The sequence below is a fragment of the Nicotiana sylvestris genome, chromosome 2, assembly GCF_000393655.2.
Source record: "Nicotiana sylvestris chromosome 2, ASM39365v2, whole genome shotgun sequence".
In the NCBI taxonomy this organism is placed as follows: Eukaryota; Viridiplantae; Streptophyta; class Magnoliopsida; order Solanales; family Solanaceae; genus Nicotiana; species Nicotiana sylvestris.
This window is the reverse complement of record NC_091058.1, coordinates 140191886-140263974: the sequence shown is the minus strand read 5'-3', so window position 1 is coordinate 140263974 and position 72089 is coordinate 140191886. Positions and strand designations below refer to the sequence as shown.

The following is a 72089-nucleotide window of genomic DNA, read 5'->3' as shown; positions in this document are numbered from 1 at the left end:
TAGGGCAGGAATAGCAACAGAGGGACTGAGTTTGCATCAGGCAATAACAAAGTGTTGGACAGCACCTGTACTGCCAAAAATTAAACCAATACTACAAGCCCTACCTTCGTGTATCTGTTGGGAATTATGGAAAAGGAGAAATAGCTTAAAAATGGTGAAGTTGTATCTGTTAGTCGGGTTATTTATCAGCTGTCCAACACATTACAATCACTGAGAAAACCAGGACTGTATGTTCCTCATAAATGGTAGGACATGTTATTGGTGCTTGAGAATTATACTCCTAAGCTGAAATTTGAGATAGTGCTTTGGGAGTTTCCATTGGAAGGTTGGATTAAAGCTAATGCTGATGGTGCATCTAGAGGCAATCCGGGAAGAAGTTCGATTGGAGTGTGCTTGAGATATGAATATGGTGATGTTCAGTATGCTGCAGGTAGGGAAATTAATGAGGGCTCAAACAATGAAGCTGAAGCTGAAGCAATGGTGGAGGCATTGAGAATATGCAGGTCATTGAATTACTCTAACATATGGCTACAAACGGACTCGTTGTTACTGAAAAATATAATAGATGGCATATGAAAACCTCCATGGAACATTGTGGAACAAGTGGAGGAAATAAGGAGATTGAAGGAGAGATGCAACCTAAGAATATCACATGTTTTCAGAGAAGGGAACAAGCTGGCAGATCACCTAGCAAACTATGCATTGGATTTTGGTCCTATTGAAGTGTATCATTTAAGATGAAAGAAGAAGAAAAAGAAGAACAAGGCGACGTCTTATATTGATAAGGGATGGATATGGAATGATTTGAAGTGGGGTGGAGTTAGGGAAGAAGTGGAATTTGGGGGTGTGAGAAAGGGATTATAGAGAAGTTAAGAGAAAAAAGAAGTGGGAGAAAAGGGGCAGGGGTAGGCAGAAGAAGGGGTAGGTCGCGTTCAGTAATTGTTTTTTCTATACAATTGGCCAACAAAATACACTATCGCGCCACTGGGTGCAGCCCCCACGTGCCGTGGTAGTGGGAAAGTTCAAAGAGATGAATTTTTGTTAGAGAATCCCATTTGGCCTAGAACGGCATAGGGCGTAGAGCCCCACACAGCGTGCTAGGCTAATTTTCTCAAAATTCTACTCTTTTTTCTATTTAGCCCACGGTTCACTCCCCAATTCCATTTTGTACTTACTGTATGTCTAGTTCATGCCAATCCCTATGCCTAGAAGTACCAAACTCCTACACACTTGTAGTCCTATTCTACAATCAACTAAATTACTCTACAAAAGTATAGAAAAGGGTTGAAAGTAGTTCTGAATTATAGTCATCAGCTTGACTCTATCAATTAGGCTTATTTGATCGCAATGCAAGAGGATTGCTTGTCAAATCCTCCAACAAAGGATTTCAACAAAGTGCCTATTCACATTGTTTCTTTTTGTCCTTTCTTCATCTTGAATTTTTATTGCACCATATGGCGAGATTGTTTCACAACATACAGACCCATTCATCTTGACTTGAATTATTCTTGAAACAACCAAAGTCTACTATTATATAGTAAGACTTTGTCCCCTTCATGAAACTCTTTTGGTTTAATCAGACGATCATGCCACCACTTTGTATTTTTCATAAGAATTCATGCATTTTCATATGCATCAAATCTAAATTCCTCCAAATCACTCATATGCGATAACATGTGTTCACTTGCAAGATTAAGATCAAGATTAAGCAACTTAATTATGCAATAAGCTTTATGCTTGATCTTATCAGGTAGGTGACACAATTTTTCATACACTAATTTGAAAGGTGAAGTCGTTATGGATGTTTTGAATGCAATTCTATACGCTCATTTGAGCAACCAAAGATTGGGTAAGGGCTTGAAATAGGCACCCCTCAGGATCCACTAGTGTAGTTCCCGACCAAACTATTGTTGTGACTTTAGTGCAAATAACACATAAGCAAATAAAGGCTTCAAATAAGAGGGGATTTTCATGTAATGGTTACAAATAAACAAAAGTAAGAAAAAGGAACTAAAAAGAGTTGATTTTCTTAAAAGAAATGGTTTAAAAAGATTTAAAAGAAACAAAGAAAACAAAGGGAAGGGGGGTCCTAAGTTTATTAATAATATGAATCACCCCACACAACATCCGGTAGTCACTCCTCAGTGAGGGGATACACGTGATGTTATCGTGTGGTCATCATATCCATATCTACCCTTTCCCACCCCGTTAAGGTATTAAAGCGCGGAATGGTCTCGTTTACTTATTGCATGTTATTACCCGCCCAAATCCTATCAGCCCCGGAGGCACATGGGACTACTAATCCTAAAGGGAGGAGGTATTGGGCTTATTTGTGGTTTCAAAAGGTAAAATACTAACGCGACAAACAAACACATATAGCAAGTTTGGGGAAGCATATAAACAAATAAAAGGGCTCAAACAGACCTCCTTTAAACCAAAGAAAGCACATGTACTGTTTAGGGTTTGATTAAAACTTAAAAGGTTGAGGCAGACTAATTTATTACACAGTTTAGATAAGAAGCCCGAATCAGGCCTGCCTGCTGGTTGTAGCATATGAAATCTGATTCAGTTTATAAACTTCCACCCTATGGCTTGCCTAAGTGTTAGACAAATACCCTATAGGCATGATATCTACTGATTCCAGAAACAATGAAGTAAACATGAATACATACTGATTTAACAAAAAATCATTTGTTATTAAAGACAGGCAAATTTTAGCAAAAGAGCATGTGTCACTATTACTGGTTTTAGACTTATAAGCGAGTGAAGTGGTTCAGATTCGATTAAAGCTCCTATAGGCATGCTTTCTATGTGTTGTCAATTTTGGACACTTTTATAAACATAATAAAAAATGCAAAAATCCTATAGGCATGGCATCTAGATGCTGACTTTCATTTAAAGCCTATGAACATGATATCTAATTGCAGTTGATTATTTAAGACCTATAAACATGTTTGCCTAATGAGGAATGCATTTGCAAGATTCAGAAAGAACCTATAGGCAGGATATCTATATGATACACAGAAATTTCAGAAATTCCTATAGGCAGGATATCTATATGATATGCAGAAATTCAGAAATAACCTATAGGCATGGTATCTATATGGGAATGCAAGATTCCTATAGACATGGTATCTATACATGAGAATGCAGAAATTCTTAGAGACATGATATCTATGTGAGAATGTAAGATTCCTATAGACATGGTGTTTATATGAGAATGCAGGAATTCATAAACTCATATAGGCAGGTTATCTACCCCTTTTTTGCATACATAGTTACCCCTCCATTTTTACTAGCCATCCCCGAGAGTCTTATTACAAAGTTATTACATCCCAGAAAGAGTAAAGTAAAGAAAAAATACAATCAGAAAAAGTACAACCAAGGAGAGCCTGATTCAGACTTCCTGTCTGAAGTATGAGGTAAACCAACTCCAATAGATCTTATTTCAAAGCCTTTCTCCAATTTGGATGTGTCAGAGTTCCCTAAGAGTTTCATAAGAACTCCGGGCAGTTCTTACACCCAAATGTATTACCAGATTAAGCCATAGTGTTGTGTGGAAGGGCCAGCCCTCAGGTGTCCAAGTTCAGAGGGAACTCAAGGTCCCAAGGCAAGGCTCACAAGAGGGGGGGCAAAACTTAGGAACTCAGAGGGAGTGTAAGTGCGAAAGTAGCATTGGGAAAGGGAAAGGGGGAACTTAAAATCAGTACACATAAGGGTGTAGGGGAATGGGGGAATTTGCAAGAGCAAAAGAAAAGCAGGCTGATGGGCATACCCAGCAATGGGAGATGTTGGCACACCCTCCAGCCTATTTTCTTAGAGGTTAAGACCCCATTGGTTCAAACTTAATTCATGGGCAACAACTCACATCGCCATGCCTTAAGTCACACCTCTCAAACACATAGGGATAATGGGGATAGGGAGCAAGGATTCACAGCAGAAACAGTAAAGTAGACATGGATATCAAAACTGTAAATGAACACATTGTGATGATGCTGAAGCTTAATTAGGACATACCAGTTTCAAAGAAACAAATAGAGAAAATGCAATAGTCTTGTAAAAGCCACAGTGCAGACAAGAAGAGAGAATACTATTATGTGTAAGTAAGAGTTCAGATGGATTGTGAAAGTGTCTTTGTTTGTGAAGAGGGTCGTGCCTTTTATAGTGTAAAATCAGGCAAAAATAAGCTAAGAAAATAGTTGAGGAACTGATTGTCAATCAATTACACAAGAATCCCTTTAATTAAGGGATTCAGATTCAAAACAGGTAAAAATCATTTAAGGAAAGAAATTGAATAAACACTTTGTGCAAAGCATGAATTAGGGGCAAGTACATAAAGGTTATTTAAGGATAAGATTTTGAAATACACGGTTTGTGCAAATAAGGTAAGAAAATCAATTAACAAGTAATAAATCAAAAGGGTCTGAGATTTTGCATGAATCAACCGAGTAAGAAAAGATGAAGAAGGGTTTTAACTTAGGCCGAGTCACAAAGAAAATCAGCAAACAATGGAAAGAAATCAATCAAGCCCTATTCAGAAGGAAGTTTGAACTAATTGCAAATTTGAAAACCATTTTAGAAGGAAATTCATCATATATAAGGAGCATACGAACATGTTAAGTATGAAAAAGACTGTGGTGTCATTGTAAAATCAGTAGAAGATCCAATGCAGAAAAGTTTAGCAAGAGCTGGAATAATATGAAGAACAAATGTTTTGAAACTCATTTCAGAGATTCAAAATAGGTTCAGAGGTCTAAGAAAGAACTGAAACCTCTACCATGTTCCTCTCAGCAACTGAAACTCGTGAGAAACATGATAGAAAAGTAACATGTAGAGCATAGCGGAAGAATTCAAAGAAAATAGAGTAGAAGAAGCTAACACGAAACGTAATGGAAAAAACTGATAAGATCAGTAGCAGAAACATGTTGAGAAGTTTTTAGAAGAAACTTAAACAAAACTTAGTAGAAGGAAAATAGTAAAACACTTAAAACACAGTAGAGAAATATAGTAGGAGAAACATATCATAACATGGTAGAAGAAAGTACCAGAACACAGCAGAAAAGCATATGAGAACATAGTATAGGAAAACACAGTATGAGATGCATACAAGAATAGAATATAGAAAACACAGTAGAAGAAGCATACAAGAACAGGATATAGAAACACAGTAGAAGAAGTATGCAAGAACGTGGTAGAAGAAAAAATATAAGAACATAGCAGGGTAGATGCACACAAAAGAAAAAAGAAAGAAAGTCAGAGAAACACTTAAACATTTTTCCTGAAAACCCTAGATCGGAAAAGAAATGGTTTCGAAAGTAATTTTGAAAGAAAAGCCAGAGAAATCGTTTGAAACTTAGGGAAAGCATAGATACACAACAGATCTAAAAGAATCGAAGAAAACCTTGAAGGGTTAGGGTTTTAGAGGAACCCCAGTAGTGAGAAAGGCTTTGAAGAGTCACCGATCTAAGTCAAAGAGGTCAAAATCAAGCTCGAACAACCATGGTACGCCGGAATAAGGTCGGAGATGGCCGTGGGACCTTGAGTCAACAGAGGTCTGGGTACAATCTTTCATGGTCAGGCCTTGAATCTTCAAAAATCAGGCACGTGGGAGTCATAGGAGGCCGGTGTATGACTCTCAAAGCCTTGGAAACCATAGATTCCAGTGGCTTTCAGGGCGGAGATGGTATGAGGCGGCTAGGGTTTGAGAAGGTTCGAGAGTGTTTGAGAGAGTGGAGGGTTCAAAGGCGGCTGGTAGGTGGAAATGATTAGGGTTGGGGGTGTTGGTGAATTAAAAAAGGTAAGGTTGAAATGTGGTCGTTGATCATTTCGATCAACGGCCTGGATTAAAAGAGGGTTGGGCGGGTCATTCAAACGGGCTGTGGGTCGGGTAATTTTAGGAATTAGGCTAGGGTTCAATTGGGTTTAATTGGGGTAGAATTTGGGCTACAATTGAAATAAAATCTGGCTAGATTTTAAATAGCCATTTTTCCCCATTTATATTATAAAAAATAGCAAATTAAATTCTTGAAATAAATTAAAAGTACTAAAATAATTTATAACATATAATTATCAATTAAAAATGCTGGACTTAATTTTTATAAATATAAATGCAATCAAATCATAAATGAGGCTAATATTACAATTACATGCAGTTGAGCATTAAAAATACTAAATAAATTTGTAAAAACATGTAAAATTATCTGAGTTGTAGTTTAGCATAAATATGAGAATTCAACAAGTGAATCACCAAAAATGATAATTTTGGACACTTATTGGATTTTTCTTGATAAAATAAGGCAATAAAATTGATTTTAAAAGACTTTAAAATTAAGGAAAAATAATAAAAATATTTGTAAATACTTATATATGCATATATATACTATTTTGAAAGTATTTTGCATATAAAAATATACAGGGAAAAACTGGGTATCAACATCAGCAGGTGAAATATGAGCGGAATTCGAAAGATTTTTGGGATCAGAGGCTTGAATTCGATGTGATTTTGGTGTTTTGATGTGGTTTTGAGCGTTCTGAAGGTTAGAACGAGTTTGAATAAGGTTACGGGATATGTTTGTGCTTTTAGTTGAGGTCTCGGGGGCCTCGGGGTGATATCGTATGGTTGACTGAGAGTTTGGGAGTTTGGTGAAGCAGCAAATTTTTCTGGTTCTGTTGTTTCCGCACCTGCGGACTGGGGACCGGAGGTGCAATGCCGTAGATGTGAAGAAAAGGGGCGCAGAAGCGGAAGAAGGCAAGGAGGGCAGGAACCGTAGAAGCAGTTAGGGAACCGCACCTGCGCGCAGGTGCGAGCAGCGCATCTCAGATGCAGATTACTGGCCACTTAAGTAATTGGCGCAGAAGCGCACCTGGGACCGCAGGTGCGGGTCCGCAGGTGCGAGTTTGGGACCGCAAAAGTGGTTTAGCTGGGGCAGAACATATAAATTATTTCCTTCGTGAATTTTGGGTTATTCCACCATTTCTAAGTCGGTTTTTGGAGCTTTTTGGGCGATTTGAACAAGGATTTCAAGGGGGGATTCACTAAAGTAAGGATTTTGGACCTAAAACTCTTTTTTATGGTATTATTTCACGGATTAATCTTGTAATTTATGGAAATTAAGGGTTAAAGTTGGGGAAACTAGGGCTTGATATTGGAGGCCTGGACTTCAGGATTTAAGGGGCCATTTATGGTCGAATTTTGGGACTTTTGATATGTATGAACTCGTGAGGAGATAAGGAATCTATTGATGTGAATTTTATTGAATTCCGAGACGTAGGCCGGGGGGTCAGGTTTTGGTAATTTTGGGATTTATGTTACAAATTGATTATTTTCTCATGGCTTCGTTCCCCTAGCATATTTTGACGTCGTGATTTTGATTTTGGATAAATTTGACGCGAGTTGAGGCCAATTCGAGGGGCAAAGGCATCGCGGGCTAGAGATTTGACCGGATTAAGGTGAGCAATGATTGTAAATGTTGTCTTGAGGGTATGGAACCCCGGATTGCACATCATTGTGCTATATTGAGGTGACGCACACGCTAGATGACGAGCGTGGGGTCGTGCACTGTTGGGGATTGTGACTTAGTCTATCCCAAATGATTGTTTTACCGCGTATTTGACTGAAAACTGTTTGCTATCATCATATTTTGGGCTGAATGCGATATTTGGGCCTCGTGCCAACTATTTGAACCTTTAGGGGATTTTTACTGATATTTCCTCACTATTTTGACTTTATACTTGAACTCGTTCATGCTATAATCAACTGTTTTCATAACTCAGCCATGTTTACTCTGCTTTAACACTTAAAATAATATTTTAAATGATATTTTGGGTTGAGCACCATATTTTACTATTGCCCGAGTGGCTTGTGAGATTCTGACTAAGTAAGGCCGAGGGCCTATGTTGTGAGGAAACACCTGATTATGATTATGAGACCGAGGGCCTGAGATTTGTACACCACGAGGCGGCTTTTGATATAAGGCCGAGAGCCTATGTGATTATGCCATGAGATGGCTTGATATTACGCTTGGGCTGTAAGGGGACCCTCCAGGAGTATGCACACCCCTAGTGAGCGCGGGTACCCATTATGGTGTGAGATATAGCCCGAGGAGCTGGTGTTTTTCTATGATATTGCTCGAGGGGTGGATTTTGTTGACATTGTGCCCGAGGGGCGATTCTTTATGTGTTTATCTTTCCTAGTTGCCTGTCACTTACTTGCTTAATTGTTAAAAAGGCATTTTTTAAGAAGTTTAAACTGAGCTAAAGTGACTTCACATATTTTTATTGCTTCATTGTTTTTACTGGCTTTTATTGTTTCTTTATAGCATGTTGTTGTGCCTTTACGTGGTTTCTTATTACTCAATCTTGCTTTATTATTTTTACTCACTGAGTTGGAGTACTCATTTTACTCCCTACACCCCGTGTGCAGATTCAGGCGCATCAGGTCCTGCTTGCGAGGGTTGAGAGCTTTCCTGCAGACTTCGGAGATTCACTAGGTAGTTGTCCGGCGTTCGCAGCCCAGTGCTTCTCCCTCTATCTTACTTTATTTTGTTTTAGTTATGTAATAGTTGATTAAACACTTTCAGACTTGTATTATTATTATAGATGCTCATGACTGGTAACACCCCGATGTCGGGCTATGTCTATTCCACAACTGTAGTATTCACCTTATTTTGGGATTTTATTATGTTAAAATCTTAATATTTATCATTATAATTGCTTAAAATGAATTGGAAGTATGTCGGCTGGCCTTGTCTTCACGAGAGGCGCAATCACGACCGGGTCTGAATTTAGGGTCGTGACACAGAATTTATAAAGTTATTCAGATTTAAGGATGTATTTCCTTATTCCATGTTTCATCTATGTCTTTTACGTACTAATTTTCATGCCTTACATACTTTGTACATTTTTCATATTGACGCCCTATTTCACGGGGCCTGCGTTTCATGCCCGCAAGTGCAGGTAGGCAAGCTGATGGTCCCCCTTCTTAGGATCCTTAATCAACAAGAGTTGGCGTGCTCCACTTGATCCGGAGTTGCTTTTGATTTTGGTATGATATGTTTGTGTGTGTATATATATATATATATATATATATATATATATATATATATATATATATATATATATATATATATATGTATGTATATGGGTATAATGTGGCTCAGTCCCGTCTTTGTACAGTTATGTTTCTATTAGAGGTCTGTAGACAGTATGTCTAGTTAGGTTGTATGTGGCCTTGTTGGCTTTCAGTTTTGGATGTATAGTTATCTGTAGCAGCCTTGCCGACTCGCCCACTATATCCTGAATGTATACGTACATATGCTTTGTTGGCAGGTTTCCTTCATATATGCTATTTTCTTAATTCAGCAGATGTTATTTAGATTCATATGTTAGACGCATGCTTATGGGTGGTTGACAGGTAGGACTCAAGCACCCGTCGCATCCCATCTGTTTGGGTCGTGACAGTGTGCTATGTTTTGAAGTCAAGCGAGTTGTGGAACAAAAGTTAGAAAAGGTCACCACAAGTTACATTCATAAATGTGTTGAAACTTAAGTCAAATGTAGCTGAGCTTTTCTCCCAATATACTTGGAATTAGGGGTTGATATACCTACCAAATTGAAGATCTACGAGTCTAGTTTCTAAATCATTAAACCGTACATAGATACAACATCAAAGTAAAGAGATATTTGTAGTTTTACAAGACTGCGCAGACTGCAAAGGTGACAAGAAGGTGTGTCACTAAAAGGATATAAGCGTCAGAAGAAGGGCCAATGCTAGGGTGCCAAACTAACACCTCTTTGACTTTTCAAAAGTTGATATATATATATATATATATATATATATAGGTTTTAAATCATCTTTCTCTTCATTTTTTTCATAGAAAACGGCCAGAGAACCCCCATAAACTTACCCTTAATCTCTCTACAAGGTTTTCCAAGAAGATTAACATCCTGGGTATAAAATCAAGAAGCAATAACATTAGGACGATCCTTATGACGTAAGTATGGCTATATCGCCTCTTTTTTCTTTGTAGTTTGAGTTTTGGAAGGTATTTCATAGTTAATAAAATGCCTACTTTTTGTATTTATGCTTTTAAATATCAAGGAAGTTTGATAAATTCATTTTCTAATAGTTAGAACTCACGGGATAGTGATCGGAAGCCATGAGTTCGATTTATTTTACTTTTAGTGGACTGCTTTATAGTCCACTCATGCTGGCCTCTTGTGCTGATGTTTTATGTAGTTTTGGAGGAGAAAACGACGATGACGTGTCGTCGAATTCCTCCACGCAATTTGAATTTTCTACCTCATCAATCTCCAGATTGCTCATAGATTGTTGTTTCTTTGAATGATGATCCATTTTAAATTTCAATTAATTAAGGTTAAATTTGTTCGAAAATCAGCTCCTAATCCAAAAAATTTGAAGGAGATTGAGAGAAATAACGGAATCCACACGTTGAACAACTGCCGTTTTTTTCTTGGAGTTTTTTTAGAATTCTAGGAGTGTTGCGGCTGACTAAGGGTGTAGGTATTTTTGTTTTACCTAGGTCTAGGTTGTGAAGAAGAAGGATCCTTTTAAAGTGTTAGGCTTTTATGGGTATTGGGCTTGGATCTATGGGCTAAGGGTAATTGGTTTTGGATTTAGGGAATTGGGTTAGACCATGTCTTCTGGGTTTGAATCTAGGGTAGGAACACCAAATAGTACAATGTATCTATAAAATATAAAAATCACTCTAAATTAAAATAAACTAATATAAAACTAAATACTAAAAGTGAAACTAATTTTTGTATTTTCAAATGTTATAATACTATAAATATAAATATACTAATTGGCTTTAACCTAAAGATGAAAAGATATGTTTTTTTTTGATAATTTTTATTTTTTGTGATAAAAATAAAGTAAAAGAGTCAAAACTATTTAGAATAGCGATACTAAACCTAAATTAAATATTTAGGCTAAAATGTGTAAAATCTTGGGGAGGGTCAAAAATTACATGTTTACAGTGGTTACTCAGGCCGTCAAGGTCAGTTTCAAGGTCAGCAGTCCCAACAGCTGAGGACTTGTTATACTTGTGGCGATCCGAGGCACATTACTAGATTTTTCCCTCGAGTATCGAGCAGTTCTCAGCATCAGGGTTCTCGTGCCATGGTTCAGGCACCGGGTATTCCACTGCCCCCTCGGCTAGCTAGAGGTAGGGGTCAAGCAACTAGAGGTGGAGGTCAAGGTGTTAGAGGTGGAGGTCAGGTCGCTAGAGGTGGAGGCCAACCAGCAGGAGGCCGTCACGGGGATGTAGTTTAGAGTGGTGGGGCCCAGCCCCGATGTTATGCCTTCCTATCCAGGCCTGAGGCCAAGGCATCTGATGTTGTTATTACAGGTACGCTTTCTATTTGCAGTAGAAGTGCTTCAGTTCTATTTGATCTAGGGTCTACATACTCCTATGTGTCATCTTATTTTGCTATGTATTTGGTTGTGCCTCGAGATTCTTTAGTGCTCATGTACATGCGTCCACACCGGTGGGTGATTCTATTATTGTAGACCGTGTCTATCGCTCGTGTATGGTTATTAGTGGGGGACTTGAGACCCGTGTAGATATCTTACTTCTAGATATGGTTGATTTTGATGTCATATAGGGGATGGATTGGCTATCACCTTATCATGCTATATTGGACTGTCACGCCAAGACCGTGACCTTAGCTTTGCCGGGGTTTCCTCAATTGGAGTGGAGAGGGACTCCCGGTTATTCTACCAGTAGGATCATTTCTTATATAAAGTCTCGGCATATTGTCGAGAAGTGGTGTTTGGCTTACTTGGCATATGTTCGTAATTCTAGTGCTGAGGTTCCTTCTATGGATTCCTTGCCAGTTGTTCGTGAGTTTCCAGAGGTATTTCCTGCAGACCTGTCAGGGATGCCACCCGATAGGGATATCGACTTTTGCATTGATTTGGCTTCGGGCACTCAGCCCATTTCCATTCTGCCATACCCCATGGCCCCGCCAGAGTTGAAAGAATTGAAAGAGCAGCTGCAAGATTTGCTTGATAAGGGCTTTATCAGACCTAGCATCTTGCCTTGGGGTGCACCAGTGTTGTTTGTTAAGAAGAAGGATGGATCGATGAGGATGTGTATTGATTATCGACAGTTGAACAAAGTCACTATCAAGAACAAGTATCCATTGCCAAGGATTGATGATTTGTTTGATCAGCTTTAGGGTGCCAAAGTGTTTTCGAAGATTGATTTGAGATCTGGCTACTATCTTAGTGATGTCATTTGGGTTGACAAATGCCCCCCACAACTTTTATGGATTTGATGAACCGGGTGTTCAAGCCTTATCTGGATTCCTTTGTGATTGTATTCATTAATGATATTTTGATCTACTCTCGTAGCTGAGAGGAGCATGAGCAGTATCTTCGAATCGTTCTTCAGACTTTGAGAGATAGTCAGTTGTATGCTATGTTTTCGAAGTGTGAGTTTTGGTTGAGTTCAGTTGCCTTCTTGGGTCATATTGTATCAACAGAGGGTATTCAGGTGGATCCTAAGAAGATTGAGCCAGTCAAGGACTAGCCTAGACCCACATCAGCTACAGAGATCCGGAGTTTCTTGGGTTTGGCGAGTTATTACCGTTGGTTTGTGGAGGGGTTTTCATCGATAGCAGCCCCAATGACCAGGTTGACCCAGAAGGGTGCCTAGTTCAGGTGGTCGGACGAGTGTGAGGCGAGCTTTCAGAAGCTCAAGACAGCTTTGAACACGGCGCTGGTATTGGTTTTGCCCACAGGTTCAGGGCCATATACAATATATTATAACGCATCTCGTATTGGACGTGGTATGGTGTTGATGCAGAATGGCAAAGTTATTGCATATGCTTCGCGGCAGTTGAAGATTCACGAGAAGAATTACCCAGTTCATGATTTGGAGCTAGCAACCATTGTTCACGCGCTAAGGATTGGAGGCATTATTTATATGGCGTGTCATGTGAGTTGTTCACGGATCATAAGAGTTTGCAGTATTTGTTCAAGCAAAAGGAGCTCAATTTAAGGCAGAGAAGGTGGTTGGAGCTATTGAAAGACTATGAAATCACCATCTTGTATCATCTGAGGAAGGCCAATGTAGTGGCCTATGCTTTGAGTAGGAAGTCAGCTAGTATGTGCAGCCTTGCAAATATTCCAGTCGGTAAGAGACCGCTTGCTTTGGATGTTCAGGCTTTAGCCAATCAGTTTGTGAGGTTGGATATTTCTGAGCCCAACCATGTTTTAGCTTGTACAGTCGCTCGCTCTTTATTATTTGAGCATATCATAGATTGGCAGTATGATGATCCTCACTTGCTAGTCCTTAGGGACACAGTGCAGCACGGTGGTCCCAAGCAAGTTACAGTTGAAGATAATGGAGTTTTGAGGATGTAGGGTCGTATTTGTGTGGCTAATGTGGATGGACTTCGTGAGTTGATTCTAGAGGAGGGCCATAGTTCCCGGTATTCTATTCATCCGGGAGACGCTAAGATGTATCAAAACTTGCGGCAGCATTATTGGTGCAGGAGGATAAAGAAGGATATTGTTGCCTATATAGCTCGGTGTTTGAATTAAGCATGTAAATACGAGCATCAGAAACCTGGTGGTTTGCTTTAGAAGATTGAGATTCCCGAGTGGAAGTGGGAGCGTATTACTATGGACTTCTTTGTTGAACTCCCACGGACTTAGAGGAAGTTCGATGCAGTATGGGTTATTGTTGATAGGCTGACCAAGTCAGCACATTTCATTCCTGTGGCAGTCTCTTATTCTTCGGAGAGGTTAGTTGGGATCTATATCAGGGAGATTATTCGTCTTCATGGTGTGCATGTGTCTATTATTTCAAACCGAGGTATGTAATTTACCTCGCATTTCTGGAGGGCGGTTCAGTGTGAGTTGGGTACACAGGTCGAGTTGAGCACAGCATTTCATCCTCAGACAGATGGACTGTCCGAGCGTACTATTCAGATTTTGGAGGATATGCTCCACACCTGTGTTATTGACTTTGGAGGTTCTTGGGATCAGTTCTTGCCATTAGTGGAGTTCGCCTACAACAACAGCTATCAGTTGAGCATCCAGATGGCTCTCTATGAGGCATTATATGGTAGATGGTGTCGATCGCCAGTTGGGTGGTTTGAGCCGGGGGAGGCTCAATTGTTGGGTACGGATTTGGTATAGGATGTCTTGGAAATGGTTAAGATCATTCAGGATAGGCTTCGTATAGCTCAGACCAAGCAAAAAAGTTAGGCCGACCGTAAGGTTCGTGATGTGGCATTCATGGTCAAAGAGCGAGTATTGCTTCGGGTGTCGCCCATGAAGGGCGTGATGAGATTTGGAAAGAAGGGCAAGCTAAGCCCTAGTTTCATCGGTCCTTTTGAGATTCTTGATCGAGTAGGAGAGGTGGCTAACAGACTTGCGCTGCTGCCAAATTTATCGGCTGTGCATCCAGTATTTCACATGTCCATGCTTCGAAAGTATCACGGCGATCCATCCCATGTGTTAGACTTCAGCACTGTCCAGTTGGACAAGGACTTGACCTACGAGGATGAGCCGGTAGCTATTCTAGACCGGCAGCTTTGTCAGTTGAGATCGAAGAATTTCCCTTCAGTTCATGTGCAGTGGAGAGGTCAGCCTATTGAGGCAGCAACCTGGGAGTCCGATTCCGATATGCAAAGCCGATATCCCCATCTTTTTATTGATTCAGGTACTTTTCTATGTCCGTTCGATGACGAACGGTTGTTTTAGAGGTGGAGAATGTGATAACCCAAAGGGTCATCTTGTATTTTAGAATCCGAATCCGGGTTCCGAGGCCTTGATAACCTCATTTCTTTCCTCTTCGATTTGTGTGCGCGGTCCGGATGCATTTCAGGAAAGCTTTTATGTGAAATTTAAGAAAAAAATATTAAATTTGGCCTTTAAAATTTATTAAAGTTGACTTTGGTCAATGTTTTTGGTAAACGGACCCGGACCGATGACTTGATGGTCCTGCAGGGTTGTAGTAAAATATGGGACTTGGGTGTATTCCTGGAATCAAATTTCGATATCCCTAGCCCGAGAAAAGAATTTTTTAAAGAAAATTATTTACTAGAAAAATATAAGGACTTTTGGAAATGAAATGATATGTGATCTTGATGGTATTTGGCCCGTATTTTGGTTCTGGAGCCCGATACAGGTTTAATATAATATTTAAGTCGTATCTGTGAAATTTGATACGAATCGGAGTTGATTTGACGTGATTCGGACGTCTAGTGGTGAAAATAGTAAATTTGAAGTGTTCTTGAGAAAAATCATGAGTTTGAGGTTAAATTCGTAGTTATTGATGTTATTTTGGTGATTTAATCGCACGAGCAAGTCTATATGATGTTTTTAGAATTGTATTCATGTTGGGTTTGGAGCCCCGAGGGCTCGGGTAAATTACGGATAGGCTTCGGGGTGTATAGACTTAGGAAAAAGACTTGTGCTGCATAATTCCAAAAAAAATTGTAGGTCTCTGAACCTGGGGTTTCGCGGTCCGTGGCAGAATTTCGTGGCCGCGCTGGGGATTTCACTGCCGCGGTGGGATTTCGCGGTCAGAGGTTGGCAAGGCCAAAGCTTCCGCGGTCGCGCTCGTTATTTCGCTGTCAGCGGTGAGTTTCGCGGCCGCAACCCTTTTTCCATGGTCAGTGTTTTGAGGATCTGTGAGGGCTATATAAACGGGACTTTTCATCCATTTTTATTTGTTTCAAAACCCTAAAGCATAACAGGTGATTTTTCAAATACTCTTTCTTCCCTAAATCATATGTAAGTGATTTTAAACTCATTTTTTTCACTCTTTAACTTCATTTTACAAGATTTCATCCTAGAATCTAGGGTTTTCATGGTAGAATTGGGAATTTTGAGTAGAACTTCGGAATATTGAAATTTGGGGATTTAGACCTCAAATTGAGGTCGGATTCCAAAACCAATTATATATCCAGGCTCGGGGGTGAATGGGTAATCGGGTTTTGGTCCGAATTTTAGGTTTGGACCAAGCGGGCCAAGTGTTGATTTTTGACTTTTCGGTAAAAACATTGGAAAAACTATATTCATGCATTATGATTGATTAAGCATTTATTGATGTTATTAATTAAATTATTACTAGATACAAGCGGATTGGAAGTGGAACCGAGAGGTAAAGCGGTAATTAAGGCTTGATTTTGTCCGTGGAATTGAGGTATGTGTTTGGTAACCTTAGCTTGAGGGAATAGGAGTTGTGGTCTTATTTGCTACGTGTTATTGTTGAGTACGACGTATAGGTGTGGTGACGAGTACCTATATGTTGGTGTCAAACATGCCCGTGAGTCTTATACCATGATTGTTGTGACTCTATTATGTACTGCCCCTGCTTAAATTGATGATTATCAATGTTGAATAGGACTTATGATAATTTCTTGGTAATTGACCATTGTTGAGTGTTGGCTCAAGTTGAGATTTATTTTGTAAAGTAACTGTTGAAACGATATTGGTTATAGTTGATTCCCTTGTCTGGATGTTATTGTTTCTATTGTTGATTTCCTTGTCGGGACGTATTGTTCTATTATTTGGGTGAGGAAGAGTGTAAAGCACGAAGGGTGATGTCGTGCATGATATTGTGAGTGAGTGATAATGCATGAAGGGTGATACCGAGTCGATATTGTGAGAGTTAATGCACGAAGGGTGATGTCGTGCCGATATTATGAGAGTTAACGCACGAAGGGTGATGTCGTGCCATGATTATGAGAGGTAATGTACGAAGGGTGATGCGGTGCATGTGTTACTGATTCATTATTCTTGTTGATACAAATATGGTGTTCATTATGCTTCTCTATTGAATTACTGTTAGAACTTGATATTCCCCGCAGCATGTTTTTCCCTCCCCATCTTTATCTATTATTTCCGGTTATTATTGTTCTATTCGTATATGACTTAACTGCACAGGTTTATATGGTTCTTGTGTCCTAGTCTCGTCACTACTTTACCGAGGTTAGACTCGACACTTATCAGTACATTGGGTCGGTTGTACTGATACTGCACTCTACACTTCCTATTCAAATTTCAGTGCTTGACCTCGTGAGTAGATCGTGGGTTGTTGCGTTCCATCCACAGGAGACCTGAGGTAGATCTGTCGACGTTGGCAGATTCCGGAGTCCACTTCCTTATATTATAGATATACTGTCTCTTTCATTTCGAGAACAATTGTATTTTTTTTAAACCAATGTTTGTAGAAATCGTTAGATGTTAGTGACATTGTGACACCAGATCGTTGGGTAGCCTTATTTTAGAACTTAAGTTGTTATGGAACTTCCGCATTTTATACCTGCTTAGCTTTATTTGATATCACTCTTTGGAGTTAATTAATCAATGTGTTAGAATGCATCGGTTGGCTTGCCTAGCTTTCACGAGTATGCGTCATCACGATCCCGACGGTGAGGAATCTGGGTTGTGACATTCTGCTTTTATACAACATTATTATTATTATCGTTGATTAATTTTCTATATTGCACTATCACTACATATTTTCTCAATGATTGCAGTCTTTCTACATAAATCAAGCTAGTGACAGAGATCACAAAGAAAGCAAAAGCTAGGCAGTGTCTGCATAAATAATAGTTTTTTGGTTTCCTGCCAAAACCATAATGAAAAGCTCAGTGTCTAGATGTACAAGATAGGATTGGGAGCCAAACTAACTACTAATAACATGAATCCCAATTGTAAAACCCTAATTGAGGGAAAAAATGGACCAAAAAGACACAAGTCGAAAGAAACCAAAAAAAACAAAACGATAATTATCCTAAAACCCAAATCCCTAAGCTATAAAACTAGTCAATAACTAAAGCCAAGTGAAGACACTTGCCTAGCTACAAGTTTCTTGTCAGATATTTTTATTATAGAAATCTACTGTAAAACTCAAAAGAAAGGAACGAAATTTGTTCTTAAGAAAAAAGTAATTAAATTTTAAATTTTAGAAAACATTCTTACAGTTCTTACTCTAAGATTCTAAAAAATTGGTTGTGCTTTGACTTTTTAAAAAGAAGTGATGAAGAATTGAATAAGAGTCTGAAGAGTGAAATACGGCTGGGAAAATTAGGAGAAAAAGAGAGAACGAAGCCTTAGACATATTTATATACTTAAGAGTAAAATTATAATTTTATTAAATTTTATTGGGTTATCGGTTAACCCGTTAAGAAAATTGAAAAAATCGAGGCCCGAACCGATAACCCAATAGTGAAAAATATTAAACTGTTACCGAACCGTTGATCCAATAATCCGATACCGATACTCCAATAAGCTTTTTTCGGTTCGAGCTATCGATTATACCCGATATATGCACAGCCCTACTCAAAACCATGAAGCTCTTGCATGGGTCACATACCATAAGTCCATAACCGACTCTTCGTTTTATAGCTCATGCGAGTCCATTACTTAAATTATCATTTCACTATTCCAATTTACCTAATAAAATTATATATTTTTTGTTTGTAATAAAAAAATTACTTAACATGCATATAGCACTCAAAAGGTTACTCAACCAGATTTCTCAAACTTCTAATAGCCAAATACCTAATTTATCGTCTAAATTATTAATCTTTATTTGTTTTTTTTTAATAATAAATAATTAAAAATATCCTCATATTTAAAAGGTAAAAAACAAAAAAAAGGTTGATAATTAAAAGGATCACATAAGTATTTGACCACCAAAAAGTAGGGGTGTACAAACCAAACTGAAAAACTACATCAAACAAAAAGTCAAACCAAACAGATTAAAAACCCCGATAAGGTTTGGTTTGGTATTGAGTAAAAAACTCTGAACCAAACCGACATATAAATATATAACTTTTATATATATTTTAAGACTTTATATAAAATTTTCTTTAAAAAATATCTAGAGATATTTGGGATTCTCTTATGAGATGTAATATTTAATAGAATATGAAGTGCTCTAATATCTTTTTCGAATTTGAAGTGATATTTTGATAATTGAAAGTTAAATAGAACATATCATTATCAATGTATCATATTGATTTTATGTTTAACTATTAAATTCGATTAACTTTGAAAGTGTACATCAACAAAATTTATTGTGAGACAACTAAAAAAATAACTATCATGTGTTACTAAGAAAATTCTCTCATAAGAATATTTTAATAGATCATATATTTGTCAACTTTTTTAATTGCTATTAAACATATATTTACTTATAAAAAATTTAACAAAGTAAGATTGGCATATCCAAAAAATCCGAAAAACCCGACAAAATCGAACTAATCCAAACTGATATATAGTTGGTTTGATCTGGTTTTAATAAAAATCGAATCAACCCGGTCCATGTATACCCCTACCAAAAAGTATGAGAAATATAGTTGAATGGCTTATAGGCATAGTTAAGTGACCTTTTTTGTTACAAACAAAAAAAAAATATTTTATTAGGTAATTTCAAATAGTTAAGTGGTCATTTAAGCGATGGATCATAGCTTATGGTGGAGAACATAATAAAATTGAATAAGAGTTGGATGCTAATCAGATTTTGATCCAGATCAAGAAACTATTTTAAAAATATTCTAAATGGACAGAATACACTGCAGATCTTTTGTTATTATACATTTACTGAATTATCTAGTCAGACTATATATTTCTCCGTAATCGTTTTGGTGGCTCTGTTTGCTCAACTTTATGGACGTGACGAGGGAGCATTCTCATGGATAATTTTTCTCTTTTTCTCTTGGGTTGGGGGGGGGGGGAGGGAGAACTTGGTTAACAGTCTTAATTTTCCAATATTATATCAGCAAAATCCTGGGGAGTTTTCACTTGTTTGCAAGATACATTTACTTTTCAAACACTCCACCCATTATATATTTTATTGCTGCCATTACATATGTTAAATTAAAATTTGTCCTCATTTTGACAAGAGTAGATTGCTCTAGTAGTAAGTAACCTTCACTTCCAACTAAGAGGTTGTGAGTTCAAGTTACTCAAAAAATAAAGTGAAGGGTTCTTGGAGGGAGAGATACTAGTGTTAATGTTCTCGTAGCCCACCACCCATCTCATGTCATGTAGGCCTGGCCAGTTGACGACGCATCATTATTGAGGTAGGTGCTTCCAAAATTCTTCCAACGTTATTCTAGACGCATCATTATCGAGGTAGGTGCTTCCAAAATTCTTCCAACGTTATTCTAGGCCTATGGCACATGGAATTAGTGCTAATTGTTTTTCGGAAAATGATACTGTATAGTCGTGCTTATTATAATAGAAGAAAAATTATATATTATTTATATAGTTTGTGTGTGTGTGTATTGCATTTTATACACAAAAATTATACTCCCTTCGTTTCAATTTATGTGAACTTATTTCATTTTTAGTCCGTGTCAAAAAGAATGACCACTTTCCTTATTTGGAAACAAATTACCTTTACACAATGTTTTATAGCCACACAAAATATATATGCCTCATTTTACACCACAAGATCCAAAGTCTTCTCTCTTTTCTTAAATTTTGTGCCCAGTCAAATGGGTTCACATAAATTGAAACGGAGGGAGTACAAATTTATACACTTTCCGGCTACCGAATGTAATTAGTTTATGGCACGGGCTAAAAGTGAAAAAAGCCCAATTTTTTTTGACTTCTTTGATATTTGTTGTTTATCCACCGAAATTTTGACTGTTTTAACTAACCATACCTCAATTGCTTCATGTTAAAATCAGAGGCAGCTCTAGGTCTTAGAGGCCTAAAGCCAAGACGTAATAAGAGGTTTTAAACTTGTTTAACAATTTTAGATATTTTTGTTGAAGTTTATTCTTTTTACTTTTCGAGATGCAATTTCATCTTGACGATATAACCAACAATTTCATTTTGACGATGTAACCAACCCTTTTAATCTTTATTGAAAGATTACTAACATTTGATAAGATTTTATTAAGTTTAATTTTTCTTTTTTTCTTTTTACATGACAGTCAACGTAACTCACTATATAGCATTGCCTCCCTAAGTAATAATCATGTAGAAGTTTGTATTTACAATGATGATAAATATTTTACGATCTAATTAGCTTGAAGCATGCCTATAGAGATCTTGAAAGAAAATATCTTACAAAGTTAGAACTGTAAATAAAATTTATTCAAATTGGAGTAAGAAGAACTAGAAAGTATCTACAGATTTAATTGTCTTTCACTTTTATTTGAATTTTCTCAACCAACTCCGAAAAAAGACTACATAAAATATAAGACTATGTTATTAACGATTGGTGACAAAGTAGCAAAAGATAGTTGAAAAATTTTCTTATAACTATTTAATAATAAATACAATAAATATTTAAATTACATATAAAAAGAACTGCCTTTGGGGCCTCTAATTTTGCGAGGCCTAAAGCGGTTGTTTTAGTGGCCTAGGGGTTAAGCCGCCTCCGGTTAAAATCAGCTGCTCTTGTTTTTGTTCTACGATTTTTTTACAGAATTTACACATTTTAACTCATTATTTTAAGGCTCAAGTGAAGTAGTTTAAGACCATTAAAAACTCTTTCACATATCTTTGCACAACCAATCAAGGACAAGTGCATTATTGAATACGCTTTTGTATCTCATCCTACTCTAGTGTCTACATACCCTTCCTTTGTTGCCTACTTTTTCGTTATGCTTTTTCACCTTTTTACTGAAGAAAGTTGAATTACCTTGACATGTAAGTAGACAGAAATTATACAAAAATTAAGTCTTGAAATCTAAGGAAGTCAAAGTGGCTCCATAAGATGAAGATTGAAGAGCATACCTGGAGCAGAGTTATTGGCTCCAATGGCTAACTAAGAAAAGAAAAGAAAAACTCAAAGCAGCTGAATGGGTTGGAGGTATACTCTCCCATTGAGCTGAGGCAGATCTATAATTTATATTTAACAAGTTTAACTTTTAAGATTTTTAGCATTAAACTTATTGTACTCTAGTTCAAATTTTATATTTGTTGAGATTTTAGTAGATTTTAAGATATATTTGCAACATGTGGAAAGTTATAAGTTGAGATAGCAAAAAGAATGCATCTGCCCCGGCTCCCACGGCACCAATCCAAGTACCATTATGTTCATTCCATTTTATTTGTTCTGCAAATTGAAGAAGAATACGAAAAAGCAGGAAGAGCGCACAGTAGTAAATCCAAATTGAATAATGAACAACACTAGCTGACTAGTCAACCTGAACTTGAAAATGATCGAGGGAGTATTTGTAAGTATGTTGTACTATGACCTCTATTGGGACCTAACTAATGCCTTTAATAAGTGGGAAGCTTTTCATCCAACTGGTGACAGGAATTTAAAGATGAGAGTTCTTTGTATAAGTTGCCGACATTTTACAACATTATTGCTTACTATTTGGACCTTCCAATAATTGTTGCTCCATCTACCTTCAGCGCAAACAATAATTAGACTAAGAGTGTGGTGTGATTGATGATATTTCATTACCTTTAACTATAGATTTTGGATTTAAGATCTAAAAATAAAGAAATTTATGGTAGGAAGTGTTTTCCATTTTCTTTAATGGGCTATATTTGAAGCGAATCTAAATTAGTAGAGCTAATTAATTTCAATTATGGAAAGGGCAAAAAAGGGGGGGAAAAAGCTAGTACTACTTGTCTGCTGGCTGCCAAATGATATTACATCAATGGTTGTTGTCACTTATCAACACATCAACATTAAGATTAAATATCAACAATACTATTGGATAATTCAATATCCACCACAAAAAAAGCAGTGGATGATCCTAGCAATCACAGTAGGAACGACGTCATGCAAATTGCTAAGCAGAAGTTTTATTTTGTGTCTCATACAACTTACACTAGTTGTATGAGGCTCTTTTTTGTCTCACAAATTTGTAGACCCTTTTGGGTCCACAAAACTGTGAGACAAAAAAGTTGCCTCATACAACTAGTTTCAGTTGTACGAGACACAAAATAAAATTTTCCAATTGCAAGTAAGCATAGCTATATCGAATATTGCTAGGCACATTATATTCCGACCGATGAACTCGAGGGAAATGGATTTGTGAAAGGCAAAGTGAAGACTCTTAAAAATTCAGCTTGGACAACAATGGCAGCTTTTGAACGATTTGAGTTAGAAGTGTGTAGTTATCTGTGGTATTATTGAAAGCTCATTTCATGTACGGATCAGATTAGATATCACACAACAGTTCAAACTTAACTCAAGCGAGAAAGTTTCTTTTTCCCCCGGCATATAGCTAATGATCATACTTAATTTTCAATTGTTACGTGCATTTACAGTATAACCAATAATAAGACCAAGAAACTTTTTGACAAAATTTCTACGTCTTTTCACCAATGAGAGCAAGATTCCGCATTCCCTTTCTTTCTTTTTTCCTTTCACCCAATTAAAAAAGATGTTAGACTGTGGCCTCAAATGAGAGACTGATTGGTATCTATTTCCCTTGCATATATTTAGAACATTTAAAGCGAATACAAGCCGTGACTCAGGAATCATCAGACAAACCAGCCTTTGGCAAATTTGCAGTCTTCTGCTAAACATTCTAGTTTTATTTACATTTCTATTTGCTCTGCTTTCATTTCTTTTGTTTTCTATTGAAAGGTAAAAAATAACTACTCATATAGGTGGAACTACTCACCTGGAAAAAATTATGCAAACAACCTACTACAAGTAAAATTATACTATTAGTAAAAAAGCTCTTTAGTATAGTATAAATTAAAATTAAAACTAACATATCAGGATGCAACATGAAAATAGTATATATAAGGCCCAATTCTCCTTATATGAAAATAGTTTAAAAAACACATGTTGTAAATGTTGGTGAATACTCTAGTAACTATAGTTTGTATCTCGATAGGTACGTAACAGTTGTAGGGCTGGGCATACCTCTTTTTATGGCTATATAGGGTAAACATCTACCCTTTACTTCTGAAGAAGAGTAATAGTAGGAAAATATGAGGGCAAGAAACTTATTTAGCGCTCACTTCTTTTCCACAGCATTAGTAGCTCAATTCCTCTTTATCTCAAACTCCTTATTCTGCCATGCAACTGCCTTAACTTCTTCAGCTAGCAAAAATGACAGAAGAGAAGCAATAGAAATCATAATCATAGGTGATGTCCCTCCCATTGCTCCTGCCTATCCTCCTTCTAATGGAGATGATTGGTATTCACCTCCTCCCGAACCGCTATGTCCTCTTCCTCCTCCGCCGCCGCCTCCTGCAGAGCCACCATGTCCCCCTCCCATGCCTCCATCCCCACCGCCCTCACCACCACCTCCACCACCACCCTCACCCTCACCACCACCTCCACCACCACCACCTAAAGTTCATCCTCCTCCTCCTCCTCCTCCTCATCCCAAACACTCACCACCCCCACCAACCACCCCAGGTTATCTTACCGCAGAACTAAGAGAAGTCATAAAAGTCATTCAAAAATTCAAAAAGACAATAACTAGCGACCCCTTTGGCGTAACAAGAACATGGGTAGGCAACGATGTTTGCTGTTACAAAGGTTACACTTGCTACAAAAACCACGTTGTTGCCATCGACTTCAATGGTTTCCACTTAAACGGCAATCAACTGGCCTTGAATAACTTCATTGAAAAAATCAAGACTTTAGTCGTCATCCATCTCAACTCCAACAACTTCACTAGCCCCGTACCTGAAATATCAACCAAAACGCACCCTAAACTTTTCGAGTTCGATTTGAGTAATAACAAGCTTGCTGGGCCTTTCCCAAAAGCTGTTCTTGGTGCTACAAATTTAACCTATTTGGATGTTAGATTCAACCAGTTAACAGGTCCAGTGGACCCTCAAGTATTCACATTGGATCTTGATGTTCTTTTTCTTAACAACAATGGTTTTTCTGGTGAAATCCCAGAAACATTTGGCCGTACTGCTGCCCTGTTTATCACACTAGCCAACAACAGATTCACTGGTCAAATCCCCAAAAGCATTGGCAATGCTTGTAGAAATATCCTTGAGGTTCTGTTCTTGAATAATCAACTTAGTGGTTGCTTACCTTATGAGATAGGCTTGCTGAAACTGGCAACTGTATTTGATGCTAGTGTGAACAAGTTAACAGGTCCAATACCTCATTCTTTTGGGTGCTTAAGGGATATGGAACTGCTCAATGTATCTTATAATCAGTTGTATGGTCCCGTGCCAGAATCACTGTGCAAGCTCGGCCACTTGGAAAAACTTACCTTGAAATTCAACTATTTTACGCAGGTTACTATTAAATCCTGTTACCATCTCATTTTAATGCTTAGCCTATTAGAGAGTACATATACTTAATAACTTAATTATATTATTATGTCTCAGCATGTTTTTTTTTAAACATAATGGTGAGATTTGAACTCAAAACCTTATATTGCACTAAAAATTTATCTGCATCACGTGTTTATACCAAACTATATCAACTACTCATGGTTAAGTGATTTAGTGAGACAAAAATATATATTAATGAATTATGATTAAGTGAGAAAAATACATATGCAAACATATGTTATGCTAAGTTTGCGGTAAACACTCGGATGAGTTTTTATCTTATTACTCTTCTGCGCATCTTATCTAAAAACATAAGTATATATATATATAATAAAATAAATAAAAAAGCACATTCCTAATGTCTTAATTATGTTATGTCTCAACAGGTTGGACCAGAATGTCGAAAGCTGATAAAGGAGAAGGTTCTTGATATTAGCATGAATTGCATACTGGATCTTGAGAACCAGAGAAAACCTGAAGAATGTGAATCCTTCTTCTTGCAGCCCCGGAAATGTCCAGACATGGAATCACTAAGTAAAGTACCTTGTAATATTGATGAGTTCTCTTCTGGTCGTCGACCTCATCGCCATCTCCGTGCCAGGGCTCGTTCAACTACTTATGCTGCCATCAATAAACCTCACCTCTGATTTATTTACCGTGGCAAGGCAATTCTCTAGTATAATTTTTCAGATCTGTAATACCGATGTATGTATATTGGGAAAGATACAGCAAGTATCCCAATTTACAAGACACAGGCTGATATAGTTATTTATGTATTTAATTTGTAAGTACTGAGTATAAGCTTTGGTCTTTGGAGTAAGCTGCCTCTTAGATTAAAAAGAATCCAGCTTGGCTTCTCCTATTCTTGTTTTCGAGTAATTTGATCCCATTGAGAAAAAAACATGATCTAAGTAACTATTGTGGGAAGAAACTTTCCTGAATAGCAATGATTATTCATTAGTGTTTTGAAACTTACTGTCAATAGAAAACGGAATTGGAAGTAATTTCATACAAAAAGATATAAATTGCTGAGCTTAGATTAGAATGGAATTTTCGAAAATCAGATTCGTTTTAAACTTAGAAGCATCATAACCTTAAGGAAATTAATAATGACAAAAGAGACCGCTCAAAGTATGCAATACTCGTTTCCATCTGGATAATTCTGAGGAATTTGAAGGGTACGTTCATTACTCAGCTGGTCACTCAATTATCCGAAACTATTTATCAAAGTCATCTTTCTTTCGTTTGTAACAACAAAGTCACTTAACTATGCCAATAGTACTCAGAAGGTCACTCAATTAGATTTCTCAAAATTTTTATCGCAAAATATCTATTTTACCCTCTAAATTATCATCGCAAAATATCTATTTTACCCTCTAAATTATCAACTTTTATCTTCTTTTAGCTTTTTAATATAATAATTTTTCTCTTTTTAATTATATTATGGACTTACCTTAGAATAAATAAATTTTATTTATAAATTAAAAAAATTAAAATAGTATTTAAGCATATACAATTTTGGAATAAAAAAATATTGAGCATAGTGGAAAGTTAATTAGAACAATTTGTTCGTAATAATAATTTTGATATTGACAAAAAAACTCAAAAAATTATTTACACAATTGAGAATGAAAGAAAATAAAAATTTTAAAATATATATTCCATGCACGTATTATAGAAAATAATTATTTAAAATAAAGATATTTTGTAATATACATTACATATTTTGAATATTATGCTCAATTATATTATTATTTCGATATTATATACCATTTATCAATAATACCAATCACGAAAAGCAAATGCAACACTCACTCATATATGGCACGATGTAACCAGAGGCGGATCTAGGATTTGAAGGTAACGAGTGCCATAATTTCTTTTAATGTATACCTTGTAATGACTAATATGAAATTAATTAGGAATGTTTATTGGGGTCAACTTAATAAGTATTTTTTATTTGCAAATAAAAAAATTACATCTCAGATATTAAAAAATAGACGTAATTAGCATTTTAAATAAGGAATCATACATTTATTATACTAACACAAGTAAAATCAACATTTTCACTAGGAAATTATATTTTTTTATATTAAAAATAAATTTACACAAGTAAGATAACATTTTCAATAACGGAATTACATCAAGCAGAATAAGAAATTTTTAAAAAATATCTTCAATAGATAAATCAGACTCCACAAGTATAGAATTAAATAAACTATAAGTTCTCAAAAATTAATATCACAAATCTCATCTTCTTTAAATTATATTTAATATTCCCATTAAGACGGAAATTTTTCGGATATAAAAAAAGAAAACTCATAAATTTGAGATTAATAGGAATGAAAACTCATAAATTTGAGATTAACAGGAATACTTATTTTATAAAATTTTATAATTTTGGAGTCTCTTTTTTGAGTGTTCGTGTTAGATACCACATATAAATAACAATAGAATAAAGAAAAGAAAAATATAAAAAATAATGAAAATAGAAAATTGGGAGGTAGCCGAAAAGGAAAATGATTGGAAAAAAAAAGATAGCATATGAAAAAGGAAGGTCGGATAAGGTTCAAGATAATTCCCAAGTTAAAATTTACACACGAGAAAATCTTTCAAAAAGATATATCAGTCATGGCACTTTTGTCTAATTTATGGCTGCGAATGGTAAGATCAGATATTTAATCTAATTTAAAAAAATTTCAACGTAGGTATATAAAAATTTTATCATCTTAACGGGTGTCATACCACCCCATTGTAAAGGGGTAAACAAAATTAGCGACTAGATTAAAGTTTCATTAGTTTTTTGGACCGAAATCTTATTGACGCTGAGGTAAACAAAAGCAATTTGGCGCAGTGTACGTACATACATGCACTTTGAGAGAACTAGTTGCCTTTTCATTTATTGAGCTACGCCAGAAGAGAGTTACTTAGTATTTAATTTTTCACGTGTCCCCTCTACCTATTCCCTAGCATAATATATCCAAAATCTGACACATCTTCAAATAATGAAATTCATTCACGTTACCATACATAATTTAGTACACTTTACATTGAGGTAAAAATATACAATTTGCCGCAGGGAACGTACATAGATTTTTACAAACAGTGGCCTTTGCATTTATACAAGAATTCATTTTAAACAGATCGAGCTATTTCACACCTCCTCTGGACCCTCTTTCTTCTAGCGTAATATGTTCAAAACTTGACACATGTCTCTTTAATTAAATTATGAAATGAACTTCACCTTACCATACATTGATCGAAGACCGAAGTTGCTGGTGTGATGTTATATATGGTTGCGACAGAAGTGGTAGCTGTTGGGATCCATTCTTCCTATGACAAAATGCCCCAACATATGCTTTGACTTCACCAAATTCTCTTTACACAAGAACTCTTCACTTGTAATTCTATCAACTTTTTGATTAAAATCATGCACAAAAACATGTGTTTTCGGGTTGCCACTCTTCTTGCTCCGCGCCAGCACTCCAGCAGTGAAAATAGCAGACATTCGACCAGGTGCTTCAGGCCAATACCCTCTTGGTCCATCAACCAAAATAACATCCCAATTCACTTCATAGAATTGGTTAGGAAGGTCATTAAGTCCAAGTTTACACTCCGAAAACAACAAATTCTGCACTGGCTTACACTCATTTCGTGCCTGTTCTTTCGCTGCTGCAATCAGCTCTTTCATTTCACTTAACTTGGTTGTATACTGCACGTCGTAAGCTTCAATTCCTGGGTATTTTTCCTCAATGTAAGCAGCATAATATCTATTTTCGTCGATGAAAACTGTTCGTCCATTGTGATTTAAGGCTTTCCAGAGAAGGGTCTCGTGTGTAAGGCCGAAAACAAGGAGATTACAAGGTTGTTGACATTGTCGGAGGACATCAGCAATTTGTTTGATATCTGTATATGACATATGTTCAGTGTTATTGGAGTTTGAAGCATAATGCGTTAGGGCCCTAACCACTGCCTTTGACAATGGAGGATTGGTTGAACCAGTAATGGCAGAGACTGCAGCTACAGAGGTATAACTGGTAATGGATTCTCTGGCGTAAATAAGAGTAAGAAGAAAGGCAAGAGTGAAGAATGAAATAATAGCAAGAACCCATAATAAACGATTGGAGCTCCCTTGCTTCTGGATATAAGGATGTAGGAGTATGAGTTTTGTGTTACTGCCTATGTTGTTCTTCATCTTTGTGTCGTTGGATGATGAAAAAGATTTAGTTTTCTCTTTTGCTTGGGTACAAAAGGAAATCGATATTAGGATTTATTCAGAAATCCCTGCAAAGAAAAATGGGCTTAAGAGAGGGAAGATAACTGAGCTTTAAAGAAACATTCAGACTTGAGGATTGGCAAATGCTCATTTATATAATAAAAAATTTTGAATAAAAACTATACATTTATATAGGGATAATTCAAGGTATGATCATTGAAGTTTAGGTACAATTAGAGGGAAGTCATAAAGCCATTTCTTAATCACATTAAGTAACTAAATTATGTGTGACTTGCTCCGACAACAATAAGCCTATTATATTTCCACATGTGGGGTCTTAGAAGGATAGTGTATACGCATGTCTTATTCCTACATTGTGTAAATAGAGATGTTGTTTTCAAGAGACCTTTGGCTCAGGCAAGCAAAGCCACAACAATAAAACACATTGAAATATAGATATAATAGGGAGTCATAGGAGAAAAAAATAGTAGCACAGCGAGATACTAACTAGCCGAAGCAGAAGCAATATCAGATAATACAGGAAATTCAAGAAAAAGACAAAACAAGTGTAATACTACAGCTACCGAAATGGAAGGAAAGTACATTTTATTACTAGCTTTCTACCAAATCTTTAAACTTAACACCCTCCTATCAAGGGTCATGTCCTTAGTCGGCTCAAGATGCATTATGTCCTACCTAATCACCTTTTCACAATTCTTTTTTGACCTTCCTCTACCTCTTCTCAGGCCCATAGTGTCCAACCTCTCACACCCCCTCATAGCCTGCAACTTGCTCTGAAAAATAAAAATGACAATAAATCATATTTTCGGTGCCAAGCAATCGTTTTTTTTCTTTTTGTTGCATTTAAATGTTTAAAAAATTATCTTTTGTTTTATATGGGTAATCGACATTTACATGGTGACTTAAATTTTTATGGAAAAATTATGTGGGTCATCAAACATATACATTGTATTTATCATTCGTAGCTATACTTTCAGCAAATCTCATTTCTAGCTATATTTGAATTTTATAGGAAATTTATGAAATAAGAGATTAATTATTAGGAATAGAAATAAGTCTCTTAGCTCAGTTGGTTAAAGCGCCTGCTTAGCTAGCGGAGGTCTTGAGACTCTCAACAAGAGCATTTTATTTTTCTGTTTTTCTGTATTTCGCCTAAGTTGTATTCGTTCTGTCGAAACGAATACAACTGATACAAGTTGTATCATTTGTATAAACTCATGTATACAGTCGATACCGGTCATATCCTTTGTATACACACCCTTGTATTTCGCCTTGATTACATTTTACACATGTTGTATTCGTGGCGCGACATAATATAAGTGATAAAAGCTGGTAGTAATTAAACAGTAGCTACGAACTATAATTAGGCAAGTTATAGTTACTATGCTCTAAACAATAGTGCTTTATGAAAATCCTCATTTTTTATCTTCTAATTAAGCCAAAAAGTTAACGTTCTGGTCATTCTCATTTAATGAGCGATTCATACATAATTCAATTATTTTAATGTGACAATAAATTTGTAATTTTATTGTTATAGTGGATAAAATTATGTGGCCTTACATGAAATTAACTCTAACCGTACATGTCTACTAATCTTGCACACTTTTACAGAGGTGATATATGTGAAATAATACTTGAGATCTACTAACTTAAAACTTTAAACTCTTATCTGGATTGAAATTGAAGCAAAGTGCAGGCTATGAGGAAGACATTGGAATCGCGGCAAAATTGGATTAAGCGCACGTAAAGCAAGCTCTTATGGCAACCTAGACAGAAGGAAGTTGACATGTTTCCATTTCCTATTTGACCATCAAGGTAAAATGATTTCCTATTGGCGGCGGACGTAGGATTTCATAACCAAATTCATTTGAACCTAATATTTTTAACATGAAATATAAATTTATATGTAATTCCCACTAAAATACAATAAATATAATATTTGAATTTATAATTTAAAAAATATAATGAGTTCAATGCTAAGAACATTAAAGGTTGAACCCATAAAGTTTTCTTAGGTTTCCTTCTAAAAGTAGAGAGATACATGGTATCATATTGAGAAAAAGAGTAGTTGGAAGATAGAGAGAGGTGGGGAGGACAGAAGGAGAAAGGTATTTGGTAACTAATTTACAAGCAGGAAGTCGCTTTGCCTTGTGCATTCCTTCTTCAACTCTCACGTTACCTCTATTAATTAACTCCCAAGTTTACCCTTGAAGGAGACGAATTAACTGACTGCTGATTCCAGTTGAGCCAAATAAATGTAAATGCTTACCTTGTATGTTTTGAACCATATAGGTTAATTGAAAACACTTACTCCCTCAGGTCAAATGTTAGTCGTTTTGATGAATTAAAATTATCTAAAAATATTCAAGTTTTAGAAAAATAAGCAGTTACTGTTAATTTTCTTGTTCAAAATCATTCTTATTGTTCCAATTAGTGTAGTGTTAATAGAAATAAATGAGACATTTAAAGAGAGATGGAATATTTTTCTTAAAGAGTTTACAAAGACCTTAAAGTGCAGATAGAATGGACCAGAAGTAGTACTAGTTTGGAAAGACTGCCCAATATGCAGCAACTACAATTATAAGGCATCAAACTTTTGCACAAGCTTCGTGCTATTAATTAACAAATTGGAAACAACCATTCCAGACGATTCATTAACATTATTTTTTTTCCATATGTATGGTGTTTGGAAGGTTTTACTTCAGTCTTTGTTCCATATTCTAAGGTTGATGTTTATTGTTAAAAAGTTGGAGGAGAGTTTGATCTTTTAAGGCAAAGTTGGAAGCAAAAATGATTTTCAACTATATTCTAGGTCTGTAATCTCTCTCTCTCTGTCTCTGCGTGTGTGTGTTTTCGGTCAAATGATGGGGGTTTTCTTCTGAAATTTAAAAAAAGGAGGTTTCCAAAGAAACTCTTAAAAATACTTGCAGACACAAAAAAATGTGATGGTGTGCTGGTCAGACCTCTGATTACATTTGTGTTTTTGTAAAATTATTTAAAGGAGTAAGATTCTTATTCTTGGACATAAAGCATGATATTGAGGTACGCTTGTCCACTTCAATGCTTTGTGTTCTAGAATAAATAAAAAAATAGTACCAAAAATTGTGGGGTTCTAATGAATCAGGGGCGGCTCAAGCACATGCATGGCCTAAAGCCAAAGTTTAATATGATGCCTAAATTTTTAAGAGAAAGTTATAAGATATAATTTTTATTTAAAGTCTATTCTTCTAGTTTTTTGAGATACAAAGTTGTTAAAATCTTTTTTATAATCATTTTTCTCTAATAATTCCTTTTCAATTGACAATATAGCTAACTCATGTAATTTTTCTTGAGATATTGCTGATCTTAGATAAGATCTTATTGAGCAATAGAAGTATAGAACTATTGGAAGCTTAAAAGTATTGTTGAACTTTTGAACTAATGAAATCTGGAGAACAAAAAGTGAGTAATGAAATCTTGAAGAAAGAAAATGGGTAAGAATATTAAAAAGAAAGATAGAAAATATATAGGGATTTCTGAAATATGAAGAGATTGGGGGGAAAAAGATTGACATGGACAAATTAAGAAAGAGAGAGTAAATTTTTTATACTTATCTAATGAATGAGTACAAAATAATTTTTAAGTAAGTCAAATTATTATTTTATTTATATATCTAAAGAGCTTTCGCTTCTTTAATATTAAAAACTCTACTTTTATATTAGGATGACGAAATATTATTTTTTAAATACCTCTACACCTATTTTTTTTTTTAGAGAATTTTTCACAAAGCACCATATTTTAGTCCTAATTAGTCATTTATAGATACCCTTTGCTATATTACGTTCTATAGATACTTTTTATGTTTTTATACAATGTATTTCATGTATTTAAACGGTTGTATTCATTAATACAAGAAAAAAATAAGCGTAAAAACGGGAAATCCAGCTAAGTGTTATCTGTATTTAACTGTATTCAAGCGAAATTTTAGCTGTATTTAACTGTATTCAAGCGAAATTTCAATGAAATACAGTAACTTTTTTGCGCAAATTCTAGGAACTTAAACTTGTTAAAAACGGAAGGAAATCAAATCACATGATAGTCTCCTAATTTAACTCAAAGAACTAAAACGTGTACACACTAATTTGTATTTTGCTCAAAGAAAGCAACTCCAAAACGTGAAAAGAAGGAAAAACCAGAGCAACATATCTGATCGAACTTCTCAATTCTCTTCTCCTTTTTTTCTATTGAATGCAACAAAATACAATTGAATACAGCTGAATAAAACTCTTGAATGCAACAAAATACAAATAACTTCTGCTGAATAAAATAGTTGAATATAACTAACTACAACTGAATACAGTTGTATAAAACACTTGAATACTACTGCCAAATAAAATAGTTAATTACAACTGATTAAAACTGAATACAAGAGAATAATCACAACTTTTTAATACATCTAAAATATATAAATGAATGTTGCTGAATACATGTGAATGCAGTTTCACCTCTTTCATCTGTAAACATGGCTTTCGACAAAATCAAGGTTGAAAACTCTATCGTTGAGATGGACGGTTAGATCTCTTTCTCCTCTACTTTCTCTATCTCTATATTTCTTCCTTTTTTCTTGCTGAAATTTGTTGTTTTATAGATCTGTTTTTGTATGCCAAATAATAATAAAGATTGATTATGCTGTGGAAATACAGAGAGGACAAAGAATTGGAGTAACGTGGGTATGTGGGAGAAGAGAGTAGAGGTGATAATGGCGGAGAAATAGAGATTTAGGGTGGGGGAAGATTTATGAAACGTGGGTTTATGGGAGAAGAGGTAAAGTGTATGGAAGAAGAGAGAGAGAAGCTGGTCAGAGGAGATATACGCTAATTAGGTGAGAGAAAATATAAAAAACGAGAGAGAAAAATATTTTGTAGCATATATGGTGCCTTAATTGTAGGATGGAACTATATTTAGATTTTTTGCTATAAACTATAAAAGGTATTTATAGGATGTAATATTTTAAAATGGTATTTATTTAATATAAATAGGGTACTAACCTATTCCTTAGGTGGTAAAATTTCCTTTTTTTTTAAAATGAGACCCTCAAATTTGGGTGGCCTAAGGCCCAAGCCTTACTATTCATAACATTAGAGCCGGCGTGCCCTGTGATGAACTATCATGTTTTATATCCAAAAGATATCTGTACATAACCTCCATTAGTTGAATCTGTAATTTTGAAAATTAATCATGTTACCTCCTACAAAAAGTAAAGACAACGTCAAAATTCTCATACCGGACATTAGTTAAACTCAAATTCTGATGGTCCACACCTTACCAATGCCTGTTGGCTTACTATATTCAATATATGCAGATACAGGGGAAGATACGGATATTTTGAATTTAGCTTCTATACATATACCCTGTAAAAGAAGTTATATACTAGCAGTAACTACTAGTATATAACTGATTAATTCAATCTGATAATCATACATTTGAACATAGTAAGCCAACCTGATAATCATACATTTGTAACTTAAGTTGAATTTATTTTATATTACATGTTTTAAGTGTGAAAAGAAGCTACTAATTTTTTTTAATGCATGTGTGGCTTCTTCACTGTCGTCAATGACGAGACTACCGGGGCACCATAAGCTGGCAGCCTGCAGTTTATTAATGTAAAAGGTAAATGACAAATTTAATTTTCAAATTGAGACAAGTGAGTTCATTCTACATCAAATTATGTGTTACCTACTACCAGTGTCGCATAAGTAAATAGAAATGAGGTAAAACTTAGGCCTGTCGCAATAGCTGGATTAACCACAAAACTAAGCTAATGCTTTTTTGGAGATCTAAATTATGGTTTAACCAAACTCAGCAAACTTCCAACATCAAAATAATAGCTTTGTAGTCATGTAATTACCAAAGCTATAGCCTAGTGGAAGCAATAGATTGGAGCCCATCCACGTATTGGTTCCACAATATATGAAAAATGAAATTGAATCAAATCATTTCCGATCAATAAGTGTTAGTTCCATACCTCAAAGAAGCATTCTTTTTAATGTCCACCTAAAATTCTCCTTCCAATTACAAATGATATATTCTTCAGTGGCTCATACCTGTGAAGAGTTTTGACTCGAACATATTTTTCATGGAGCCGTGGAACTGTATTATCTACTCTATTATGTGCACAACATATGATTCTTGCCTTGTCAAATTGAACTGCATTTATGCACTTCTACAGCTAAATCCAATTGATCACTGCTGGCCTTCCATTTCAATGACCCGTTTTATATGAAGGGCAGCTCTCACAACGTTTCCCCTTGTTATTATTCCCACCTTCATTATACGACGATTGATTAGCATATCATGACTTAGAGAAGTACAGATGCACAAAAGCAAGGTCTCAGAATCTTACCAGTTTACCTTCACTATCAACAACAGGAAGCCGTCGGTATTTTGTTTTGAGTAGAAGTCTGACAAATAAAGAAGTAATAAATGAGACAAACTCTTTGGTGTCTCGTCCAACTAATGCTATAGAAACATAAAATAGGATAAATGAAAACTGTAGATTAAGTTGAAATCAAGAATTAATGATAACCTTGCTGCATCCTCAAGGTTGGTAGATTCCCGAACTACTAGGGGAGCAGGTGTCATCAAATCACCAACCACTTTCCCCTTGGTCTTACTAATCAACTTTTGAACCTCGTTGAATGTCTGCAATTATAAGTCAAAATTGGATGTGTCAACTTCAATAGCTTTGATTGTCGTGTGATAGCAATTTTGATTTTCTGAAATCAAGCGCATTTTCATTGCTCCTCCATACAGAAAAGCAAATATGTTTTCAAGTTGAGGAAGGTAATCGGGTAACCATATATGCAAGTATTAAAGTAACGCAGAGGACAATTAATACCAACACTTCTATCTGCCATAGTTCAGCATGAAAAAAGTAAGATTAACTTAGAAATAAGAAAGTCTACTATTCGAAAAGGAGACAAATTTTGGGACAAGGAAAGACGGAGGTTAGTCCATCATGGACGGAGTATCTGGTCAGAAACATCCCATAGTGAGTAAGATGAATTCAAAACCATATCACTTGATACATAATCATTGAGGTTCGGAGCTGGAACAGGGGATGCTAACCAGATAGTTCAAGTAAGATCCCTAACCACCAGAGTTTACAAGATGCCATTGGTTAGTGATTGGAATGTTAAAAAAAAAAGGCAGCCCGGTGCACTAAGCTCCCGCTATGCGCGGGGTCTGGGAAGGGCCGGACCACAAGGGTCTATTGTACGCAGCCTTAACCTGCATTTCTGCAAGAGGCTGTTTCCACGGCTCGAACCCGTGACCTCCTGGTCACATGACAACAACTTTACCCGTTACGCCAAGGCTCCCCTTTTGATTGGAATGTAGCAGATGAAAAAAGGCAATCCAATGGATTAACTTCTCAACAGCCATATCTCAGTCAGCAAGGATGAACTATGAAGAGCATGTTTCATACTTCAGCAATGTGCTCAAACAATGCCCCATACAGACTCATACAAGCTGTCTACGTTGCCAGCTTTTGCTGGATGCATTTCCTATGTTCTTTTCTTGATCAATTAATCGAAGGTTTGTTTTTGAGTAGCTCGTGCAATCACACTATAACAGAGTGCATTAAGGTTCGTGTGCTATAGTGTAGTCTACAACGCAACTTTCAATTGTTAATTAGTAAATGAAAACGCCAGTAAAACTGTTTGAGAACATGGTTTCCAATTGGCTCTTATCTTTCTCTATGCAATGCCTTTGAGAAGGAAAATATTGTAACTCGTCATAGATTCGTGTTACAATTGTCGGATTGGATGAATTTGGATATAGTTAAAGAAAGGTTTGAATTTGGATAGGTAGCTAAAACCTAAATACCATTTTTTATTCACTATACTAACCCGGATATACTTGAGTGATCTTTATTGAAGCTCTAGGTTTGCAGTTATAAACATTTGCAACCAATTAAACAAGAAACATTACACTATATCCATATGCTCATAATAATTATCCAGCTCCCAGTGCTGGTTCCATAATTCCCAAAACTGGAATCCAATGTCCTCCCAACATAATTGATATAGTTGCTAATGTAGCTTTCACCTTTATTAGCAGAGGAAAAAAAGGAATATTTGATATGCACTATACTTGTTAATGACTTCAAATCCTTGTGATCACTACTTTAGTCCATAAGAAGTTTTCTGGAAGAGTAAAGGTTCGCATTCTTTACTTCCTGTTGTTGAACATAACCACTAACAATAATGCAGCAGATTACAAGAAGAGTTGGTCAACATTGTAAGTAAAACGATCATGAGGATCGTTCACAATTTCAGTCATCAATCTCTTTCTTTTGAGTTCCTAGACATTGGAAGCTATCCTCTCCCTTTAGGGGACAGCTATACCACTTATGATCTAACCAACTTGCTAAATATCAACAATTAAGCATCTCAAAGATTTGGTGTTAAGCGTCTCAAAGATTTGGTGTTAAAAGTTGTTCTCTTTCAGTTAATTTGTTCTCAGGATCTTCAAAATTATAAGGTGAAATATCCACTTTCCTGAAAAAGGGCTACAAAGCTAATGGTAATAGCATTTCATGCTGAAATTTAAGATTATCTATATCTCCAATGTAACGACCTGGCCGGTCGTTTCATGAGTTACAGTCCCGTTCTCCCCACTTCTGCTTCTTTAAGTATTGTTCAGCTGTATTTAGTCGTAACGTGTTGGTTGGTTCGGGTTCGGAGTGGTCGTGGATTGGAATGAGACACTTAGTCTCTTATTTAGAAGCTTAAGTTGGAAAAGTCAACCGAATGTTAACTTATGAGTAGAAGGTCTCGGATGTGAATTCTGATGGTTCGGATAGCCCCGTTAGGTGATTTTGGACTTAGGAGCGTGTTCGGAATGTATTTTGAAGGTCCGTGGTAAATTTAGGCTTGAATTGGCAAAATTGAAAATTTGGCCTTTTTCGGTCGGCAGTGGAAATCTTGATATTGGGGTCTGAATGGAATTCCGGAAATTGGAGCAGGTCCGCAGTGTCATTTGTGACGTGTGTATAAAATTTCAGGTCATTCGGAGGTGATTTGATAGGTTTCGGCGTTGTTTGTGGAATTTGAAAGTTTCTAAGTTCTTATGCTTGAATCCGAGGTTGATTTGGTGTTGTTTGGAGTGTTCCGACGGTTTGAATAAGTTTGAATAGTGGTTTATGACTTGTTGGTAAGTTTGGTTGAGGTCCCGAGGGCCTCGGGATGATTTCGAATGGTTATCGCCTTATCGGAGAGTTGGAAAGATTGGAGTTGCAACTGAAGCTGCTGTTTTCTGTCATAACCGCACTAGCGGATTGGGGACCGCAGGTGCGAGCCGTAGAAGCGGAAAAGAGACCGCAAAAGCGGCATTGGTCGCAAGAGCGGATGGTTGGACCGCATCTGCGAGCCCGCAGGTGCGAGACCTGGGGCGCAGGTGCGGCGTCTGAGGACTTAAGTGATTTCCGCAGGTGCAGATTTTTGAGCGCCGAAGCGGCCCGCAGGTGCGAGATATTGTCCGCAGATGCGGAAATAGCTGGGCAGAAAGTATAAAAGGCCCTCTTCGCGATTTTCTGCCATTTCTTCACCATTTTTGGACGAGTTGGAGCTTGGGGCTGTGATTTCAAGAGGGAATTAAGTGTTTTCAGTGAGGTAAGCTACTTGGACCTTGTATCTTGTGTTCATGGCGATTTTTCCATTGTTTAATCATGATATTAGTGGGAAAATTAGAGAAGAAATTGGGAGATTAGGGCTTGAAATTGGAGAGTTTAAATTGGGGATTTGAGGGGCTATTTGAGGTCCGATTTTGATGATTTTGGTATGTATAGACTCGGGAGTGAAAGGAGTTTCTAGTTTTACGATTTTTGTTGGATTCCGAGATTTGGGCCCGGGGGCCCGATTTGAGCAAATTCGGGATTTTGGGTCTAATTTGATAATTTTCGTGTGGGTTTCATTCCTTTAGCGTGTATTGATGATGATATACTGATTTTGGTTAGATTTAGAGCATTTGGAGGCCGGATCGAGAGGCAAAGGCATCGCGGGTTAGAGTTTTGGCTTGGTTGAGGTAAGTAACACTTCCAAAGTTGGTTTTGAGGGTTCGAAACCCCGAACTATGTGTTCTATGATTAATATTGAGGTGACGCAAATGCCAAGTGACGGGCGTGTGGGCGTGCACCGTGAGAATTGTGGCCTGGATCATTCCATGGCACCGCTTAGTGACTCTTTATTGCTGATACCTGTGTAATGATTATGTGATTAAGTTAATAAGCTGTAAATCATGCTAATTATCATGTTAAGGCTTCACACCGATAATTGTTGAGACCCGAGAGGTAGTTTCTTGCTGTCATATCATTAGCTTCATTGATATTCTGTACTCAATCTTGTCAATGCATATTATATTATGTCTCAATCTCAGTTATTGTTATTTGGTACATCATATCGTTGTTTCAGGCTAGTTTCTTGGTATTGTGAGCCCGTGTGTGAGACACTGGAGAGTTATGACTGAGTGATGCCGAGAGCCTAATTATGAGTGATGGTATGGGATCGGGTTGCACGCCGCACCGGAATATTGATTATGCCTTCGTTGGCTTGTGATAGCACTTGGGCTGAAAGGAGCCCCTCCGGAGTCTACACACCCCCAGCGAGCACAGTTGATATTATTGAGGGATGGATCTTCCCTGGACATGGATCTTGTTCAAGTATTTATACCTGGAGATGGATCTTCTCCATAGGGCTGGAATGACCTTCCTCGGTACTGGATGACTGCGGTCAGTTATGTGTATATATCCCGGGATGGATCTTCCCTGGGTCGGATGGCCATACACAGTACCGAGTGGTTGAGCACTTGAGAGTGGAGGTACATGGTACATTTTTCATACTTTCTGTGCATTGGTACATAGAGATTTGCTGAGCTTTATACTCCACACTGTTCAGATTGTATTTATTTGCTGTTGAGTTGAATACTTGAACTGCAAGCACACCTACTTTACTGTACAGTTTAATTGTATTACCTGTTGAGGTTTGGTTCGTCACTATATGTCAGTCCATAGTTTGGACTTGTTACTTACTGATTTGGTGTACTCACGTTACTTCCTGCACCTTGTGTGCAGATTCAGGCATCTCAGGGCACGGTAGTGATTGTTGACTATTCGGGTCGCGGACGTCACGGAGATAGCGAGGTAGCTGCCTGGCGATCACAGTTCCGCCTTTCTCCTTCTCTATCTTCCTATTAGTACATTGTTGCTATTTCCAGACTATTTTGGTCTTGTCTTGTTTCGGAACTATTGTAGTATTGCTCATGACTTAGTGACACCCGAGGTCGGGCTTTTACTTTCCGCTTTTGTTTTGGTTTTGACTTTATATCTTTTATTGGATTTCAGTTAAAAAATGGTTTAACTTAAGTTTTAAATGAAATGTGGGTTATTTGGAAATGTGTCGGCTGGCCTAGTTTCACGATAGGTGTCATCACGACCGGGTCGGTTTTGGGGTTGTGACATCCAAATAAGTAGAAAGTTTTTTTAATTTGAGGTCTCACATTGGAAAAAACAAATTTTATTTTAAGGAACTAGCACATTAGATGATCAACAAGCATTCAAGAGATGATCTAACAACAAAACAAAATTTGCTTACTTTCCAGTTGCTGCCCACTTCCGGGAACATATTTGCATCAGCTCCTCCGGTACCTAAGGAAAAGAGAAAGAGATGCACTCATTCTCCTCCGAAGACGACTTCAAAATCCCAACTCAAAATACTATCAACAGATTTTAACACCAAAAAGGTTCCAGGTCTTTTCGGCTATGTTGTGCGGACTCTCCAAAATGTTATCTCACCCGTGTCGGATCATCAAAAAATGTACTATTTTTGGAGGACACACACCCAATGACATTTTTGGAGAGTCTGAGCAACATAGCTTTTTGGAAAGGATCCTAATAAAACATGGGCCTAAAACCAATGGGATCTTTTCTAATCTCCACAGAATATCGTTCTAGCATCAGAACTAAAAATTATACCTGATATAGAGTCCAGAGCCAATAGATCATAATCAGAAACAAGACCAACCTGCAGCAGGAGAGAACTTCAAGCTTCTGAGTGAAATATCTTTGATTTATCATAATACAAGACAAGCATATTATTTTTGAAATATCTTTGAACTTAATATTTGAAGCTAATGTATATGATCATATCCATACGATATAAAGAAGCATGAATAGGGGTTATGGTTGCAACTTGAGCATTCTTACTTTCATATTTTCGTACTGCCAGTTACACGTTCTATTACTTAAATAAGTTTCTTAAAATTTTGAGGAGCACTCAAAATACTTGAGTCCGATTCAGACTTGGAATACCAACAAAAAAGGAATCAGTCTCTAGAAAGTAAAATTACCAAAAGTGAGAGATACAGAAGATATTCCTATTCACATGCCATTAAATAATTCAGAAATCAACTATGAATAATAAAAAAGAACGCAAAATTTTGTTTCCAGAAGAATATGTACTTTATAATTCATGGATGTTAACAAAAGAAATTCTAATTCATGTACAACCAAAGCGTTTGAAGAACTGCAAAAGTTTCAAAAGCAATTTTCAAACTTCTACTGCAAAAAGAAATGTTTTATGGAAAATGAAAAGAATTTTACAAACTTCAGTTTTCCTAAACTAGCTAATTTGATAAGACATCATGACTATTCACCAAGAAAAACTATAATGCAACACTGACAAAGAAAAGAAAGTAAATGACAAAGATGGAATCATTAATGTCATTACTTTCAGAAGATCATTGGAAAGCCAACCAAAGAATAGAAACTTCTTCGATCAAGTCTATCTATGCCAAGTTCCAATAGAAACGCAGAAAGAACATAAAAACATAAAACAGGAAACAAAAAAAAACAAAAAAAAAAAACAAAGTAGCTCTTCACCACTATTTGACATGGTGGTGAACTACAACAAAAATAAAAACTACTTATTGAAAGCTGTAAAATGTAACACTTAAAGAGAAATATCTAGGTGTCAGAACAAAGATAATTTATCTTTATATCACCAACTATGAGAATTTCCAATAAATATATGAAGTAAATAACACCATCTTTATCTTTCATGCTCAATCGAATCCATTAAACTACTCTTAGAAAAGTTTTGGAACAATTAGATGATCTGTTTTAAGCTTCTGTCTAAAGGCCCGCATCAGAGTAAATTATGAGTTTTTAAATGACAAAGATTATGTCCTATATCATTGTACTCTATCTAAATTTGATGATCCGCATGTATTATTAGAGACCTCTATTCTCACAGAAGATAGATATTGCAGAGGACTTAAATCCTTCCTAACACTTTGATATAATAATATGTGTTTCTATGAAGTTGAATAAGAAACAAGGAATAATTCTTGAAACAGTCCTCAATCACTTCCTTTTAGTACTCTATTTATTAAATTTCTTTTTAAAATCTCCCTCTTAGCTGTAGTGAAATTGAAGTGATTTTCCTATGTCACGTGAAAATCACTTGACATCTTTAACGGAAAACCCCGAAAGACAAGAAAATACAAGATGAGAAGTATAAAAACTATTTTCACAAGAAAAAAAGAACCTGTCATAGGGTTTCCTTTCCCAAACCCCTCCCCTAGCTATAACAGCCAACCCCTTCCGATGGCACAGAGCTTCCCATAATACCTTTTTTAATCGTGCAAAGCCGCCTGCGGCATAGCTTCCCCACAACCCAACCCCAACCAACCTCCACCCCTCTGGCATCGCCTTCTCTCACCAGATGGACACACCCTCTTCTTCCCAGCACCCATTGCCCACATCTCTTCCCCTTCCTTCCCAACCATAGCAACATCCCTACCAGTCCCTACATAAGCCATTCCCCTCACCCTCCATGAAAAAGCAGCTAAGCTGTTTTCTCTCCTTTTTCTTTTTGTTTTTGACATTCTATTTTTCTTTCCAATTTGCTATTCTATTTAACTGTTCCAAGCTTCTATTTTAAATCTCTTTTATACCCTTCCAGATGTCAAGTGCTTTACACGCAGCATGGCAAAATAACCCTTAGTTTCAGATGCATAGGACCTTTCAAAATTAAATGTTATAAAGTGAGAAGCAATTTAAAAAATAAATAATAATAATAATAATAATAATAAATAAAAATTCAAAGGTTGAGGATGAAATCAAGACCAAACTTATAGTTCGGGAACCATTTCAGAAATTTATTCAAGGTATTAGCTTTCAAGTATCAACTATCAAAACTGAACATTACATAAGCAGGAAATACACGGTCATTTAAGTGACATTTCCATCTACAATATTGCAAAGATGACATTAGAAAACAGAACTTACCAATTTCCAGTCATCATCAACCACAGGGAAACCAGTGATTCGGCGTTCTACCAACAATTCCAAGGCTGTTGCAGGAATAATCATATATCAGGAATTAACAACATGATGGTGGCTAGCGATGAAGTTGAGCACTAAAATACCTTCATCTACAGATGTTGATGGCTTTACCACATGTAGCTTATCTTTTCTCGTCATGAAATCACCTACTGTATATACACCATTTGTTGGCTGCCACAAGTATATATAAGCTTATCATTTGGTGGACATTCATGAGGAACTGGAACTTCTTGATGAAAAGAAGAATGCATTTATAGTTCAAACTAAAATCATATATATATAAAAAGGAACGGAAAACTTCTTGAAAGTAAACAGGTCTAGAATAAATATGAAAACAGCCACATAATTCTATCAAGCAGCCAGTTGTGAGCAAGGTTTATGTGAAGGAGCCAATACGTGTTAGTACAATTTACTACGTGAAAATAATCTATTGCTATACTTAAGGTTAGATGAAATCTAAAGTTGACTGCTTCTAACACCAATTGGTCAAGGATTGCATAATCTAGCTCACATAGCCAACTTATCAAAAGAAAGTGGACGTGCGAGATATCTACATTTCATTGCAGTGAAGATGATAGTAAAAGAGTTGCACGTAATCCCACATCTATGGAACACATCCAGATCTATAGCACAGCTTCTAACTAAGTCATGTTTGCACCCCCTGCGCTTTTTGCTCTGCATGTCCAGTGCTGCTCGAGCTTGCTTTTTTTCCTATGGACAGGAAGTTACCAAAAGAAGTTTGACTAGTAAATGGTAATAACCGGGGGAATATCCACTATGGCCAAGAATTTTGACAGACTCAAGATTAAATGCTTGAATATAATAATCACATATTATAGAGTTCAGTTTCTCCCCACGCGAAAATGAGACTGATTTTTTATCACAACGTTAGGGCTGAGGCTTAGAAAAGTGCAAACTCAAAAAAGTTCCTAAAACTCAGATGCATTTTATTTCCTTATTTAAATAACCTTATGTGGCATGCATTTCATTATTGCCAGTCCTAGAATGTAACTTGAAACACAAATCAAGCACACAAATAACTCTGGTTAAAACATTCTTCCTCAAAGCCAATGGACTTACCATGAGTTGTTAGGCAAGAGGCCACATTCTATTGTGTAAATAGAAATTGGTCCAAAAGATGAAGCTCAAATTAAATTTTGATGAGTTTGAACTTTTGTCAGCATTAGTGTGTGCCTCACCTATTCTCCTAGATGACATAGAAAAAGTGTAGAAGGAGACAGGGGAAGGTTTCTGGTTTAGAAATACCAAAGACTTTTCGGATAACTCCAAAATACAAGAATGAATGTTAATTTGAAAAACAGTGTGTAATGTTCCTTTTCCTTTTCAATTTCCTTTTAGACAAAGTACAAATGTGTATCAACAAAATCCACTCACACAAGAAACAAATATGTTGCTCTTCACAAATGAAAAATATAGTTCATCCTAACTGTATTTTTTGAATCCAAGATTGATTAACACTACTTATAATAACTTAAATATGTGCAAAGTTTTAATAAATTTTCTTTTCCATCCATCAGTATGTCTGATGTGTAACCCATACCAATTAATTTTAAGAAGCTAAAGAAGGTTATCAAATTTCTACATAACCATGCGTAAGAAACCAGTGTTTCAAGTTATTGAACAGGGCTTCAACTTCTGAGCTAACTGTTGTGATTAACGTTAACAATTGCATATGCCATAATAGGTTGCATCTGAAGACCAAATTACTTAAAATCCACTTATCTAGGTAAACAAATCTTGTTTGTACTCTTGCATGTTTATGCAGGAGATTCACATACAGAATTAGTTATAGATTTTACTTGTTATGGAAGGTTACTTAACATTTGTTCTAGGTTACCTATCAAATAGAATTACCTGCAATTACCGGACTTGATTGTATAAAATTGCCAGTATAAAGTTAAGCATTTAATTTCAAGCAGTATATAAGATTTAGACAAGGAGGGAGGTATACCTGTGCAGAATTGGCCGTCAAAGTGTTGCTGCTGGCGGTAACGGAAAACTGCTTGCGGCGGACGGAGAGGAAACATTTACCGAAAGTAGCAAACTTTAGGCACGGCGGAGATAAGAAGAGCAGGCAAGGAAGCTGGTGGTGGAGAGCGGCGGAGGAGCTGCTGAGGGAGAGTCCCGACGGTGATATAGATGCCATCGCCGGAGATGACAATTCAGCAGAGAGAGAATCTAAAGGCGTTGTTGGCTTAGTTATCTTTTGTTGGCTCTACTCTATCCCATTGTAGTGTGTTTATTACAAGTGGGAACATATACTATTTGTGCAGAATTGTTCAGGTGCAAAAAAAGTTACTTAAATCATTAACTGGTTATAAATATATTATATTATGGATGTTTATTTAGTATTCCGTTGTAAATAAGTTTCCTGAATAAGCTTATTCATATGGAACTCCGCCGTAAATATATTTATATATTTAGTACTCTATTGGAAATAAGCTTCCTGAAGAAGTTTATCACTTCGGTACCCGATTATGGATAAACATTACCCCGGTAGAAGATTATCCATATCTGGTATAATAACAGCTTACACAGCAGCTTCCTTTCTTCTATAAATAGAAGAGGTTTCAGTTCATTATGTTCATCAATTTGAATTCGAATAATATATTAGTTTCTCTCTATACCTGTCTTTACTTTACAGTTTTTATTTTATAACACGTTATCACCACGAGACTCTGTCATCTCAAGCAAATACTTTGAAAGTATTAGAGGTAAGAACTTTCTTTTCCTAAATAATGTCAAATCTTTCTAAACTTGAATTTGTAGCCCTGGATATATCGGGCAAAAGCTACATGTCTTGGGTGTTTGATGCCGAAATTCATCTTGATGCGATGGGTCTGGCAGACATCATCAAAGACAAAAATCAGGCATCAAACCAAGACCGTGCCAAAGCAACGATATTCCTACGCCATCACCTTGACGAGGGCTTGAAAATGGAATATCTTACTGTTAAAGATCCAGTCATACTGTGGAATAATTTGAAAGATATATATGACCACCTGAAGATGGTCGTTCTTCCATAGGCACGATATGATTGGACTCATCTAAGGCTACAAGATTTTAAATCTATAAGTGAGTATAATTCTGCTATGTTCAGAATTATTTCCCAATTGAAATTATATGGTAATAATATTACTGATCATGATATGTTGGAGAAAACTTTCACCACTTTTCATGCCTCGAATATGCTCCTGCAGCAGCAATATCGAGAGATGGGATTTAAAAAGTATTCTGAACTTATCTCACATCTTCTTATAGCAGAGCAACATAATGGGCTATTAATGAAAAATCATGAAAGCCGACCTATTGGTTCTTGTCCATTCCCTGAAGTGAATGAGACGAACTTCCACCAAGCTAAACGTGGAAGAGGTCGTGGCCCCAGTCGTGGTCATGGCCGTGGTCGGGGAAGAAACCCCAATCATGGTAATAATAATGCACCAAAGAAGCCTCCTCACCACCAGCAGTGGAAAAGGAAGGAACAAAAGCATGAAGCGGTGCAAGCGCCAAATGCAGAAAATGCATGCTATAGATGTGGAGGAAAAGGGCACTGGTCACGTACTTGTCGTACGCCAAAGCACCTGGTTGAGCTTTATCAAGCCTCCCTGAAGAAGACAGAGAAAAATGCTGAAGCAAATTTTATTTCTGAAGATAATTTAGACTTCATGCATTTGGATGTAGCTGATTACTTTGCACTCCCAGAAGGAGAAACAAGTCATGTAATCGGTAGTGAATCTGTAGAAATGTAAATATTTTAATTTTTGTTGTTTGTAATAGATAGTATGGTTATGTAATTGTTGTACATAAATAAAAGTTATGCTTTGATAATGATGTTTACTATAATATATTTTATTTATGTTATTTTGAAGAATATGGATAACCCTCAAATTATGTTTGGATCAAAGACAAATCATGAAGATATTTGTGTTATTGATAGTGGAACAACTCATGTCATATTCAAGGATCAGAAATACTTTTCTTATTTGAAGGCTCCGGAAGAGCCATTATATTTCTGTCTAAGGGAACAAAACTTATTATAGACAATGCATTGTTCTCCTCCAAGTCCCGAAGAAACTTGTTGAGTTTTATAGATATCCGCCGAAATGGGTATCATGTTGAGACAATAGATGAAATGAACAGGGAATATCTTTGTATTACAAAGAATATTTCTGGCCAGAAATGCATTGTAGAAAAGTTACCAACTTTATCTTCTGGTTTATACAATTCAAAAATTAGTACAATTGAAGCACACTCTATCGTAAACTTCTAGTTTATGGATTCAAATACTTTTGTGCTTTGGCATGGCCATTTGGGCCATCCTGGATCAATAATGATGAGACGAATTACTGAAAATTCGAGTGGGCATCCATTAAAGAACCTGAAGATTCTTACAAATGAGGAATTTTCTTGTGATGCTTGTTATCAAGGCAAAATGATCACTAAACCATCACCAATGAAGGTTGACATTGAATCCCTAGCTTTTTAGAGTGTATACATGGGGATATATGTGGACCTATTCACCCACCAAGTGGGTGTTTAGATATTTTATGGTCCTAATAGATGCATCTTCAAGATGGTCTCATGTGTGCCTATTATCATCTCGCAACCTGGCGTTTGCAAAGCTATTAGCCCAAATAATTCGATTAAGGGCACAATTTCCAGATTATCCTATAAAGGCTATTCGCCTTGATAATGCTGGAGAATTCTCATCTCAAGCTTTTGATGATTATTGTCTATCAGTTGGGATAAAATTTGAACATCTTGTAGCTTATGTTCATACTCAAAATGGCCTTGTAGAGTCATTTATTAAACACATGCAATTGATAGCAAGACCTCTACTTATGAAAATAACATTGCCTACTACTGTTTGGGGCCATGTTATCTTGCATGCAGCATCACTTATCCGTCTCTGACCGATATATTATAATAAATATTCTCCGTCACAATTAGTTTTTGGTCATGAACCAAATATTGCCCATCTATGAATTTTCGGATGTGCTGTATATGTGCCAATTATCTCACTTTGATCCTCGTATCCCTATATGTAATCAGGAGGTCCAGAAGATCATCCATTTATAGAATATAGCAAATCAAATGCCAGACGCATTTACTGATTTGAAAAGGATAACTAAATCACATATCTCAGCAGAGAATGTGCCTATCCGAATTGATGTCCCAGTAAGACCATATACTAGCATAAGAGCTAGTGAACCTAAAGCACGCCTGAAGCGTGGTAGGCCTTTGGGTTCTAAGGATCGAAATCCTCGAAAAAGAAAATCGACAAATGATCAAAACGATACTATGAAGGGATCTCTTGAAGAGACCCAAGATTTGATTAGTTTTGAGATTCCTGAAGAAATCAATGAACCCGAAGCTCATGTGAGTGAAGAACTTTTAATAAGTTCGATCGGTGATGGGATTAATTTAAATTGATCTAAAATAGTGGTGGATAATATTTTTGTATATAATGTTGCACTTAATATTATGCAAGATAGTGAGGATCTTGAACCTCGATCTGTCGAAGAATATCGACAAAGATCTGATTAGCCAAAATGGCAAGAGACAATTCAATCGGAATTAAAGTCACTTTCTAAAAGAGAGGTCTTTGGACCAGTAGTCCAAACACCTGCTGGTATAAAACCAGTTGGTCATAAATGGATTTTTGTATGAAAAAGGAATGATAAAAATGAAGTTGAAAGATATAAAGCTCGCCTTGTTGCACAAGGATTCTCATAGCGACCTGGAGTCGATTTTGATGAAACATATTCACCTATTATGGATGCCATAACATTTAGATATCTCATCAGTTTAGCACTGCATGAAAAGCTTGTAATACATCTAATGGATGTAGTTACAACTTATCTGTACGGTTCACTTGATAATGAAATTTATATGAAAATCCCTGAAGGATTTAAAATGCCTGAAGCGAATTCAAAATCTCAGGAAATTTATTCAATTAGATTACAAAGATCTTTGTACGGTTTAAAGCAGTCTGGGCACATGTGGTATAATCGCCTTAATGAATATTTACTGAAAGAAGGTTACATAAATGATGTTATTTGTCCATATATTTTTATAAAGAAAATGGCATCAGAATTTGTTATACTTGCTGTTTATGTTGATGACATAAATCTTGTTGGAACTCCAGAAGGAGCTCCAAAAGGCAATTGAATATCATAAGAAAGAATTTGAGATGAAAGATCTTGGAAAGACAAAACTTTGTCTTGGTCTGAAAATTGAACATTTAGCAGACGGGATCTTTATCCATCAATCAGCCTATATAGAAAGGGTTTTAAAACACTTTTACATGGACAAAGCGCACCCGTTGAGTACACCAATGATTGTTCGATCACTTGAAGTGAACAAGGATTTGTTCCGGCTTCCAGAAGAAGACGAGGAACTCCTTGGTCCCGAAGTACCCTATCTCAGTGCAATTGGTGCACTAATGTATCTTGCTAATGCTACAAGGCCGGACATAGCATTTTTTGTTAATGTACTAGCAAGATATAGTTCTTCTCCTACACGAAGACATTGGAACGGGATTAAGCATATATTGCGATATTTAAAGGGAACTCTTGATATGTGTTTGTTTTATGCTAACAAAGATAGTGCAGACCTTGTTGGTTATGAAGATGCAAGTTATTTATCTGATCCCCATAAATCTAGGTCTCAAACCGGGTACGTATTTACATATAGAGGGACTATCATATCATGGCGCTCCACAAAGCAATCTATTGTTGCTACTTCTTCAAATCACACTGAGATAATAGCTATTCATGAAGCAAGTAGAAAATGCGTATGGTTGAGATCAATAATTCATTTTATTCTAGAAAAATGTGGATTGGAATATGAGAAAAGACCCACAATTTTATACGAAGACAATGTTGTATGCATAGCCCAATTGAAGGGAAGATTTATAAAAGGAGATAAAACGAAGCACATTTCACCAAAATTATTCTACACACACGACCTTCAGAAAAATGGTGATATTGGTGTGCAACAAATCCATTCAAGTGATAATCCAGCAGATTTATTCACTAAATCTTTGCCAACTTTAACTTTTGAGAAGATGATATACAAGATTGGAATGCGGAGACTCAAATATTTGAAACAAGGTTTTCATCAGGGGAGTAAAATACGCGATGCACTCTTTTTCCCTTACTAAAGTTTTTTTCCCATGGGGTTTTCCTTATAAGGTTTTTAATGAGGCACCTAGCAATACGTATTACTAAATATGTGTACTCTTTTTTCTTCATTGGGATTTTTTCCCACGTGGTTTTTCCCAGTAAGGTTTTAATGAGGCACATTATTTTTTAATGAACATCCAATGGAGAGTGTTATAAATATATTATATTATGGATGTTCGTTTAGTACTCCGTTGTAAATAAGCTTCCTGAAGAAGCTTGTCCATATGGGGCTCCGCCGTAAATATGTTTATCTATTTAGTACTCTATTGGAAATAAGCTTCCTGAAGAAGCTTATCACTTCGGTACCCGGTTATGGATAAACATTACCCCCGCTAGAAGATTATCCATATATAGTATAATAGTAGCTTACACAGCAGCTTTAGTAGCAGCTTACACAGCAGCTTGCAGTAGTAGCTTACACAGCAGCTTGCAGTAGGAGCTTACACAGCAACTTCCTTTCTTCTATAAATAGAAGAGATTTCAGTTCATTATGTACATCAGTTTGAATTCGAATAATATATCAGTTTCTCTCTATACTTGTCTTTACTTTACAGTCTTTATTTTATAACATAACTATTTTATTTTGTTATAGCAAGAGACTTATATAAAAAAATTATGTTTTTTATGAGGTAAATATCATGATTCACTCTGTTTGTTGCTCTTCAGTTCTAAAGTTCTTATACAAAATTAAAATGTAGGAATGTTATTAGCTAAGTTGCTGCAAAATATCTGGTCAGAAAATAGACAATGGAAAGAAACACATATGGTCTCAAAGATTCCCAGATATTTTAATACTCCTCTATCTGATGTAGATTGATTTGATAACAATATTTTTTTTTTAAAAAGAATACTTTTACTATTTGTAATCTTAAAAGCTTGAAGAATAAAATCTTTGTTGGGCAATAATATCGTGATTATAAATAATTAGTATAAAAAAGTGTTATCATATATTTTTTTGTTATTTGATTAAGGTTATTTTATATCAATATGTTCATAATTATGATAATTTTTTAGTGATTAATTAGTATAATTGCTTCAATCTTTAATTTTAATTTTATTCTTTTTATATAGGAATTAAGTTATACATATCGATAACATAATAAATTTCTTTTACAATATTCTCTCAAACTGTATGAATACAAAAGCATTCATGCACCGGTTTTCTTTTAGTGTAGTTCGACATATTATACTAGGTTATTTATAATTTATTTTATATATTCACCAATAAGTGTTACTTAATACAATGAACTACAATTATCATTTGAATTGATGATAAGGAGTAAATATTTATGACACTGTTAATCTCAAAACTCAAGCTACTGCGTTATGTACGTTTATTTGTTTTTCTTATTTGTGATGACATCCAAATCAAAATTTATGGACCTAAACATCCGATAGTCCACCACCTTATTTTTTGTGCTCTTCTTCCTAAATATTTTTTGAAATTCGCTTATTTTTGTCTTAAATAATTAAATTTATTATTTTAAAAGTAAATTTTATTATTAGTGTAAATATTTTATATAATAAATTTAAGGGACTCTCAATAGAGTTTCGCCTTAGGCGACGAAATTTATTGAGTTGCTCCTGAAATAAACAAATTAAAGGTAAATTATTTTAAATATTAAAATGTGTTATTCTTTTAAACGAACTAATATAGAAAGTTTGTCACACTCCTTGTAAACTAAAATGGAAGGAGCATGCAAGTTTCTTTTTTTGGTAATTTTACATTGATATGCAAGCTTATCCGTTATCCCAATATTGCCAACTTTGTGCTTGTTTCTCGGGGGAATCTTTTTTTGGTAATTTTATATTGATTTGCATCTATACTCGCTATTTGGGTCACGTTTTAACTTGTACTCTCTTTGTAAAAAAATTTACAAGCGTACCCACTTTTTCGCATAACTTCAGCATACGGGGCTGAAATAGCAAAGGCAATCACGCAAAACTTCAGCATTCTAGTAGACGGGCTTGAAGTACCAAAGGCAGTGCTGAAGTTTTTTTTGTTCTGGATAAGATGCTGAAGTTATTTAGTTCATTTGTAAAAACTTCAGCACTAAAATAGCTGAAGTTTTTTTGTCCTGGATTCATTAGTTTTGTCATAAAGCTTTTTCAAAAACTTCAGCAGAAGATGTTGAAGTTATTTAGTTCATTTGTAAAAACTTCAGCACTAAATAAGTTGAATTTTTTTTGTCATGGATAAACTTTTCAAAAACTTCAGCAGAAGATGTTGAAGTTATTTAGTTCATTTGTAAAAGTTTCAGCACTATATAAGCTTAAGTTGAATCCATAAGACTAGGGTTGTTCATTCGGATCGGATATCCGAAATCCGAACCGATCCATTCAATTTTGAATTTCGGATTTCGGATTGGTTCGGATTTCGGATTATGTTTATTAAAATTTCGGATTTCGGATTAGTATATTTTAATCCAATCCAATCCGAAATCCGAAATTATTAGGACATGTATAAATACTACACTTTAATTTACATCAACCTCCAAGTTATTACCTTTACAATTGCTAGATTTAGCTATATTGGCACCATAGTACTCTCATAATTGCATAAACATGAATTTTTCTTAATGTATTGCCTCTTTTACAAAGAAAATATACATATTAGTTTAACTTTGAGGCATAATAATACGATCCGATATCCGATCCGATCCAAACTTTAAAATCCGATCCGATCCGATATAATTCATATCTGATTCAGATTGCATTTTCTAGAATCCGAAATCCGAAATTCGAATCCGAAATATGCTAAATCCGATCCGATCCAATCAGTGCACAGCCCTACATAAGACCATAAGCAAAAGCTTGAATCTCAGTATTTCCAAGTGAAGCAGCAACCAACTCAAGATGAAAAAGGAGACAATAATTACATGCGACTAAAATACAAGTTTAATACCAGTTCAATATCTTCCCATGAATCTGATAGAATTAGTGAATCTGATAGAATTAGTTTATTCAAAACAAGAAGTAATGGGTCAGTTTCCATATAGTTCATCATAAATGTAAAACAGTATTGCGAGAGATTAAAAAAATACGGATTGTTTGTCTGCTTACCTAGTCGAGGTAGAAAGTTATATTCTTTTATTGTTTGTTGTTTGATTTTTTTGTTCAGGTTACACTAAAAGCGAAATTAATCATAGTGGCTTTCAGTTGTTAATAGAAGAAGAAGAAGAAGAAAACGAAGGAGGAGAAGGAGGAGGAGAAAGGGGCTGAAGCTGTTTAAAAACAGGGTACAAATTAAAATCTTTTTAAAAAAAATGGGTATAGGTTAAATGTGGGAGACCAAATAGGGCAACTCGTACAATTTTTACACAAAAAAGCCAACAATGGTGGCCCTCTTTCTATATGTTATACCTGGCCCAAGCGGCCAAAGTGGTTCATAAAAGGTCTAGCTTCAAATTGGACTATTTTACAAAGGAGCCTATTATTTGCCAGGGTAAATGTTTCATGGGGCACCATATTTGGTGGCTCTCATTTAATTTGTACCTAATTTAAAAAAAATTGATCGGTACTAAAGTAGAGATAACTCTATATACGTTGCTTCTGTCACTATCCAAAAATCACCTAGTTGTGATGGCATATAACCCTAATGCTAGGTAAGCCAAACATGGAACAGGGTAACTGAAATGATTGATTATAAATAAAAAGAAATAAACGGCTGAATTTTATACAATCTTGCAAGGACTAGTAGTACAATTCATGAGCCACTATGATTTAGACTTACAAACAGAAATGAAGAATAAGTACAATATCTGTTTGAAATTTACATAAACAAAGTTTAAGTCCTAAACTACCATGAACAAGAGGTAGCTTGTGTCACGACCCAATTTTCCCTATAAGTCATGATGGCGCCCAACATCGCCGCTAGGCAAGCCAACAATGAATTAGTCATGTATTTATTCTTTTTTAAAATTTTTAAAGTAGTTTATTCTTATTTATTAAATAGATGAGAAATGGAAAATTTTAGTAAAGTAAAGCGTAAGCTAAAGAAAGAGTAAATATGGTGAAATAAATACTCAAAACCATAAAGTGTCTACTAGCATGTTCCCAAAACTCGGTGTCACAAGTGTACGAACAATTAGTAGAATATATAAACACCTATACTACTATCTGAAATAAGATAGACAGAAAGTAAATACTAAAGAGAGACTGGGGGTGCTGCAGAGTAGCCTCAGAGAGCAGCTCACCACTATGCCTCGGGGTAATGGGGGTGTGCGCCTGAATGACTGCCAGATGCACCTGCCTCAGATCCTGCACGATTAGTGCGGAAGGGTAGCGTGAGTACATAAACAACATGTACCCAGTAAGTATCCAGTCTAACCTCGAAGAAGTAATGGCGAGGGGTCGACATTGACACTTACTATAGGCCAACAATTTAAAATACAAAAATTCTATATAGGCAGGGAGTACGTGAATAATAATAATAATAATAACACAATAGTAAGTAGTGAGTAAATAATTCTTTAACTAATAATCAATTTAAAAGTTTCCAATTGTCACCTACTAACTTTCACAAATTTCGGTCATTAAATAAATTATAACCTCTTAAGCCATAAAATAATATCAAGTGTAATCAGGCTCCGAATATTATCACACACGATTTATGCCGAGATCATACGGTCCGATCCAAAATAATGTATGCACTGCCGAGGGCCGAATGACACAAACCATAGATGCATCTATTATACTGCCGAGATGAACGGTCCGCTCCCATGAGAGTAGAGAAGTTTACCTCGCTCGTGGAAGCACTTGAGACGCGAGAGGACATGGATTTCTCAGAGTTATTATTTATTCCTTAATTCTTCAAAAAATAAGAAATCTAAATCGAAAATTTGAAACTTTAAAATACCTAGTCTCAACTCTATTCAAGACAATTAATATGCATAATAAATACAATAGTACAATTAAAGCATAATGTGAATCTAAGACTATCCGAACATATCATGGAATATATCTATGTACGAATTCTCGTCAGCTCGTGCTTACATAGCTCCCTACACAAGTAATACACAATAAAGGTACACCTAAGGGGATAAGTTCCCTCTTACAAGGTTAGGCAAGAGACTTACCTCGTTCTCAAGCTCACTTTCGGTCCACAAATACACTCTAAAGCCTCAACTTGATGCCAATCAATCCGAAACTAGCCAAATGTTATATAACTTAATCAATACATACTCACAAGTTCATATTTAGCCATTAGAGAAATTATCTAACCCAAATTAGAAGATCCCTAAAATTCAACCCAAAGCCCACATGCCCGGATTCCGGAAATTTTCAAAGATAGATGCTATCCATTACCTCACGAACTCAAATATATAATTTCTACCCAATTCCATAATCATTTTCGTAGTTAAATTCTATTTTTATCAAAACCTAGGTTTTTTCAACTAAACACATAATTTCTACAATTTATGTGTTAAGAATCTACCCAAAATGCTTGTATTAAACTCATTTTGTATAGAAATTACTTACCTCAAAGTGCTAGGTGAAAACTCCTCTTCAAAGAGCTCTAAAATCGTCCAATAAGTGAAAGAAATGAACCAAAAAGCCTAAGTCTTGAAATTAAATGAACCTCATTGCCTTTAGTGGTTTCGCACCTGCGATCACACTGCCGCACCTACGTCTCCACTTCTGCGGAAAAATCGCCACAGGTGCGGACTATGACTAGGACTGCCATTCTCACTTCTGCGGCGAATGTGTCACACATGCGAACCCAGGCTGGCTGGCACCCATCCGCTTCTGCGATCAACTTTCTCGCACCTGCGCATTCGCATGTGCGGCTCTTGCGACCACTAGCCAATCCATGCCAGGCCGCTTCTGTGGTCATTGGTTCGCTTCTGCGAGTTCGCACCTGTGGCGGATTCTTTGCAGGTGCGATTGCACTAGAACCCTGCTGCTACAGCCCTCCTTCCAAGTTCAACCATGTTCCGCACATCGTCCGAATAACACCCGAGTCCCCCCGGGCCTCGTCCAAAAATATCAACAAGCTCGTAATCATAATACGGACTCGCTCAAACCCTCAAAATGCGTAAAACAACATCCAAACTAAGAATCAAACCCCAAACCAAATCAAATCAACTTATGAACTTCAAGTTCTTCCAACTTACTCCGAAACACACCTAAACTACTCGAAATGATACCAAATTTTGCGTGCATGTCACAAATCACCATACAGAACTATTCCTAAGCTCGAAATCCCAAAAGGACCTCAATAACACCAAAACTTACTTCAAACCAATTTTAAAGAACTTGTAAACCTTCAATGCACCAACTCTCAATATTATGTGCCGAAACGCTACCAGGTCATTTGAAAACCGATAAGAACATTCACCTAAGTCCAAAATCATCATACGAACCTAATGAAATTGTCAAATCTCAGTTTTGAGGTCGTTTACTCAAAATATTAACTCAAGTCAAACGTAACCATTTTATGCCACTATTAAGAAACTAAGTGTTCTGATTTCAACCTGAACCCTTCCAAACCAGAGCTAACTATCCCCGCAAGTCATAAAAAAGTAAAAGCACATACAAGGAGTCCTATTTAGGGGAACGGAGATCTAGAAAGTAAAATGACTGGTCGGGTCGTTACATTCTCCACCTCTTAAACAAACGTTTCTCCTCAAACGGGTCTCCCAAGTCATTTGTAGGTGTTGGTATAGGTAAGTGAAACATACCTAGAGTGACGAATAGGTGTAGGTATCTACTTTGCATGTCCTTCTCGGTATCCCAAGTCGCCTCCTCGACTGGTTGACCCCTACACTGAACCTTTACCGCAGAAATCCTCTTGGACCTCAACTAGCGAGCCTGTCTGTCAACAATGGCAACTGGCTCCTCCTCATAACCCAGGCTCTCATCTAGTTGAACCGTGCTATAGTCTAACACATGCGACCTGTCGACATGATACTTCTGGAGCATCGACACGTGGAAAATCGGCTGAGCTCCCGATAGACTAGGAGGCAAATCAAGCTCATAAGTAACCTCCCCAACTCTTCTAAATACCTCAAATGGACCTATGAACCTTGTGCTCAACTTGCCCTTCTTTCTAAACCTCATGATACCCTTCATCGGTGAGACTTTCAAGAGAACCTTCTCGCCCACCAAAAATGATAAATCCGCTCCTTCTGATCAGCGTAACTCTTCTGTCTGGACTGTGCTATGCGAAGTTGCTCCTGAATCAACTTTACCTTTTCTAAGGCATCTCTCACCAAATCAATACCATATAGCTTAGCCTCACCAGACTAAAACCATCTGATGGGAGAACAACATCACCGACCATACAAAGCCTCAAATGGAGCCATCTCGATGTTGGGCTGATAATTGTTGTTGTAAGCAAACTCAGCCAAGGGAAATAATCTATCCCACTGAACTCCTAATTCAATGACACATGCCTTGAGCATATCCTCTAGAATCTGAACCGTCCGCTCCGACTGCCCTTCAGTCTTTGGATAAAAGGCTGTGCTGAGCTCTACCTGGGTACCCTACTCACCCTGAACTGCTCTCCAGAAGTGTTAAGTGAACTGAGGGCCCCTATATAAAATGATGGAAATAGGCACACCATGCAACCAAACAATCTCCTGAATGTAAATCTAGGCTAATCTCTCTAAAGAATACGTAGTAACAACCAGAATAAAGTGCACCGACTTGGTCAACTTGTCGAAGATGACCCAAACTACATCAAACTTCCTTAAGGTCTGCAACAACCCAACTATGAAGCCCATAGTGATGCGCTCCCATTTCCACTCAGGTATAACCATCTGCTGATGTAGTCCACCTAGCCTCTGGTGCTCATACTTGACTTGTTGGCAATTTAGACATCTCGCCACATACTCAACTTTGTCTATATTTATCCACCGCAACCAATAATGCTGCCTCAGGTCGTGATACATCTTCGTAGCCCTTGGATGAATAGAATATCGAGAACTGTGTGCCTCTTCTAGAATATTCTCCCTCAAACCATTAAATATTAGGAACACATAGGAGACCCTGGAGCCGCAGAACACCATCCTCACCGATAACAACCTCCTTGGTACCACCCTGTAGTACTGTCTCTCTGAGAACCAACAAGTGTGGATCGTCGAACTAACGAGCCTTGATATGCTCGAATAATGAAGACTGAGCGATGATGCATGCAAGAACTCGGCTGGGCTCTGAAATATCTAACCTCACAAGTCTGTTAGACAAGGACTGGATGTCCCAAGCCAATGGCCTCTCCTCTACTAAAATGAATGCAAAACTACCCATACTTTCAGCCTTGCTGCTCAAGGCATCTGCAACCACATTCGTCTTGCTCAGATGATAAATGATGGTAATGTCATAATCCTATAGTAACTCAAGCCACCTGCACTGCCTTAAGTTGAGGTCCCTCTGCTTGAACAAATGCTGCAAGTTGCAATGATCGGTGTAAACCTCACAGGACATCCCATAAAGGTAATGCCTCTAAATCTTGAGAGCATGAGCTATCTCGGCCAATTCCAAATCATGTACTGGGTAGTTCTTATTGTGGGGCTTCAGTTAACATGAAGCATATGCAATAACTCGTCTCTCCTGCATCAATACACAACCCAGTCCAATGAGTGAAACATCGCAATACATAGTATACATCCCTGATTCAGAAGGCAACACTAACACTAGTGTTGAAGTCAATGCGGTCTTGAGCTTCTGAAAGCTCGCCTCTCAATCATCAGACCATCGGAACGGAGCACCCTTTTGGGTCAATCTAGTCAAAGGTGCTGCAATAGAAGAGAATCCCTCCACAAACCGACGATAATATAACCTAAGAAACTCCTGATCTCGGTCGATAAGGTAGGACGAGGCCAACCCTAAACTGCCTCGATCTTCCTAGGATCTACCTTAATACCCTCGCCTAATACAACATGCCCCAATAACGCCACAGAATCTAACCAGAACTCGCACTTGGATAACTTAGCATATAGCTTCTGTTCCCACAAGGTCTAAAGCGCCACTCTCAAGTGTTGCTAGTGCTCCTCCATACTACGTGAGTAGATAAATATGTCATAAATGAAGACAATGACAAACGAGTCAATATATGGCCAGAACACCCGGTTCATCAATTCCATAAACACTGCCACGACATTAGGCAAGCCGACATCACTAGAAACTCATAGTGGCCATATCTAGTCCGAAAAGTCATTTTCGGAACATCCAAATCACGAATCTTCATCTGATGATACCCTAATCTCAAGTCGATCTTAGAGAACACCATGGTACCCTTCAACTGGTTAAACAAGTCATCAATACACGTCAATGGGTATTTGTTCTTAATGGAAACTTTGTTCAACTGGCGGTGATCAATGCACATCGGCATAGTCCTATCTTTCTTTTTCACGAACAACATCGGTGCACCCCAAGGTGACACACAGGGTCTGATGAACCCCTTTGCTAGCAACTCCTCAAGTTGTTCTTTCAACTCCTTCCACTCTTTCGGAGCCATGCGGTATGGTGGAAGAGAGATAGGCTGGGTACCTAGAGCCAAATCAATACAGAAATTGATATCACAATATGGTGGAATGCTTGGTAGATCAGAAGGAAACACATCAGAGAACTCTCGAACCACAGGCGCTGAACCAATCAACGGAATCTCTGCAGCCCTTCTCGACCATGTGTCGAGCCTTGATAAAAGAGATAACCCGACTAAATGCACTGACAGATGAACCCTTTCACTCCAATCTAGGAAACTCTGGCATCGCCAAGGTAATAGTCTTGGCATGGAAATCAAGGACGACATGATATGTAGACAACTAGTCCATGCCCAGGATTATCTCAAAGTTGGTCATATCAAGCAACAAAAGATCCGCTTTAGTCCCATAACCACAAAAAGTCATGATACAAGACTGATAGATCCAATCCACAATAACAAAATCGCCCACTGGCGTGGACACATAAACAAGAGTACCTAAGGACTCACGAGGAACACCTAGAAAATGAGCAAATAGAGATGAAACATATGAATACGTAGAACCTAGATCAAATAGTACTGAAACATCCCTACCGAAGGCAGAAGCATTACATATGATCACGACATCTAAAGCTACTGCATCTGGTCTGGCTGGAAAGGCAGAGAACCTAGCTGAAGCGCCACCTGACTGGCTTCCACATCTAGGACGGCCCCTACCCACCTGCCCTACGCCTCTAGGCAGTCGGACGGCAGTTGGTGCGGTAATCATAAGATGATAACCCTTCTGTACTTCCTTGGCCCAAAGTCTAGGACAAAACCTCTTCATGTGGCCAAGATCCCCGCACTCAAAACAAACCTTCGGAATGGTGGATTGCTGACTTGAAGTCTGGCCCTGATAGCCTGAATGCCTACTAGAGGAACCCTGAATAGCTTGTGGATGGTAGGAGCTCTCTAGAATGGCGCTAAAATAGGGCAGCACTGGAGCACCCCAAGAAGGCGACAATGCTAGATATGTAGGCCTGCTAGACTGACCCCTCACGAACAAACCTCTGCCCTCAGACGGAGCACCACTGAACCCTCCAAAATATTGAAACTGCTTGTCCCGCGGCTTCTACTCTCGACCCCACTGACGAACACCCTCAATCCTCTGAGCTATCTCCAGAACTAGGTCATAAGAAGTCCCCATATTAACCTTTCGGGCCATAGTGGCCTAGATACCAAAGTGAAAACCCACAACAAACATCCGCACTCTCTCTGCGTCAGTGGGGAGTATCATAAGTACATGGTTAGACAACTTAGAAAATCTCGCCTCATAGTCGGTCACCGACATCTGACCCTGCTAGAGCTACTCGAAATGAAATCGCAACTCTTCCCTCTTAGAGGGTGGAATATATCTATCCAGAAAGAGACGTGTGAACTGGCCAAGTCAAGGGAAGAGAACCTGCTGGTCTACCGAGAAGATAGGACTACCACCATCTACGGGCCCTGCCCTCCAGCTGAAAGGTGGTAAAGTTCACCCCGTGAGATTCCAATATCCTCATGTTATGTGTAGTCTGCCCCTACAAAGATAAATAAAGTCCTGGGGGTCCTTGATATCGTCCAAACTCACACCACAAATTGTGATGAGCCAAAATATCATCTTTAAATTAAATAATCATCTCGGTATTTTTAAGACCTTGAAAAGCGGTATCAATAATTCGTCGACTTGCGTGCGCAGTTCGTATAATTTTCCGGAAGGTTTTTATGTGAAAAATGGATTTTTTTTTTATCTTAGCACTAAAATATATTCCGCAAAGCAATTCTCAAAATGTAGAATAGCATGTGACACAATAGACCAACAAGATTTAACACCAGAAATTAAATGCATCCTTCCTATGACATGTCATAAAATGTGAACCCTGAATAAGCTGACAAATTTTGAGATGACCGTGCTTCAAATGCATGTCTTGGATAAAATATGATATGATCCAAAAAGATGTTCATGTCAAGATGCTAATGCTCATGACTTGATGATAGCAAGGATGCATGCAACAGCTGCATGATGTGTTTGTATTTGGCAGAGCATAGAGAACAGAATACATCCCCTGCAGCTACTGGTAGGTAAGAGGCGGAGGAGCTCCATTTGCATTAGGGGCAGCAGTTGGGTGGCCATCCTTCCTTTTCCCAAATGGATTCTTTGAATATTGAATTCGCATGCCAACTGAACCAGAGCTCGGTATGACAGCACCCTGCAAACTGTGATGGACATTGGTGGCACTATTCACATCTTCAAATTCAATGAAACACACCGTATGTCTTTCCTGTCTCAAAACCTTCATCTGTTTAAAACCAGGTTGTGCGCTGAAAAGGCCTCTGAGCTCTTCCTCGTTTATATTCTCTCCAAGATTGCCAATAAATAGGGTATTGCAAGGAGGGTTATCTTTAGTATTCTGGATTGGCACATAACTGCTTGGTGCTGGCACAGGAGCAGGTGCAGGCATTGGCATGTGAGGAACAGGGTAGCCTCCATATGGATCGTATGGTGGAGGAGCTTGAGCGAGATACCCATGTGGTCCCCAGACAGGTGCAGGGGGAGGGGGGTGGAAAGGAGAGGGACTTGAATAACCAGAGTGTGTGTAATCACCCCCAGTACGCAAACGTTTACTCTGGTCATGTGCATTTGAATCAACTACAATCCCTCTTTTGACAAAGAGATTCTTCTTTGCCATCTCCGTGTGCAGAATACATTTGGCCTCCGTGTCAAAACACAAACCCTGAAGGGCGTCCTTGGCACCGATAGCGAATTGATGGTTAGAGAATAGGGCAAACCCCATGGGAACTTCGCCTTTTAAATTGACCTGAAATGCTTCATAACCTGGTAACCACCTCATAAGGTTGACCAATTCTCTCTCCTTTACGTCCTGCGGTAGCCCAGAGATGAATATTATCCGTACCTCGTCGATAGGCATTGAGGGAGGGTGGTGATGTGGCGGAGCTGCAGCAGAGGCAGGCGGAGGGCCTGGAGCTGGAGGCCATTATTGGTGGTATGGGTGAATCCCATTACCGGCCATCTGCAATCGATGAATCCTTTTGCTCTGAAAAATGGATTAAATTGTGAACTAAAGCTTTAAAACTCAATTGAGTTGACTTCGGTCAACATTTTGGGTAAACGGATTCGGACCCGTAATTTCACCGTTCCGGGAGATCCGTAGAAAAATATGGGACTTGGGCGTATACCCAAAATCAAATTCTGAAGTCCCAGGCCCGAGAAATGAATTTTTGAGTAAAAATTGTTTCCTGAAAATATTTAAGGAAAATGGAAATGAAATTTGATTAGAAAGTGATGGTATCGAACCCGTATTTTGGTTCCGGCGCCTAGTATAGGTCTTATATATGGATTAAGCACTTTTTGTAAAGTTTGGTTGAAAACGGACGTCGTTTGACGTGTTTCGGACTCAAAAATGGAAAATTCGATGTTTTATGAAATTTGAAAGAATTCTTGGATTTTAAAGCTTAATTCGTGGTATATGACGTTATTTTAGCGATTTGATCGCACGGTTAAATTTGTAGGATGTTGTTGAGTTAGTGTATGTGTTTCGTTAGGAGCCCCGAGGGCTCGGGAGTGTTTCAGAGGTGTCTCAGAGTGATTTCGGACTTAGGAAAATTGCAGAAAATTTAAGAAAAATTGCAGAAACAATACCTGTGAACAGAACCCATGAATAGTACCCCCGTAAACAGTACCCATGAATAGTACCCTGTGAACAGTAGCCATGAACAGTACCCCGTGAACAGTAAAAACGAGTGAACAGTACCCCAAAAACATTCTGGACAGAATGTAACTTCTGAACCCATTTTCCATTTTTAGCAAAATGGAGCTCGGGGAGAGGCGATTTTCGGGATATTTTCAGAGAAAACAACGGGGTAAGTGTTCTTAACTTAATTTTGGTTAGATTACCCGAATCTATTACTAGTTTTGACACTTAATTGGTGATTTTAGTTGGGAAAATCTTGAAAACTCTCTTAGTTTAATTTGAAGATTTGGGGGTCGAGTTGTTATCCGAATTGGATAAAATTGGTATGGTTGAACGCGTATTAGAATGGGTGTTCGGATTTCGTAAGTTTTTCCGGGATTCGAAATGTGGGTCCCACTAGTGAATATTAAAATGAATTTCGGATTTTTATCCGGAAAATTAGTAAATTCTTATGCAATTCATTCCTACGATCCGTGTTGAGTATTTCGAATTATTTGTGAATAGACTTGAAGCCTTTGGAGACAAATTCAAAAGGGAAAGTTGTGGTCGAGTAATTGATTGAATTTGCAAAGCGAGGTAAGTGCTTGGTTTAACCTTGACTTGAGGGAATAGGAATCCCCAACTTAATTATTATGTGAAATTTCATGTGTGTGGTGTATAAGTGAGGTGACGAGTATCTATGCACCACCAAATTTTCTGCTTATATGATACTTTCCCAATTTCCAATATAATTGCTTCATGTTTTAATTGTTTCATGTTCATTGTTGTTTCTATGATTACTTGGCTTGTTAATTTGTTGTGAAGCCTTATTGCAATTATTTTTTTTTTGTTGTTTTCCTTGGTTTTATTATTGTACATAAAAATTGAGTGGGTTGACGTTGTTTTACGATATATATATATATATATATATATATATATATATATGTATTCCTACTGGTTTCATTTTGAGATAATATTGATGAGTTTATGAGAAGTACAGTTTTCTGTTTACATTTGTTGAGATAAAAGTGTTGTGAAAGGCTTGGCCTGAATTGTGAAAGTTTTAATAAATTAAATAAATGATAGCGACAAGGGTGGACAAGTGAAATAAATGATAGTAATAAGGGTGGACAAGTGATATAAATGATGGCGACAAGGGTGGACAGTTGAAATAAATGATAGCGATAAGGGTGGACAGGTGAAATAAATGATAGCGATAAGGGTGTTCAGGTGAAATAAATGATAGAGATAAGGGTGGACAGGTGGGATCGGGTTGCACGCCGCAACAAGACAGTGATAAGGGAGGACATTTATGTTTTACTGATTATTAATACAAGATTTGGATTTTTTTTTATTGTTTTACTCTATTGTTTCTCATACTCTACACATATGGTTATTTTAATGTGAAGATTGGAAATTTGGAGATTTGTGTGAGATCTTGGTTACAACTGAGGCCTGGAATAGGCAACTGAGCTATTTTATTTAATGTTACAGTTTATCTTTCTTGTTGGTGTAGAATTGTTTTATTTCTTTATTATATATAATGTTGCAGGTTAAGTTACACTGCCTCGCCTTAGCCTCGTCACTACTTCGTCGAGGTTAGGCTCGGCACTTACTCGGTACATGGGGCCGGTTGTGCTGATATTACACTCTGTGCTCTTTTGCACAGATCTAGGTATCGGACCACAGCAGTAGCTTGGGAGCCACCCTTCAGTCCAGTGAGACACCGAGGTAGCATTGCAGGCGTCCGCAGGCCCGGCGTCTCCTCTATCTTTTGTTTCGGGATGTTTTCTTATGTATTCGAGACAAACAGTTTATATCTTCTTTCAAACAATTGTATTTAGTACTCTTAGTAGTTCGTGAGTAATGTGACACCAGTTCTTGGGTAGAGGCTTATGTTGATTTCCGCATTTACGTTCAGTTTCTTTAATTTAAGTCTTCCGCTGTTTTCATGCTATCACTATTAAATGTTAAAAGAAGTAATTTGATAATGATGTAAGCAATTAAGGATTGACTTGCCTAGCTCTCATTAGTAGGCGCCATCACGACTCCCGAGGGTGGGAAATCCAGGTCGTGACAAGTTGGTATCAGAGCTCTAGGTTACATAGGTCTCACAACTCACGGACAAGCTTAGTAGAGTCTGAGAGATCGGTACGGAGACATCTGTATTTATCCCCCAGAGGCTACAGAGTTAGGAAAACTTCACATTTGCTCTTTCTTGTCGTGCGGTTTTGTTCCTCAATACTGATTGCCTTTTTACTCTATTCTTTCGCAGATGGCGAGAACACGCGCTTCCTCATCTACCGCTCAGCAGCCCGAGCTCCCAGCAGTAGCTCCCACTAGGGGCAGAGGGCGAGGCCAAGGCCGTGCTAGAGGCCGAGGTAGGGGCAAAGCTCAGCCCCGAGCAACAACACCAGTGGCGGAGCCTCAGGTTGATTTTGATGACGAGGTTCTAGCCCTAGTAGTTCTGCTGGGCCCAGCTCAGGTCCCAGAGGGGTTTATTGCTACCCCAGTTCTTCAGGATGCTCTGGTCCGATTGGTGGGCCTCATGGAAAGTGTCACCCGAGCAGGTTTGCTTCCTGTAGCACCAGGAGGAGGGGTCTAGACTCCCGCTACTCGCACTACGGAGTAGGTAGCTCCCCAGATTCAGACTCCAGCGGTTCAGCCAGTTGGAGCAGTTCAGCCGGTTGTGGTAGCTCAGACTGACGATGGCGCGGCTATGTCCGCCAATGCTTTGTGGAGGTTGGATAGGTTTCACCAAGCTCTTCGCTACCACTTTCAGCGGTGCATCTTTTGAGGACCCACGAGATTATCTTGACCGCTGCTATGAAGTATTGCAGAATGTGATAATAGTCGAAAGCAATGGGGTTGATTTTGCTGTGTTTCAGATGACAAGTAGAGGTAGTGGAAAGATAATGTATTTACTAGACCAGTTGTGGCTCTGACGGAAGATGTAGATGTATCAAGAGATCACCTAATGAATCATGTTGGGGTTCAATGTACCTTGACGTTTGGTTGATTTATTTGAGTTGTGAAGGTCAAATATTATGGATTATCGGATGTTGTGACCTATGACTTCGTGCCAAGTGAGGGGAGTCCACTATCAATGATCAAATTGCGAGGTCATGTGTTATACCAATTTTGGCCTGAGATGTATTTATGTGGTATTGAAAGGTTTTCCAAAACTTGTATATGATCAAGAGCTGAGATTTGAATAGGATGATGGTGAGACTTGAGATATTCCCGCATCCTTAATAATTATATATTTCAGTATCAGTAGGGTCATGAAAACATATTCAGTATACTGATAGTGCTTAAGTTAATCACAACACTCGTGTGAGGCAGTCATCTTTTAATGTACTAGTGGCATGGAATTTCCTGCAATGGTTATTTAAGTTATCTGGTACAGACTTAGTATGAGCAGTCGAACTGCAGATAGCTTGTTATGAAAATGGTGATACTAGGAACATCCTGAGAAATTATCCTAGACTTGGGAGAGACATATTTCGTCAAAGCACTCAGGCTACGTGCCTCGTTGCAGTTACTACTCCACTTACATGACCAACCATAGGTAGGGGTCAGGATGTTAGAGGTGGAGGTGAGACTCCTAGAGGTGGAGACCCAGTCTGTTGATATATTTTCTATGGTATGGCTGAGGTTGCTACACCAGACGGTATCGTTATAGGCACGGTCTCGAATTATTATAAAGTCAAAATTTCCTTAACTTGATTCGGTTTTGAGTATCGAGGAAAGTTCTCCTATTGTGCTCCACTTATGAGTGAGCTTCGTAATTCTTAAATCTACATATGTGAATACTTCTATTGGGAGATTATATGGAGATAGCCATGTCTATCATTATGTGTTGGTCACTAAAAATAGTTGTTAGGCTAAAAGTGACTTTTGTGAATTAATTCGATGAGTTTGATGTAATTTCTAAATAATTGATTTTAGTTGTAAATTATATGCCCTACCGGTATGAGAGATCATTGTATGTTGTGATTTCGTTTAACCAAGATTATTTGAAAGAAGGAAGAAAGGAAATGGAAAATTTTAGTTGGCACAATGTGCAAAATACTTGTGATTCAGAGTTAAGGATGAGATCCTCACATTTTTATATGATATGAAATATTTAAACCGGGCTACAAGCTGAGGTAGATGTTACATAAGGACGAGGTCCTGGTGGTGAAAATTTTATGTGTTTAAATTCTCCTTATATGAAATTAAAATTTGTGCTATAGCATTTGTTGGGAGTCATGCCTATTAGGCTTATTTGAAAATTCTTGTATGAATATTTTTGTGCATAATTTGCCAAATTTGTATTGTAAGTATTGAGTTTTAGCCTACTAGGTGAGAGCGCATGTGGCGTTAAATCGTGACTCGTTAACTCAGGTAAGTAATTATAAGATCTTCATGCCTTGTTGTTAGTAAATTGGAGGTTTGAAACAAAATTTTGTTAACATGAGGTTAATTGGCGATGTTGTAATCTATTATGAACAACCATTAAGACCAGAGATGTGGTTATGGTCATACATATGGTGCGTTTTATGCCAAGATATCATTGTGATAATGTCATGCTTGTAATGCGGAGATTAGTGTTATTGATATATACTTTGTGGTGCTTTGTTGGGTTGTGGACATGTTGTTAGGAGTTGTTTTGGTGTTACTCTGACAGGTGGATATGCCCAATTACAGGGGAGACTCCGCCGAGATTTCTGCAAAATTTGGGAGTTAGAAAAATTTGGGATATTGAAATGTGCAAAGAAAGAGATAAGTTACATTATGTGTTGGAGGACAGACTCTACTTCTCATTTGAGGATGAATGACCTGAAGTCGGGGAGAATGTAATACCCCGCATTTGATGGGTGCATAGGCACGAGTTGCTATAGACAGCCGGGACTAATATCGTGTGTTGACGTAAAAATTGGACCTTTTTGGAAATGATTGGAGTGTAAGAAATTTGTTTCAAAGTTTAAAAATATGGATAAAGGAAATAATCTCAAATGAAATGGTATTGTCGGACTTATGTCGAATGTTCTAATGTGGAATCAACCGCGAGTATATGTGTAAAAGTAAATCATCAATTTGGTAATCTGAGAATAATTCTTAGTACGTTCGAGGACGAACATTTGTTTTAGAGGTGGAGAATGTGATGACCCAAAATGTCATCTTTAAATTAAATAATCATCTCGATATTTTTAAGACCTTGAAAAGCGGTATCAATAATTCCTTGCGTGCGCAGTCCGTATAATTTTCCGGAAGGTTTTTATGTGAAAAATGGATTAAATTGTGAACTAGAGCTTTAAAACTCAATTGAGTTGACTTCGGTCAACATTTTAGGTAAACGGACCCAGACCCATGATTTGACGGTCCCGCGAGATCTGTAGGAAAATATGGGACTTGGGCGTATACCCGGAATCAAATTCTGAGGTCCCAGGCCCGAGAAATGAATTTTTGAGTAAAAATTGTTTTCTGAAAATATTTAAGGAAAATGGAAATGAAATTTGATTAGAAAGTGATGGTATCGGGCCCGTATTTTGGTTCCGCCATCCGGTACAGGTCTTATATATGGTTTAAGCACTTTCTGTAAAGTTTGGTTGAAAACGGACGTCGTTTGACGTATTTCGGACTCAAAAATGGAAAATTTGATGTTTTATGAAATTTGAAAGAATTCTTGGATTTTAAAGCTTAATTCGTGGTATATGACGTTATTTTGGCGATTTGATCACACGGTTAAGTTCGTAGGATGTTGTTGACTTAGCGTATGTGTTTGGTTAGGAGCCCCGAGGGCTCGGGAGTGTTTCAGAGGTGTCTCAGAGTGATTTCGGACTTAGGAAAATTGCAGAAAATTTAAGAAAATTGCAGAAACAGTGCCCGTGAATAGTACCCCCATGAACAGTACCCATAAACAGTAACCTGTGAACAGCAGTCATGAACAGTACCTCGTGAACAGTAAAAACGCGTGAACAGTAACCCCCGAAAACATTCTGGACAGAATGTAACTTCTGAACCCATTTTCCATTTTTAGCAAAATAGAGCTCGGGGAGAAGCAATTTTCGGGATATTTTCAGAGAAAACAACGGGGTAAGTGTTCTTAACTTAATTTTGGTTAGATTACCCGAATCTATTACTAGTTTTGGCACTTAATTGGTGATTTTAGTTGGGAAAATCTTGAAAACTCTCTTAGTTTAATTTGAAGATTTGGGGGTCGAGTTGTTATCCGAATTGGATAAAATTGGTATGGTTGAACTCGTATCAGAATGAGTATTCGGATTTCGTAAGTTTTTCTGGGATTCAAAATGTGGGTCCCACTACTGAATATTAAAATGAATTTCGGATTTTTATCCGGAAAATTAGTAAATTCTTATGCAATTCATTCCTACGATCCGTGTTGAGTATTTCGAATTATTTGTGAATAGACTTGAAGCATTTGGAGACAAATTCAAAAGGGAAAGTTGTGGTCGAGTAATTGATTGAATTTGCAAAGCGAGGTAAGTGCTTGGTTTAACCTTGACTTGAGGGAATAGGAATCCCCAACTTAATTATTATGTGAAATTTCATGTGTGTGGTGTATAGGTGAGGTGACGAGTATCTATGCACCACCAAATTTTCTGCTTATATGATCCTTTCCCAATTTCCAATATAATTGCTTCATGTTTTAATTGTTTCATGTTCATTGTTGTTTCTATGATTACTTTGCTTGTTAATTTGTTGTGAAGCCTTATTGCAATTATTATTATTTTTTTGTTGTTTTCCTTGGTATTATTATTGTACATAAAAATTGAGTGGGTTGACGTTGTTTTACGATATATATATATATATATATATATATATATATATATATATATATATGTATTCCTACTGGTTTCATTTTGAGATAATATTGATGAGTTTATGAGAAGTACAGTTTTCTGTTTACATTTGTTGAGATAAAAGTGTTGTGAAAGGCTTGGCCTGAATTGTGAAAGTTTTAATAAATTAAATAAATGATAGCGACAAGGGTGGACAAGTGAAATAAATGATAGTAATAAGGGTGGATAGGTGATATAAATGATGGCGACAAGGGTGGACAGTTGAAATAAATGATAGCGATAAAGGTGGACAGGTGAAATAAATGATAGCGATAAGGGTGGACAGGTGAAATAAATGATAGAGATAAGGGTGGACAGGTGGGATCGGGTTGCACGCCGCAACAAGACAGTGATAAGGGAGGACATTTATGTTTTACTGATTATTAATACAAGATTTGGAATTTTTTTTTATTGTTTTACTCTATTGTTTCTCATACTCTACACATATGGTTATTTTAATGTGAAGATTGGAAATTTGGAGATTTGTGTGAGATTTTATTTACAGCTGAGGCCTGGAATAGGCAACTGAGCTATTTTATTTAATGTTACAGTTTATCTTTCTTGTTGGTGTAGAATTGTTTTATTTCTTTATTATATATAATGTTGCAGGTTAAGTTACACTGCCTCGTCTTAGCCTCGTCACTACTTCGTCGAGGTTAGGCTCGGCACTTACTCAGTACATAGGGCCGGTTATGCTGATACTATACTCTGTACTCTTTTGCACAGATCTAGGTATCGGACCGCAGCAGTAGCTTGGGAGCCAGCCTTCAGTCCAGTGAGACACCTAGGTAGCATTGCAGGCGTCCATAGGCCTGTTATCCCATGTATTCGAGACAAACAATTTATATCTTCTTTCAAACGGTTGTATTTAGTACTCTTAGTAGTTCGTGAGTAATGTGACACCAGTTCTTGGGTAGAGGCTTATGTTGATTTCCGCATTTACGTTCAGTTTCTTTAATGTAAGTCTTCCGCTTATTTATTTAATTCCGCTATTTTCATGCTATCACTGTTAAATGTTAAAAGAAGTAATTTGATAATGATGTAAGTA

General features: G+C 37.1%; 3 protein-coding genes and 1 pseudogene across 4 annotated transcripts; 1 reads left to right on the top strand and 3 right to left on the bottom strand.

Annotated features, from left to right (window-relative positions):
* Nucleotides 1-23878: 23878 nt before the first annotated feature.
* On the top strand, nucleotides 23879-26048 carry LOC104240142 (uncharacterized protein At4g06744-like). Its single transcript, XM_009794921.2, has 2 exons — nucleotides 23879-25189; nucleotides 25615-26048. Exons 1-2 carry the CDS (start codon nucleotides 23915-23917, stop codon nucleotides 25873-25875), a joined length of 1536 nt encoding a protein of 511 aa, XP_009793223.1. The 5' UTR covers nucleotides 23879-23914; the 3' UTR covers nucleotides 25876-26048.
* A 2183-nt stretch (nucleotides 26049-28231) lies between these two features.
* Nucleotides 28232-29607, bottom strand: LOC104240144 (protein IRX15-LIKE-like). Its single transcript, XM_009794922.2, has one exon. The coding sequence runs from the start codon at nucleotides 29421-29423 to the stop codon at nucleotides 28515-28517; it is 909 nt and encodes a 302-aa protein (XP_009793224.1). The 5' UTR covers nucleotides 29424-29607; the 3' UTR covers nucleotides 28232-28514.
* Nucleotides 29608-34827: 5220 nt separating this feature from the next.
* On the bottom strand, nucleotides 34828-46157 carry LOC104240145 (CBS domain-containing protein CBSX1, chloroplastic-like). Of its 2 annotated transcripts, XR_714337.2 has the most exons (9): nucleotides 45824-46104; nucleotides 43935-44022; nucleotides 43795-43859; nucleotides 41479-41527; nucleotides 41099-41151; nucleotides 36034-36149; nucleotides 35851-35908; nucleotides 35473-35771; nucleotides 34828-35095 (listed from the first exon to the last, which is right to left on the bottom strand). XR_714337.2 is itself a non-coding variant. In XM_009794923.2 (8 exons), the coding sequence occupies exons 1-8, from the start codon at nucleotides 46016-46018 to the stop codon at nucleotides 35691-35693; spliced, it is 705 nt and encodes a 234-aa protein (XP_009793225.1). In that variant the 5' UTR covers nucleotides 46019-46157; the 3' UTR covers nucleotides 35417-35690. The 2 variants fall into 2 exon arrangements, 1 of the variants encoding a protein (XP_009793225.1); XM_009794923.2 differs by lacking the exon at nucleotides 34828-35095 and having other exon boundaries at nucleotides 35417-35771; nucleotides 45824-46157.
* A 16137-nt stretch (nucleotides 46158-62294) lies between these two features.
* LOC104240146 (cell wall integrity protein scw1-like) lies at nucleotides 62295-63533 on the bottom strand (annotated as a pseudogene).
* Nucleotides 63534-72089: the final 8556 nt, after the last annotated feature.

Excerpts from the sequence above, each read along its gene's own strand:
- LOC104240144 (XM_009794922.2), bottom strand. The coding sequence starts at position 29,423 with ATGAAGAACAACATAGGCAGTAACACAAAACTCATACTCCTACATCCT.
- LOC104240142 (XM_009794921.2), top strand. The coding sequence starts at position 23,915 with ATGAGGGCAAGAAACTTATTTAGCGCTCACTTCTTTTCCACAGCATTA. Across the intron at positions 25,190-25,614 it reads AATTCAACTATTTTACGCAG|GTTGGACCAGAATGTCGAAA; the intron begins GTTACTATTAAA and ends ATGTCTCAACAG.
- LOC104240145 (XM_009794923.2), bottom strand. The coding sequence starts at position 46,018 with ATGGCATCTATATCACCGTCGGGACTCTCCCTCAGCAGCTCCTCCGCC. Across the intron at positions 41,528-43,794 it reads TTGATGATGACTGGAAATTG|GTTGGTCTTGTTTCTGATTA; the intron begins GTAAGTTCTGTT and ends CTCCTGCTGCAG. Across the intron at positions 36,150-41,098 it reads AAGTGGGCAGCAACTGGAAA|ACATTCAACGAGGTTCAAAA; the intron begins GTAAGCAAATTT and ends TTATAATTGCAG.